The sequence below is a fragment of the Dermacentor variabilis genome, chromosome 10 (genome assembly GCF_050947875.1).
Source record: "Dermacentor variabilis isolate Ectoservices chromosome 10, ASM5094787v1, whole genome shotgun sequence".
Lineage (NCBI taxonomy): Eukaryota > Metazoa > Arthropoda > Arachnida > Ixodida > Ixodidae > Dermacentor > Dermacentor variabilis.
Window position 1 is genome coordinate 98,974,013 of NC_134577.1, and position 72,089 is coordinate 99,046,101.

A 72,089-nucleotide genomic window follows, 5' to 3' on the forward strand; every position below is an offset into this window, starting at 1 on the left:
AGGAGGCACGTAGGCGGGTGTCATACCTGTCTAAGAGCAGCTTGGCCGATGTGGCGCGTAAGGGGGCAGCGTCACAACGGCCTCCGGCGGCTGTCCGACCCACAGGCAGTGAGTCGGCAGTTACGCCATCTTCCCCCGCGGCGGTTGCAGCTAGCGCTGCTCCTTCAACCGAGGAGAAGGGACCATCCACCCCTAAGGTGGGTGCAGCCGAGGCTGCCCCAACCTCCGAGGCCCCTTCCAGCGCTGGCAACGGCCAGCGCAGCCAAATCAATCAGGGAGCCCCATCGACCTCCGGGCTGGTGGGCGTAGAGGTCTTGCCCTCCAAGGCGGGACTCCCTCTGAAAACCTCTCGCTCGCAAGAGCGCTTGTCCGGCGCCTCACACGAGGCAATGGACACTACACCTGTCCCCAAGGGGCACCAAACGCCTAAGGAGCGTCGAGAATCGCTCGAACGCTTCAGAAAGAACAAAACACCTATTACAGGGCCTCAAAAGGGCTCTGTAACATAATGCATCCACTCCGTTTCCGTAAACACAGCACCAATTTACCTTAAACATGGATACACAAATCATTCAATGGAACATCAGAGGTCTCCTTAGAAACCTTGATGGTTTGCAAGAACTCATCCACAAACATAATCCAAAAGTGCTGTGTTTACAGGAAACACACTTAAAATCTAAACACACAAACTTTCTCCGTACGTATGTTACGTTTCGCAAAGATCGCGATGATGCCGTCGCATCATCGGGTGGTGTTGGGATTCTTACTCATAGAAGTATTGCGTGTCAACCTTTACAGCTACAAACGCCCCTTGAAGAAGCAGTGGCGGTTCGAGTTGTCCTACTAAACAAACTCATCACCATTTGCTCCCTTTACATACCCCCGCATTACCAACTGAACAAACATGAATTTCACTCCTTGATCGATCAATTGCCCGAACCTTATGCTGTTCTTGGCGATTTCAATGCGCACAGCTCCCTGTGGGGCGACTCTATTATAGATGCGCGAGGTCGCCTTGCTGAACAGTTCCTTTTTTCTTCTGGAGCGTGCCTTCTCAATAAGAAAGAACCCACATATTACTCTCTTGCAAACCGATCCTTTTCGTCAATAGATTTTAGTATAGTCTCCCCGTCTGTACTGCCTGAACTTGAATGGGAAGTTACCGACAACCCTTACGGTAGCGACCACTTCCCTATACTGCTAAGATCATATAAAGAAAACGAATATCCACCATACGCTCCTAGGTGGAAGATTGAGACAGCTGATTGGGAGAAATTTCGATCTCTAACTAGTATCTCATGGGCTGACCTGTCTTCGTTAGGAATTGACGCTGCAGTCGAGTTTTTTACAGCATTCATAATAGATGTCGCATTTAAATGCATATCAGAAGTAAAAGGCTTGGCCTGCAAACGGCGTGTCCCATGGTGGAACGACGATTGTAGGATCGCTCGTAAAAAACAGAACAGGGCGTGGGGGTTGCTACGCGCTTCTCCCACTGCAGAGAATCTAGTAAACTTTAAAAAAGTAAAATCCGAAGGCAGGCGAACCCGCCGACAGGCCAGACGAGAAAGTTGGCAGAAGTTTCTATCGACTATTAACTCGTTCAGAGATGAGGCGAAAGCCTGGAACAGGGTCAATAGGATAAGAGGGCAACAAGCACATGCACTCCCTTTCGTAAACACAGAAGGCGATACCCTACAAGATCAGGCGGACTCACTTGGGGAGCACTTTGAGAGCGTGTCATGTGCCAACCATTACTCGCAATCCTTTCTGAAATATAAACAAATAGAAGAATGTAAGCCACTCATGAGAAAATGTCAACAGAATGAACCATACAACTGTCCTTTCGGCATTGCCGAGTTGAGAGCTGCCTTGAGCGCATGCAAGAGCTCTACACTGGGATCTGACAGAATCATGTATGAAATGATCAAAAACTTACATAAAGACACCCAAGTTACACTAGTCACAATTTTCAACACGATTTGGGCTGAGGGATACTTCCCGACTACATGGAAAGAAGCCATTGTGATCCCGGTTTTGAAACAAGGCAAAGATCCTTCCTCAGTGGCAACTTACCGCCCGATAGCCCTGACAAGTTGCCTTTGTAAGGTATTTGAAAAAATGATCAATCGCCGTCTCGTGCATCTCCTAGAGTCCAGTAAAATGCTTGACCCATTTCAATGTGGTTTTCGGGAAGGGCGATCTACAACCGACCATCTTGTGCGCATCGAAGCGAGCATTCGCGATGCCTTCGTGCACAAGCAATCTTTCTTATCTGTATTTCTGGATATGGAAAAAGCGTACGACACAACCTGGCGGTACGAAATCCTGCGCGATCTTTCCGCGCTAGGTATCCGCGGCAATATGCTAAATACTATAGAGAGCTACCTAGACAACCGTACATTTCGAGTGAAAATAAGTCCTGCACTGTCGCGTACATTTATACAGGAAACCGGTGTACCCCAGGGTGGCGTACTCAGCTGCATGCTCTTTGTCGTAAAGATCAACACGCTTCGTGCATCTTTACCACCAGCTATTTTCTATTCCATCTACGTAGACGATATACAAATAGGTTTTAAATCCTGCAACCTCACAGTCTGCGAGAGACAGGTACAGCATGGTTTGAACAAGGTGTCACAGTGGGCAGAGAAAAATGGATTTAAAATTAATCCCCACAAGAGTTCTTGTGTTCTGTATACAAGAAAGAGAGGCCTGGTTCCGGATCCTTGCTTGGAACTTTGTGGACAACAGATACCTGTAAACAAAGAACACAAATTTCTAGGTGTTATACTTGACAATAGACTCACTTTCATCCCACACATAGTATATCTTAAAGAAAAATGTCTGAAAACAATGAACCAATTGAAACTTCTATCGCAGACCACGTGGGGTAGTGACAGGACGTGCCTAATGAATCTCTATAAGAGCCTGATTCGGTCACGATTAGATTATGGTGCCGTGATCTATCATTCTGCCGCCCCGAGCGCGCTAAAGGTGCTAGATCCGGTCCACCATCTAGGAATCCGCTTAGCCACGGGCGCTTTTAGAACGAGTCCCATACAAAGTTTATATGCAGAATCGAATGAGTGGTCACTTCATATCCAGAGAACATACATCAGCCAAACATATTTTTTGAAAGTCCACTCTAATCCTCAACATCCGTGTTATAATACCGTTAACGAGATGACACGCTACACTCTTTCGCAATCGTCCCTCCGTAAGACAGCCTTTCTCGCTGCGTGTGAGGGAGCTTAGTGAAGAAATGCATGTTCCACTCCTCGAGCTTCGCCTAATGCATCCAGCCAAGCTGCTACCTCCTTGGGAGTGGCAGCTGATACAATGCGACACATCTTTCGTTCAAGTTACAAAGCACGGTTCAGGCATTGAAATCCAAATGCATTTCCGGGAACTCCAACACAAACACTCCTGCACGAAGTTCTACACAGACGCATCGAAGTCGCACGACGGGGTGTCCTATGCAGCCGTCGGTCCATCCTTCTCGGAATCCGGCGTACTGCATCCGGAAAGTAGTATCTTTACGGCTGAAGCCTACGCAATATTATCGACCGTGAAGCATATAAGGAAATCAAAACTCAAAAGATCAGTTATATATAGAGACTCGCTAAGTGTCGTGAAGTCTTTGATATCGTTCTGTAAGCACAAAAATCCTGTTATAATTGAACTCTATTCCGTGTTATGTAAAGCATATGTGTCTAAGCAGCATGTGATTATATGCTGGGTGCCTGGCCATAGGGGCATCAAGGGTAACGTTCTAGTGGACCAGATGGCCACATGAATTTCACTGCATGCAGTTAATCCTACTGCTTCAGTCCCTGTCACAGACTTGAAGCCTCTGTTAAGAAGGAAACTACGAAACCACTGGCAACGCATGTGGGACGAAGAAATAAATAATAAACTGCATGTAATAAAGCCACAATTAGGTTTCTGGCCTCCTGTAACAAAATCCCGCCGGACAGATGTCCTCTTCTGCCGTCTAAGAATAGGACACACTTTTGGCACACATAACTTTTTACTCACGGGAAACGAGCCTCCAACCTGTGGTAGATGCGGGGAGAGGCTGACCGTCCTCCACGTCCTCCTGGAGTGTCGGGAAGCCGAATATGAAAGAAAGAAGCATTTTCCCTTAGCATACCGGGAGCACATCCCTCTTCATCCTGCTATGTTACTTGTTCCAGAAGCACTCCTTGACGCCAACGCCGTCCTAGGTTTTTTGAATGATGTTGTGTTGCATGTTATTAGCCCCACACGTTCGTAGCGCTTCCTCTCTCCATAGGATGCCGCTGCGATAATTACTTTGAATAGCACATGCCTCTAGGCCCTTGTGGTTCAAGGGCTCTGGCGAGGCAGTAGTGCTGTAAGCATTTTAACATCTCGCATATTTTAAACAATGTATCATTCTTTTACGATGGAGTTTAATGTTCATAGTATTCGTCATTAGTCATCGCCATAATTTTGTAGCAAGTAGATTTTACGCACTTTACAGCGACTATTTTTAGGCCACTTTACAGCCAAGTCACATCTTCCATAATACATCGTTAACACTACCACTTGTCATGGCGCTCTTTGGCCAAACCTCGCCCTTGCGCCACAAAACGCCACACATCATCATCATCATCATCATCATCATCATCAAGATGCCAAAGGATCAACATCGGCTTCGTTCTCTGTCGCCCACCGTCGCTCCCATCGCCTTGGCCACCTGGTCTCGGCCAGCGCAGTCAAGTCTGACTACCGTCTACAAAAGGACTGCTCCCGCTGTCTCCCGTCGCAGTTGGCGGCAAGGCTGTACCATGTATTGATCCGTTGTTTTGCTGTTGACTGGTGAGTTCAAACGACCACCTGCCCGCGTTCTTTTTTCTATTTTGCTCTCTGACGCAAAGTGCACCAAAACGCCTGATTGTAGTATTTGTGCTGAGCCATTGCCGCAAGACGATAAGTTTCTGACGTGCTGGTTGCATGTAAGGTTTTCACCTGGGTAAAACAGCTTGACGGTTGCTGAATCAACTTTTTCAAAAACTTCAGCAGGAAAACGGGGATTTGGAGACTGCCCGGCATGTAAGACGGAAGCCGTTAAGCAGCCCGCAATGGCAATAAATCGGATGATGGAGCACTAGAACAACTTTTGACTGTAAACGATAAACTGGACCGGCTGACGACTACAGTCGAAATGTTGGCTATTCGAGTGGAAGAACTATTGACCTTCAAAGCTATTGAAGAAAAAACTGCACAAACTGTTCTGCAGATACAGGGGTCGCTCGATTCCCTTGCTGTTAAATATGAATCGGCGTCGTCCACTGTAAGTGCGAACCAGATAGCAGTCGGCGAGCTCGGCACGCAAGTGCATAGTCTCCGTTAAGATTGTTGCCCAGGCTGAGTTGCTTGAGAAGGTTGGCTTTGAATGTAGCGAATTAGAGCAATACAGCCGACGCTGCAATCTTAATATTGATGGCCTGCAATATAACCCCAACGAGGATTTGCCTTGCTTTCTGTCGGCACAGGCCGCGAAGCTAAACATTTCCGAAGTCAAACCGACCGATGTTTCTGCGGTTCACCGACTTCCCGCACCGAGCAATACCATTCCTGTAATCCTTGTGCAAATGCCAACTGTCTCGGCCAAGCAGGAATGGCGATTACCCGCGCCTCCTCAAGAACCAGGCGGCCTGCACGCTGCTCGCGGAAATGGTGGGGCTCATCAGCGAGCGCATGCCCGATCAAGGCGGGGTCGAGACGGTACCGGACGCGTGGTGAGCCGTGCCGGGCACCGGGGCGGGGCGCCGTGCCTCGGATGCGGTGGTTTGCGGATGGGGGCGGCCGCCAATGAACCCGCTTCGTAACAGTAGGTGGCCGTGGACACGTAAACATCTTGCGAGCGACGTCGGAGGTCGAGAGAGGTCGGAATCGCGGCGGGCGCTCCTGCTCGCGGGACTGCCATCCGTCAAGAACAATATGCGATTCGTGTCTGTTTTAGCCGCCTTCAGGCCGATCGCGCGTGCGACGTGGCCGTCTGCCGGGGGAGGCGAGGCGTTTCGAGGGAGCGGTCGCGGTGTCCTTTGGACGTGCCGGCAAAAGGACAACTAATTCGGGCTACGTGAAGTCCTACGTGAGCTGGATCGTGATAGCACCTTTCCGCGGCTTTACTTAAATGACAATCTTTCCCGTGCACAATGGGAGCTGTATCGGCTGGCAAGGCAGAAAGGCAAAGAAAAAATAATTAAATTCGTTTGGACCAAAAACATTAGCATACTGGCTTAGAGGGACGAAGCTGCACCTATTCTATATATCAATAATGGAACTGATCTCGAGAGTATAGCATGAGCATGAACAAAGATATGCCTTCACGACATGTAATAATCTGAACGACGTCTGTAGTTTCTTTCCAAATCCTAATGGTTGCGCCTTGCGTGCTGTTCACGTCAACATTCGCAGTGTCAGAAGCATTGGGACTATTCTCAGCCCTAAATTACTCCTCTGAACTCTTATTTTGATGCGATCGTGCTTACTGAGATTACCATTCCGTCCGCCTGCATCAATCAATATCAGATAGTTTGATACCATGTTTTTTCATACACACGGCCAATTAAAATAGGAGTAGGCGTGGCAGATTTCATCCGCGACATATGGGCGATAACTGAGCTGACTTTCTCGTTTTCCTAAGCTGAAATTGTGGCAGTGCGTCTTTGCGCACCTTCCTTGTCACTAATTCTGCTTGCGGTTTATCGCCCACCGTCTTGCAACGGTCGTATATTCCTGGATGAACTAGATGCCGCCCTGGCCTCGATGTGGTCAATGGACCATGTTTGCCTAATTGGGGATGTCAACATAGATACGCTACGCCCTTCAGCGACGACAGTTAGTAATTATCTGGACGTCATTTCCAAATGGGGCTAGCAAAACACGATCTGTAAACCTACGCGGGAAGAATTCCTTGCTGGTCATCTTGTCACATCTTGCGTAGATCACATAAATATACGTGCACATAACTTTATTGTCAAATCTGCCGTTATTGCAACGAAACTTACATAGTCTGCTCAAACTCATTACATGGTCTGCTGCTCTCTAACAAATGACACTGCTGACTTGGTCGCTCCAAACGAAGTCAAATAAATCTCAATCGTCGACCCCTTGGCTTTCGACAAATTCGTAATGAATCACGACTGGTATAACTTTTTGAAGACTGTTCCTCCATGCGCTGCCTGTGACAACTTTGTAACACTGCTCACCGATTTCCGGCTTGCACCTACACGGGTCTGTAAAATCAAAGAACGTAGCTTAAACCTAAAATGGATGTCGACAGCAATACTCGCAGCAGTAAAAGCAAAATACATGTTATGGGTTCAAAGAGAAGTCCTAATTATACTGCTTTGCGGCTTCGGTCCAAAGAGCTTCGAAATAAGGTCAGGGCTATGGTACGTCTAGCAAAACGTAATAACATACGAGCAAAATTTATGGACGCTCGTTGAGACAGCAGGAAAACATGGTCCCTAATTAACAATCTTAGAGGTGGTGAAGTAAACGCTATTCGCCATGTTGATCTGATGTCTCGCTTTTCTTCAAATGGTACTGCCACCGCTAATGATTTTAAATCTGTTTTTTTCAAAAGTGTCTGGTGTAGCGAGACCTCATCCAGACATTTGCACATTCCAAACTAGTATTTCAGAATCCGCCTTTCTTCATATGTTTTCGGAACATGATCTGAAACCAATCCTTTTGAGTCTAAAACGGAAGATGTCCACAGTAATTGATGGTATTTCAATATTAGAGCTGCGCAGAACTTTCGAATTAATAAAAGATGTGCTACAACTCATTTTAAACAATATTATTACCACTTGTATCATTCCCAATAACCGGAAATGCGCTGGTCCTTCCTCTTTTTAAAAGTGGCGTACGCAACAATATCGAAAACTACCGGCCTATTTCAATCCTTTCATGCGTTGGGCACATATTGGAAAAAACATCTGCTCAAGACAATGAGCAGCTTTTAAGCAATCATGGCGTGTTATCTCCTAGCCAGTATGGCTTTGTGCCGAATCGGGGCACGTGGTTGCTCCTTGAAGATTTTTTCAATACACTAACTCTGAGTTGGAACACAATCAGATTGCTTGTGCACTGCTTCTCGACGTCCGCAAAGCGTTTGACAGCGTCTGTCATAGTGTGCTACTAACCAAACTTTATTTTCTAGGCTTTCGGGGTGCGTTTTTGTGGTTTCAGAAAAACTTATCTGACAGGCACCAACTTGTGCCTTTTGGAAAATGTTGTAGCAACCTGACCGAAATTAAAGCTGGCGCCCCTCCATGGCTCAATTTTAAGTCCGTTATTATTTAATTTATATTTCAAAGATTTCCCCGCAGGGACGTTTGCGTCAACAGGGGTTTGGTGTGTTGCGACACCACGTACCCGAGCACACTAGGGTTGGACCCTCTCGCGTGTAGCCGTGCGCGGCTTAACCGTGTCTGGGGAAAGGGGAATCCTGGAGGTTGAGCCGTTGCTGGGTGTCTTGACCTTTAAGGCCCCCCGGCTCAGGCAACACGCCTCTTTGGCCTCTGCTTCACATAGACGGCACCTCCAGACTGACCCACCTGGAGGAAATCGGCAGTCGCCTTTTCCTGTCCTCCTCTCCAATCTTCGTCTTTCTCTCCCACTTTCCCATCTTTGCTGCCTTCTCTTCACTTCTTATTACTTCCGTATTTCCTGGCGGCAAGGGTTAACCGTGTGTGATATATTCAACCTTAGGTATATACATTAGGTTATAGTGGCGCTGTATAGCTGGAGTCTGCAGGTTACTTGGAACCTGTAGCGTCCCCTTGTTGGGCGCCTTGGTGGGTGGCTACCACCGCCGCCGAATTTTGAAACCATTCAATGGCAGAAGCGTTCCTGCGACTTTCAGATCGGCCTCTGAAAAGAGGTCGCACCGAAGCAACTTTCCAGTTCTTTTTAAAACCAAGCGAAGACACATTTCCGAAATACCATGTTCTTCATAGTGAAGGCAACACCACCGTTAGAAAACTGTCACCATTCACAGTATCGAAATGCCTAGCAAACACAATTGGATCGGGTAACAAGGCCTCAAATATGGCTAGCGGAGACCTCCTCCTTGAACTGACCAAGAAAGGTCAACTAGAAAAGCTCGCCGAACTCACCAATATCGGTGACGTCAAAGTAACAATCTCTCCACACCGCTCACTCAACACTAGCAGGGGAGTTATATCTGAAGAAGACTTCTTGAACCTCAGCGAAGAAGAGCTAAGCGAAGGATTTCAGGAGCAAAACGTAAGTAAGGTTCAGTGAACAACACTACGACGAAATGACCAACACATCCCGACGAAACATGTGATTTTGACATTTGGTAGTAGCACTGTCCCTAGCTCACTCGACGCAGGATATCTGAAAATCAACGTCAGACCGTACATACCCAACCCAAGGCGGTGTTTCAAGTGCCAGAGGTTCGGGCGCGCATCTCAATCATGCAGAGGAAAGGAAACATGCGCGAAGTTTAGTGCCAATGACCATCCATCGGACAACTGCAATGCTCCCTCACATTGTGTCAATTGCAAGGGCGATCATCCTGTTTACTCGTGGAGCTGCCCTTGCTGGAAAGGAGAAAAAGAAATAATTGCAATCACAGTAAAGGAAAAGATTTCATTCTACGAAGCGAGGAAAAGACTAGGGCACTTACCTCAAACAAGCTATGCCAGTGTGATGCGGCAGGGGGCAGCGTCACACCGGCCTCAGGAATCTACAGGGTCCACGTCCGGTACCCCTGTAGAAACCCCAACCACCCCTTGGTGGCTGCAGCCAGTGCTGCTCCATCAGCAACGAAGACGGCCCAACAGACCACAGTGCCGCAGAGCCCAAAGTTGAACCGTACTATACGGCCCGAGACGCGCGTCTCGGCGCCTGGCTCTCGATCGTCCAGCGCCTCGGAAAAGGCGATGGAGGTCGATCCAAAAACCCCTGCGTAATTGACGCCAGAAGACCCGCGTTCCTTGGAGCGCTTACAGAAGGATAAGCATATTATACCTTCGCTGAGAAAAGGAAAGGTAACCTGAACGGGGGGGGGGGGGAGGTTACCGCATTTCATAAGAGTAACCAGCTTTTAAATACATGTCACCTACAACTCGTAAGCTCACACACACAAGTTTTTTTCCAATTCCAATAACATGGCTTTCATCATTAATTGAAATTGCAGAGGCCTAATTCACAATCTAGGTGACATCAAAGACATTATAGATAAGTTATCACCAGTGGCATTCTGCCTTCAAGAAACGAACCTAGGACCAAAGCATACAAATTTTCTTAAAGGCTTTACAATCATAAGAAAGGATCGCCAGCACTCCAGTTGTATATCAGGAGGTGTCACTATTGTCGTTCAAGGCGGCATCCCTACACAGAACGCTTCACTAAATACTGCGTTTGAGGCAGTAGCTGTCACCGTTTTAACATATAAGACTGTCACCATCTGTTCGTTATACATCCCTCCCCATACCCATTTCACAACTCGAGATTTGGAAGATTTAATTGACCAGCTGCCGGAGCCTTTTGTTTTAGTTGGAGATTTTAATGCTCACTGTACTCTTTGGGGTAGCGATAAGAATGAGCAAAGAGGACAAGTTATCGAAGATTTCCCCGCAGGGGCGTCTGCGCAAGCAGGCGTTTGGTGTGTTGCGACACCACGTACCAGAGCACACGAGGGTTGGACCCTCCCGCGTCTAGCCGTGCGCGGCTTAGCCGTGTCTGGGGAAAGAGGGATCCTGGGGGTTGAGCTGATGCTGGGTGTTTTGGACCTTTAAGGCCCCCCGGCAGATGCAACACACCCCTTTGTCCTCTGCTTCACATAGACGGCAGCCCCGGACCGACCCACCGGGGGGAAATCGGTAGTTGCCTTTTCCTGTCTGTCTCTCCCTCTAGCCTTCGTTTTTCTCTCACTTTTCATCTTTCCTATCTTCTCCTAGCTTCCGTTTACTTCCAATTTTTCCAGGCAGCAAGGGTTAACCTTGTGTGAATAACCAACCTAGGTTATCTCATATTTGGTTATAGTGATAACATACAGCTGGCGTTTGCAGGACCTGTTTTTACAGTCCCTGCAACGTCTCCTTGTAGGGCTCCACGGTGGGTGGCTGGCGTTATTGCCGAAAATTACATTATTCTATGGCTAGTTCCTTCCCTCCCCTCCCAGATCGCCCTCAGAAAAGAGGGCGCACGGAAGATGTATTTCAGTTTTTTGGACGACAAAAACCCAACTTTCCACGATCTCACGTCATTCATTCGGAAAATTCAGATAAACAAGTACGCACAATCTCCCCATTTCTAGTTTCGAAGGATGGCAAGTGGAGATCTCCTTTTGGAGCTACACACCTCTTTGGCCTCTGCTTCATATAGACGACACCCCCGGACTTACCTACCCGGGGGAAATCGGCAGTCGCCTTTTCCTGTCCTCCTCTCCAATCTTCGTCTTTCTCTCTCGCCTTTTTCATCTTTCCTGTCTTCTCATCACTTCTCCTCACTTCCTAGTTTCCCGGCGGCAAGGGTTAACCTTGTGTAGCTAGCCAGCCTTGGTATGCTGCATTTGGTTATAGCGGCGATGTACGGCTGGCGTTGGCAGGGTTTCTCTAGCAGGACCTTCTTTCACGTCCCCCTGTTGGGCTCCATGGTGGGTGGTGGGCATAGCGGCCGAAAACCCAACATTACTTATGGAACATGCTTTTCCTAAACTACCTGATCGCCCTCAGAAACGAGGGCGCACCGAAGAAGTTTTTCAGTTTTTCGGACGACAAGTCCACATCTTTCCTCGATTCCACGTAATTCACTCAGCAAAACCAGACAAACTAGTGCGATCCATTTCACCGTTCCTTGTTTCCAAGTCATTGACCGAAGTTTTCGGTACAGGATATAAGGTGTCGAGAATGTCAAGCGGTGATCTCCTTTTGGAGCTCCAAGATCAGAAGCAGTATGAGAAACTGCCGAAACGTGTGTCATTTGGGGAGACCCAAGTAACAGTAACCCCGCACCGTACGATAACACAAGCCGCAGTGTTGTCTCGGACGATGACTTGCTGGAGCTCACTGAGGATGAACTCTTGGAGGGCTTCAATGACCTGAATGTTATCAATGTTAAAAGAATTAAGATCAGGCGTGACAGCAAAGAAATCAAGACCAAACACCTTATATTGACTTTCGGCTCAAGTATTCTGCCCGAGTCTGTAGAGGCCGGGTACAACAAGCTCCGTGTTAGGCCATATGTGCCAAATCCCCTTAGCTGTTTCAAATGCCAACGCTTCGGCCACAGTTCGCAGAGCTGCCGAGGCCGTCAAACCTGTGCGAAGTGCAGTGCCCACGAACATACTTCTGAAGCTTGCGAGAACACTCTCCATTGTGCAAACTGTGAAGGCGAGCACGCCGCATACTCGCGGTCGTGCCCGTCCTGGAAAAAAGAGAAAGACATAGTCACAATCAAAGTTAAGGAAAACATATCGTTCAAAGAGGAACGCAGGCGGGTAGAATACCTGCGAAAGAAAAACTTTGCCGAATTGGCGAGTCAGGGGTCAGCGTCACAACGGCCTCCGGCGGCTGTCCGACCCACAACCAGTGAGTCGGCAGTTACGCCATATGCCCCCGCGGCGGTTGCAGCTAGCGCTGGAACACAGCAGAGGGGACCATCGACCCCGAAGGTTGGTGCAGCCGAGGCTGCCCTAACCTCCCCGGCCCCCTCCAGCGCACACACAGCACTTTTTTACTGTCCATATGGATACACAAATTATTCAATGGAACGTTAAAGGTCTTCTTAGGAACCTTGATGACGTGCAAGAGCTTATCCAAAAACACAATCCAAAAGTGCTGTGTCTACAGGAAACACGCTTAAAACCACAACACACAAACTTTCTCCGACCGAATGTCAAGTACCGCAAAGATCGCGATGATGCTGTCGTATCATCAGGCGGTATTGCCATTTTTATTCATAAAAGTATTTCCTGTCAGCGTTTACAGCTACAAACGCCCCTTGAAGCAGTGGCGGTTCGAGCTGTTCTCCTAAACAAACTCATCACCATAAGCTCTCTTTACATACCCCCACATTACAAATTAACGAAACATGAATTCCAATCTTTTATAGATCAAGTGCCAGAACCTTGTTGTTCTTGGCGATTTCAATGCGCACAGCTCCCTGTGGGGCGACGCTCGTATAGATGCGCGAGGTCGTCTTCTTGAACAGTTCCTTTTTTCTTCTGGTGCGTGCCTTCTGAATAAGAAGAAACCCACTTATTACTGTCTTGGAAATACCTTTTCTTCAATTGATCTGAGCATAGTTTCCCCGTTCATACTGCCTGAACTCGAACGGGAAGTTACGAACAATCCTTACGGAAGCGACCACCTCGCCATACTATTAAGAACATTTAAGGAAAACGAATATCCACCACAGGCTCCCAGGTGGAAGATTGACACAGCAGACTGGGAGAAATTCCGATACTTAGCTAGTATATCATGGGATGACATGTCTTCTTTAGAAATCGATGCTGCTGTGGAGTACTTCACAGCCTTCATATTTGATGCCGCATCTAAATGCATACGTGAAGTAAGTGGCTCGGCATGCAAACGGCATGTCCCGTGGTGGAACGATGAATGCAGAATCGCACGTAGGAATCAGAACAAAGCGTGGGGGTTGCTACGCGCTTCACCCACTGCAGAAAATCTTGTCAACATTAAAAAAGTAAAGTCCCAAGGTAGGAGAACCCGCCGACAGGCCAGAAGAGAAAGCTGGCAAAAGTATCTATCGAGTATTAACTCGTTTAGGGATGAGGCCAAAGCCTGGAACAGAGTAAATAGGATTAGAGGGCGGCAAACACATTCACTCCCCCTGGTAAACACAAAGGGCGATACACTGCAAGACCAGGCAGACTCACTTGGGGAATATTTTGAGAGCGTGTCAAGTCCAACAAATTATACACAGTCCTTCCTCAAATACAAAGAAACAGAAGAACGTAAGCCATTAACAAGAAAATGTCGAGAGAATGAGCCTTACAACCGTCCTTTTAGTATTGCCGAATTGAGAGCTGCCTTGAGCGCATGCAAGAGCTCCGCACCAGGATCTGATAGAATCATGTATGAAATGCTAAAAACTTACACAATGACACGCAAGTTACACCACTCACACTTTTCAACACCATCTGGGATGCAGGGTACCTTCCAACCGCATGGAAGGAAGCCATTGTGGTCCCTGTTCTGAAACAAGGCAAAGACCCTTCCTCAGTGGCAAGTTACCGCCCGATAGCCTCACAAGTTGCATTTGTAAGGTGTTTGAAAAAATGATAAATCGGCGACTCATTCATTTCCTTGAGCAGAGCAAAATGCTTGATCCTTATCAGTGCGGCTTCCGACAAGGGCGCTCCACAACTGATCACCTTGCACGTATTGAAGTAAACATCCGTGACGCATTTGTACACAAACAGTTTTTCCTATCCATATTCCTCGGTATGGAGAAGGCATACGACACAACGTGGCGCTACGGAATCTTGAGAGACTTGTTAGAAATGGGCATCCATGGTAATATGCTTAACCTAATAGAAAGCTATCTGTCCAATCGTACCTTCCGGGTAAAAGTCGGCAATGTGCTTTCGCGTCCTTTTACTCAAGAAAAGGGTGTACCCCAAGGAGGCGTGCTCAGCTGCGCGCTCTTTATTGTGAAGATGAACACGCTTCGTGCTTCATTACCACCGGCCATTTTTACTCTGTCTACGTAGATGACATTCAAGTAGCCTTCAAATCTTGTAACCTCGCAGTGTGCGAGGGAGAAGAACAGCATGGCTTGGACAAGGATTCAAGTGGGCAGACCAAAATGGATTTAAAATCAACCCTCAAAAAAGCTCTTGTGTTCTCTTTACAGGAAAAGGAGGCCAGGTCCTGAATCCTTGCTTACAACTGTGTGGACAACAAATACCTATCAACAAGGAGCACAAATTCCTAGGTATTATTCTTGACTATAGACTCACTTTCATTCCACACATTAAATATCTTAAAGAAATATGTCTAAAAACAATGAACCTAATGAAACTTCTATCCCAGACTACATGGGGTAGTGACAGGAAGTGTTTAATAAATCTATACAAGAGCTTAATTCGGTCTCGGTTGGATTATGGTGCCTTAGTATATAACTCTGCCGCCCCAAGCGCGCTGAAGATGCTAGATCCTGTACACCATCTAGGTATCCGCTTAGCCACTGGCGCTTTCAGAACAAGCCCGATTGAAAGCTTATATGCGGAATCAAACGAATGGTCTCTCCATCTACAGAGAACCTACATCAGTCACATATTTCCTGAATATACAATCCAATCATCAACATCCATGTTTTCACACTGTTAACGATATGACGTGTTCTACACTTTTCCAGAATCGATCCTCTGTAAGAGAGCTTTTCTCGCTTTGTGTGAGGGAGCTTAGTCATGAAATGCATATCCCACTCCTCGAGCTTCGCCTCGAGCTTCGCCTTGGGAGTGGTAGGTCGTAGAATGTTACATATCCTTTTTAGAAGTAACAAAACACGCACCAGAGATCGAAATCCGAATGCATTTCCTAGAACTCCAGCACAAGCACTCCTGTGCAGAGTTCTACACAGACGCTTCGAAGTCAAATGTCGGGGTGTCCTATGCTGCTGCCGGCCTATCCTTCTCAGAATCCGATGTACTGCATCCGGAAACAAGTATCTTTACGGCCGAGGCCTACGCATTGCTGTCTACTGTGAACCATATGAGAAAATCAAAACTTCCAAAAGCAGCGATTTATACAGACTCCCCAAGCGTCGTGAAGGCCTTGATGTCAATCTATACGCACAAAAATCCTGTACTTAATGAACTCTACACCGTCTTGTGTAAAGCGTATGTATCTAACCAGCGTATCATTATATGCTGGGTACCTGGCCATAGGAGCATTGAGGGTAACATTCTGGCGGACGAGATGGCCACGTCAATCGCATCGCAAGCTGTTAACCCTACCGCTGAGGTGCCTGTCACAGATCTGAGGCCATTCTTGCGAAGGAGGCTGTGAGATCACTGGCAACACATGCGGGACGCGGAAACGGATAATAAGCTCCACCTGATAAAGCCACAGTTAAGATTCTGGCCCTCGCATACAATATCGCGCCGAACAGATGTCCTATTCTGTCGTGTAAGAATAGGACACACATTTGGCACCCATAACTTTCTACTCACCGGAAGTGAGCCTTCAACCTGTGGTAGATGCGGGGAGAGGCTGACCGTACTCCACGTCCTCCTGGAGTGTCACGAAGCCGAATCTGAGAGAAACAGACATTTTTCATTAGCATACCGACAGCACATTCCTCTTCATCCTGCAATGCTTCTTGGTCCAGAACCGTTTTTCAATACAGACACAGTCCTAGGTTACCATAGAGATGTGGTCCTACATGTTATTAGTCCCATTCATTCGTAGCGCCTCCTCTCTGCAGAGGATCCCACTGCGATAATTGTTTTGCATAGCACATGCCTCCAGACCCTTGAGTTTCAAGGGCTCTAACGAGGCAGTAGTGCTCTAGAATTTCTTATAATCTGATTTATTTTACCTATCGTATCATTCTTTTTAAATGCATCTAAATGTTCATAGTACAAGTCATACGTCATCGCCATAACTTTATTATAGAGATTTTACGCACTTTAGAGCGCATATTTTAAGGCCCCTTCACAGCCACGTCACACCAGCTTCATAGTAATCATAATTATACTGCAAACTCATTAGCACAGACATGGCGCTCTTTGGCCATACCTGGCCTTTGCGCCATAAAACCTCATACATCATCATCATCCTTTCGGAACTCCGTGATCTGAAACAATACAAAAAGTTACCCAATCTAGTGTCTTTTGGGCATTTTAAGTGACAGTGACTCCGCACCGCACTATGGACACTACACGCGGCGTTGTCTCAGATGATGACCTGCTTCAGCTGACAGAGGCAGAGCTCCTAGAGGGCTTCAATGAGCAAAATGTTGTTAATGTGGAAAGAATAAAGATGAGGCACGATGGTAAAGAAATTGCGACCAAACCCCTAATTCTCACCTTCAATTCAAGTGTCCTGCCCGAATCAATCGAGGCCGGGTACATAAAGCTCCGTGTCAGGCCTTACGTACCCAATCCACTGCAATGTTTCAAATGCCAGTACTTCGGTCACAGTTCGCAGAGCTGCCGGGGCCGCCAAGCATGTGCGAAATGCAGTGCCCACGAACACACGTCTGAAGCTTGCGAGAACTCTTTGCATTTTGTAAACTGCGATGGAGAGCACGCCGCATACTCGCGGTCGTGCCCGTCTTGGAAAAAAGAAAAAGAAATTGTCACGATCAAAGTGAAAGAAAATATATCGTTCAAGGAGGCACGTAGGCGGGTCTCATACCTGCCTAAGAACACATTTGCTGAAGTGGCGCGTCAGGGGGCAGCGCCACAACGGCCTTCGGCGGCTAGCCGTCCCACACCCACTGAGGTGGCAGTGACGCCATCCGCCCCCCTGGCGGCTGCACCCAGCGCTGCTACGCCAACCCACCAGATGGGGCCATCTATCTCCGCGCAGTTGACCTCAAAGGCCTCGTCCAACTTGCCCAGGCCTTCACGCCAAACAAAGCGCTCGGAAGAGCGCGTGCCCAGCGCCTTGCTAGAGGCGTTGGACACAACCACCAGCAAGACGGCACCACCAGCGCCTAAGGGGCGGCGAGGCACACTCGATCGCTCCAAAACAGACAAAACTCCCGTCACGGCGCCTGAAAAAGGCCCGTAAATTCATCCTTATCTCTTAAACACACAGCACCCAACACACTATCATAATGGAAACACAAATATTACAGTGTAATGTACGAGGACTTTTACGTAACCTCGATGACATTAAGGAACTGTTACACAAACATAATCCAAGGTTGCTGTGTGTTCAAGAGACACATTTGAAACCCACACAGACAAACTTTTTACGTCAGTACATAATCTATCGCGACGACCGCAGCGAGGCTAACGCCTCCAGTGGTGTTGCAATATTTGCGGAAAAATCTGTAGCTTGTCAACAAGTTGCCCTCCAGACGCCCCTTGAGGCCGTATCGGTTCGGGCAATCCTTTTTAACAAACTAGTGACTGTGTGCTCTTTATACATACCGCCTGACTGTCACCTGAAAAAAACCGATTTCCATAACCTAATTAATCAGCTTCCTGACCCCTACATAGTCGTGGGTGATTTTAATGCCCACAACACGATGTGGGGAGATTCGCGATGCGACGCGAGAGGTCGATTAATTGAAAATTTTCTTTTGACCTCTGATGCCTGCCTTTTTAACAAGGAGCCGACGTATTACAGTGTCCAACACAACACATATTCAGCAATAGATTTAGTAATCGGTTCTTCTTCTCTTCTGCCTCACCTAGAATGGTCCGTGATCAATAAATTGTATGGAAGTGACAACTTCGCCGTAATTTTAAACCTAACAGCTTTGCATGAGAACCCTCCGAATTTTCCTCCATGGAAATTAGCATCGGCGGATTGGGAGCATTTTAAGGAATCATCCTATTTCTCACCAAATTTTATGAATAATTTTACTATAAATGATGCCATTGCATATTTTACTGCTTTTATTATTGATTTAGCCGAGAAGTTTATTCCACAGGCGAACGGTGGTTCACTAAGAAGACGTGTTCCCTGGTGGAACGAAGACTGTAGGCGTGAAAGAGAGAACAAGGCATGGGGCGTATTGCGCAGATCGCCTAATGCTGAAAATCTAATTCACTTTAAGCAAATTAAATCACGGGGAAGGCGGGCACGACGTCAGGCAAAGAGACAAAGCTGGGTGAGGTTCCTCTCCGGCATCAATTCTTACACGCAGGAGGCAAAAGTGTGGAATGGCTTGAGAAAGCTACAAGGGCAACAAATCCATCCGTTGCCTCTGGTGAATGACCAAGGCGATGCCTTGCAAGACCAGGCAGACTCTCTTGGGGACACTTCGAGCGTGTATCGAGCTTAATACATTATTCTGAATCATTCCTTAAATACAAAGAAATCGAAGAACTCAAGCCATTTGTACGTAAATGCAGACATGACGAAGCGTATAACCGGCCATTCAGTATTGCCGAATTAAGAGCTGCCTTGATCTCATGCAAGAGCACTGCACCGGGACCTGATCAAGTCATGTATGACATGATCAAAAACTTGCACTCTGACACACAAGTTACACTACTCGCACTCTTCAACACTATTTGGGCTGCTGGATACCTTCCACACACATGGCAAGAAGTAATTGTGGTCCCTGTTTTGAAGCAGGGGAAAGACCCATCCCTGGTGGCAAGCTATCGCCCGATAGCTCTTACAAGCTGCGTGTGCAAGCTTTTTTAAAAAATGATTAATCGGAGACTCATGCATTTTCTTGAACTCAACAATATACTTGATCCTTATCAGTGTGGCTTCGGAGAAGGCAGGTCGACAACAGATCACCTTGTACGCATTGAAGGATATATTCGTGATGCATATGTACATAAACAGTTCTTCTTATCAATATTCCTTGACATGGAGAAGGCGTATGACACAGCATGGCGTTACGGCATCTTGCGAGACTTGTCGGGAATGGGCATCTGCGGAAATATGCTGAACATAATTCAAAGCTATTTGTTGAATCGCATCTTCCGCGTGAAAATCGGCAACGTATTGTCACGACCTTTCACACAAGAAACAGGTGTGCCGCAAAGAGGCGTGCTTAGTTGTACGCTCTTTATCGTGAAGATGAACACGCTTCGTGCTTCATTACCACCTGCCATTTTTATTCCATCTACGTAGACGACATGCAAATCGGCTTCAAATCCTGTAACCTCGCAGTATGCGAGAGACAGGTGCAGCAGGGCTTGAACAAGGTTTCCAAGTGGGCAGACACAAACGGATTTAAAACCAACCCCCACAAAAGTTCTTGTGTTCTTTTTACTAGAAAGAGAGGCCTTGTTCCTGATCCTTGTGTCAAACTCTGTGGACATCAAATACCTATCAACAAAGAACACAAATTTCTAGGTATTATACTTGACCCCAAGCTTACTTTTATTCAGCACATTAGATATCTTAAAGGAAAATGTCTAAGGACAATGAATTTACTTAAAATTGTATCCCACACAACAGGGGGTAGCGACAGGAAGTGTCTGATAAATATTTATAAGAGTCTAATTCGATCACGATTGGACTATGGTGCCGTTGTATATTACTCTGCCGCTCCGAGCGCACTAAAGATTCTAAATCCTGTTCACCATCTAGGTATCCGCATAGCCACTAGCGCTTTTAGAAGAAGCCCGATTGAATGCTTATACGCGGAATCAAATGAATGGTCTCTCCATCCACAGAGAGCTTACATCAGCCTTACATATTTCCTGAAAATACATTCCATTCATCAACATCCATGTTTTAACACTGTTAACGATATGACATGTACTACACTTTTCCATAACCGTCCCTCTGTAAGACAGCCTTTCTCGCTTCGTGTGAGGGAGCTTAGTGATGAAATGCGTGTCCCACTCCTCGAGCCTCGCCTAATGCATCCAACCAAGTTGTGACCGCCTTGAGAGTGGCAGGTCATAGAATGTGACATCCTTTTTAGAAGTAACAAAACACGCACCAGAGATCGAAATACGAACTCATTTCCTAGAACTCCAGCACAAGCACTCCTGCGCAGAGTTCTACACAGACGCTTCGAAGCCTAATGCCGGGGTGTCCTATGCTGCCGTCGGCCCATCCTTCTCAGAATCGGTTATACTACATCCGGAAACAAGTATATTTACAGCCGAGGCCTACGCATTACTGTCTGCTGTGAAGCATATAAGAAAATCAATACTTCAAAAGTCGGCGATATATACAGACTCCCTAAGTGTCTTGAAGGCCCTGATGTCACTCTATACATACAAAAATCCAGTACCCAATGAACTATATTCCGTCTTGTGTAAAGCGTGCAGATCTAAGCAGCATATCTACCAGATATATAACCAGGTAACCAGTACAGGTCTAACCAGACTTAGCAGCAGCAGTCACGGCGATCGCACGCTTTTCAAAGCGCTTTGCTGTACATTCTCAGGTGCCGGCCAAGCTATATCTGCGAGTGGTTTGACTTCGGCTATCGCTGGACACGACGACCATCATCGGACCACGTACTTCAAGAGCATTTCCTGGCCTAGTGTATTGCGCCTGCGTGGATTCCTGGAGGAGAGCAGAAAAGCCGGCGAAGAACGTATCGGCGCCTTACTTGGCAGCAGCAGTCACGGCGATCGCACGCTTTTCTAAATGCTTTGCTGTACATTCTCAGGTCGGTGAAATTTTGCCCTACTAACCTGGGAGCTTTTTTTTTTCGTTTGCCGTGACTGCTGCTGCTGCTGTTGCATGCCAGCTATCGCTTGTACTTGCTCTTGTGTACTGTTGTTGTCATTGCGTCATCCGAGCTGCAAGCTTATTTTCCCCTTTGTCCCGTGGCAATGTCAAAGGAACTTGTTAAACTTTTTGAGGAACTGAAACGAGAACTTAAACAAGAGTTCAGCGAACTACGGGAAAGTCTCGAAAGGGACATAAGAAAGGACATCCGCGAGATAAAGAACAGTCTAGGCTTCATGAACGAGAGTTATGAAGAAATGAAAGCGTCCGTGAACCGCGTTGAATTGGAAAATGGAGAGGTAAGAACATCCGTAGTAAAACTAGAAAAGGAACGAGACGCTTTGCATGCTCAAGAGCATGAAGTGAAACTTCTACGAGATGAACAGCACATGCGGCGTCACAACGTTGAAGTGAAAGGTGTTGCGAAGACGCAAGACGAGAATGTCATGGATATCGCAAAAAAGATAGCGAAGGCTATTAAGATGCCCCTTGAAAGTGGAGACATCGAGGTCTGTCACCGCGTTCGAACTACGGGGAATGCAGAAGCGCCAAATATAGTGGTGCAGTTTGTTCGCAGATCAGTTCGTGACTGCTTTCTTGAGAAAGCTCGAAAGCTGAGGATAATGTCAGAGGACATTGAACTTGAACCCAAAACCTCCATCTTCATTAATGAGCACTTCATCCCTTCCATGAAAAAACTGTTTGGTGCGGCAAATGCAAAGAAAAAGGAGTGCAAGTGGAAATATGCATGGACTCGGAATGGTAAAATATTTGTGCGCAGCACGGATACCTCAGCAGTCATAGCGATCACCAAGTTTGATAATTTGTGTCAAATTGTGTAGGTATACTTGCAGACACCTAAAATTGGTTTCTCGACAGAGGTTATCAGCCACACGAAATTATGCATATAGTGAAACCAAAAAAATCTATTTTGTCAGTTTTTCATTTAAACGTCAGATCCTTAACAAACAAAGAAGATAAATTAGCGGTTCTACTCGATATTTTCGGAGTGTCACTTACAGCGATCATGTTAACTGAAACCTGGTACACACCAGCATCAATTGTATTTCACCGTCCTGGCTATCAGTGCTTCTATCAAAACCGCGAAGATAAAAAGGGAGGCGGCGTCGCGCTTCAACTTAGAGAAACATTATCGTGCGAAATAGTCGCAGAATACACGACGACAACTGCTGATTACGAAGCGCTCACTCTACGAAGTTCTAACAAACTTTTCTGTGTCATTTACAGGCCACCATCTGGTGCCATTAATCACTTCTTTGAATTTCTTGAAACGATTTTTAACTACGCATCTGTTCAGTCTATAGATATGGTTCTAGGTGGCGTTATTAACATAAATATGCTTTCATTGAGTCAATTCCAAAAAGAACTCCAGTATTTAATTGCTGCTAATGGTTTTTTAGCGTAATAACAAAGCCGACGCGAGTGACTTTAGAAAGTGAATCTTTATTAGATGTATTCATTACAAATGTTGACAGTAATTTAGTAACTGCAGACGCAGTTTATACCGACATAAATGATCATCTTGGAATTAACGTGTACAGCCTTATCAGCTATCATGACAATTACAAAAGGCAAATAATTTATACACAATCTATAACGAAAAAAAAATCTAGAATCCTTTTTTGCTGCGATTAGCCAACAGACCTGGAACCACGTTTTCGAGGAAGATAGTAGTGATACCGCTTACCTTAACTTCATCACTACATTCAAGGCTATATATGATGCACATTTTCCACTAAGAAAGACAGCCACGTCATGAAAAGCACGGAAACCCTGGATGACGTCCGGCTTGCTCCAAATAATCAAGCATGAGAACCGATTGTACGCACAGTTTGTACAATCAAAAGATGAAGAGTTGCTTCGGCAATTCAAAAAGTACAGAAATAATCTAACATCAAAACTAAGAATGGCTCGAGACGCCTATTTCACAAATGTATTTTGGAGCCCTGAAGAACAGCGATCGGATGTAATCTGGCGAAAACTGAATTGCTTATTGCAACAAAATACCCGTGATACTTCCGAAAACTTTCAGCATGAAGGAAAACGAATTTGTGGAACCTGTTTAGCTGACGCTTTCAACAATTTTTTTATTTTACAGGCATCTCAGAGTCAGGTAGAGTGCAGCCAAAATTACATTGAATTCATGAAGAGAAGCAGCTGTCCATCATCCCTTTTCGTTGCGCCCACGAACTACACAGAAGTTTCCTCGTGCATAAGTAATATTAAATATAGCAAGTCAGTAGATGCAACTGGTCTCCAAATAGCACCCATTAAACATGTTCTTCACCTAGTATGCCCCGCTGTTACTCACATTTACAATCACATATTATCTACCGCTGTATTTCCAAAGGCACTGCAAATGGCTCGAGTGATACCGGTTTTTAGAAGCGGCAACAACAATTTGATTCGTAACTATCGTCCAAGTTCTATACTGCCAGTGTTCTCGAAGGGTATAGAAAAATTAATGCATGGTAGGGTACTATCTTTCTTTGAAAAACATAACCTGCTCCTTGACTTTCAGCACGGGTTTCAAAAGAATCGATTCACTGAAACAGCATTACTGACTCAAAAAGAAATCATTATAGATATGTTTCAAAATAAGGAAATAGGTGCAGGCATATATATATAGATATTACTAAGGCTTTTGACTTGATAAACCACAGAATTTTACTACATAAACTGGCAAGCTATGGTGTCCGAGGAAAAGCTCACGATCTTATGAAATCGTATTTGTCCAACAGAACACAATATGTTGACTTTAAAAATTCGTTGTCTGCAATACAAAATATTTATGCAGGAGTCCCCCAAGGAAGCATATTGGGGCGGATTTTATTTTTAATCTATATAAATGATATTGTGCAATGTGTAACTGATCGAAAGATTGTATCCTACGCTGATGACACTTCGGTGTTCATAACCGGGAGATCAGAAAGTGACATTGAAGAGAAAGCAATCAAAACACTGAGTGCATTAAATACATGGGCAAAATCAAATTGTTTGAAGATTAATTCTAAAAAGACAAAAATAATATTGTACTTTCCAAAAGGAAAGATAATTTCTTGGCCATTGAACGTGTTCTTAAGCTTAAGAATGTGTTCTGATACTGTTGAAATTGTAGATTCTGTTAAAATCCTTGGTGTTATATCTTCAAACCGTTTGCCTTGGAATGATCATGTTGACTATATCAGATCAAAAGTGTCTTCAGCTGTCGGTGTCATGTTGCGACTGCGCGGTATTCTTCCTGTCAAAGTTAGGCTATTGCTATACAACTCATTAGTTGTTTGCCTTTTGCAATATTGTACCGTTTGGGGCACTACGGGTGTCACTACGAATGTAATCCGTAGTGTAATCTACGGATGTAATCCGTAAGATGCATTGCTGGTGTTCCTTATTGTTCTCCCACACATGGCTTGTTTTTAATATATGAAATCCTGCCAATCTATAGTTTATGCAATTATAGACTTTTAATGATCTATAAACGCTCTTCACACAGTGATGAACATTATATTAGTTATCTGGCAAAACTTGAGAAAAACACGCATATCCTGCAGACTAGACATAAAGAAATTGGGTTAGTGCCGACGTTTAGGGCATATTATACCGAGCAGTCTCTTTCTTATACTGTTCCAGTATTATTAAATAAATTAAACAAAGAATTGTTTGACCCCTTTCAGCATTCAAGTGATGTTATTAAGCGATTTTTCTTAGCAAGATTACGTAATATTGCACTCAGTTTAAACCTATACCTGTTATTTCTTTTTTTCGTTTCCCCATGACCAGTTATTTATTTTTCTAATACCCATGTTTGTGCTGCAATGCATAGCGGTGCTTTTTACAAAGTGTTTTGATATTTTGTTTCAGTGTTTATTTGGAAAATTGAAAATCCCTGCCTGTGTACTGTACTGCCAAGTTGATAAAGAGGGCAGGACCTCTGTCAAGCTTACGAGCTTTTAGTCCTGTCTCCTTCTCTGTCCAAGAGAAAAATAAAGACTGAATTGAATTAAATATCATTATATGTTGGGTGCCTGGCCATAGGAGCATCGAGGGTAACGTTCTGGCGGACGAGATGGCCACGTCAATCGCATCGCAAGCTGTTAACCCTACCGCTGAGGTGCCTGTCACAGATCTGAGGCCTTGCGAAGGAGGCTGCGAGACCACTGGCAACGCATGTGGGAATGCGGAAACGGATAATAAGCTCCATTTGATAAAACCACAGTTAGGATTCTGGCGCTCTGTAACAAAATCACGCCGTACAGATGTCCTATTCAGTCGTCTCAGAATAGGACACACATTTGGAACCCATAATTTTCTACTCACCGGAAGTGAACCTCCAACCTGTGGTAGATGCGGGGAGAGGCTGACCGTACTCCACGTCCTCATGGAGTGCCGGGAAGCCGAATCTGAGAGAAACAGAATTTTTTCTTAGCATACCGACAGCACATTCCCCTTTATCCTGCAATGTTTCTCGGTCCAGAACCGCTTTTTATTACAGACACAGTCCTAGGTTTCCTCAGAGATGTGGTCTTACATGTTATTAGTCCCATGCATTCGTAGCGCTTCCTCTCTTTAGAGGATGCCGCTGGGATAGTTGTACTGTATAGCACATGCCTCCGGGCCCTTGTATTTCAAGGGCTCTGGCGGGGAAGTAGTGCTCCGGGCAATTTTACCATCTCGCATATCTTTTAAAATGCATCATTCTCTCACGATGGATTTTATTGCTCATAGAACATGTCATTATCATCGACATAATCTTATAACAGATAGATTTTACGCACTCTAGGGCGACTATTTTTAAGGCCCCTTTACAGCCACGTCACATCAACCTCATTGAACTCATAACTACATTGCGAATTCATCAACGCTGGCTTGGCGGGAATGAATGAATGAATTGTTTAGGGTTGAAGTAGCCGTGGATAACCAAAGACGCTGGTTAGCGAGTTATTAAAACCTTTGCTATTGCAACATCCCCAAAAGAAAAAAGTCATGAGCCATTCCACTCTGTGAAGGTTGGTGCCCAGCAGAGTTGTTTAGTACACGACACAGCATTGACACAGAATTTTGAAGAAAAGTACAAACTCATTTATCGTGAGCTTTTATATATATTCACGTGAACGATGGAACTGCTGCCCCGACAGTCTGAAGGAAACTAGACGCACATTACGTTTCGATGGCACTGGCACCACGGGAGAGGGTAAGGAAAAGAAAGTAGATACGCAAGCGCTTGGAACGTCGACAAAAAGAGGGCAATTCAAACGTACACAAGGCCAATGCAGGTCAAAGTGTATCTGTTCTTATGAGCTTAATATCTGACAGGGGTTCTACTTGGACCCAAGATATTAAACATATTTGTGCAAGTTGGCGAAGTGCTTGAAGCCTGCTTCACCTCTGCTCTGGGTCGTCCCGGCCTTGCACTATCTCGAAATTGGCCTATGGTTTTTGCACACATAGAACCAAACAAAAATGCATGAAACCCTAAGCATAAACCGCTTCACTGTAAAAAAAATTGCTTTGGAATATACAATGTGTAGCTAACGTACTGGAAGTGATTTTTTTGTTTCATTGTAAAATTCAATAATCAAAATAACATTTCTTAATAATTAACATGTCTATCACAATGAGTGGAAATATAATATCAGAATTTCATTCTAATGTTTTGTCCAAGTTGGCAGCAAAACATAATCAAATCAGTGAAATGAGTTTCGGAGGGATTCTGAAAGGTGGAGCAAGCTTCCAGTACAGGAATACTTTTCCTTCACCGAAGAGTAATACAAAGTATGCAAACCAATACTGGCTTCTTGGAAAGCTTTGCAATTCCTAGTCTGGCCATCAATCCTCGGATCAACACCTTTCTGGAGCAGTTGGTCTCTCAAGAATATGAGCAAATAAAGAAGTTCCATTTGCAGGTATATTTAGTTAGATATGCTAATGCTATCAAGAAGGACTTTTCAAGTAATTGTAAAATTATGCCAACAAATTTTAGCTTTTCCGTGCTTTTCTCTTGTGGCATTCCTTGAATGCTGTGGTCTTCAATTTCTGTGGCTACAGGGTAACAGCTTTAGTTGCTTCTTGTAATTGCAAATGCTATGCAGTTTAGTGATTGCTTTGCAGTCTTCCGCATATTTCTCCCTTCTGTCATTTACAGGTACCTTGCTCATGGCACCACAATGTCGATCATCGCTAAATCATACTGCATCTCTGACGCCACAGCCACCCTAGTAATTAGGCAAACCTGCCAGGCCTTACGCCAGGTTCTGGAGCCTATGTTTCTAGCCATGCCAACTACAGCCCAATGGAAGGATATAGCCATGGATTTTGAGGCACTGTGGCAATTCCCAAATTGCATTGGTGCAGTTGATGGAAAGCACGTTTACACAGAAGCTCCAGCGCACTCAGCTTCCATTTTTCATAACTACAAAGGACGTTTTAGCATAATCCTCCTTGCTGTGTGTGATGCCAAGTATCGTTTTACGATGGTGGGCATTGGCGAGTGTGGATCGCGCGGGGATGCAGGCCTATTTAATGAATGCCAAATAGGAATGAAGCTAAAAGCCGGACTACTCAACATTCCCCCAGAAAGCAAGGTACCAGGTTCTTCAGTGAACTTGCCCCACGTGTTTGTTGGTGATGAGGCGTTTCCTTTAACGAAAAACCTCATGCGGCCGTTCCATGATTCCAGCCTTGATGCTGAGCGCAGGGTATTTAACTACAGTTGAGTCGAGCTAGGCGCACCATCGAAAACACCTTTGGCATTCTTGCAAACAGATGGAGAATTCTCCGTTAAGATATCCGAGCGGCTGTAGAAACTGTAGATCACATTGTGTGGGCTACAGTACTTCTACACAACTACCTTAGAATTCTTGATTTGGAAGGCTCCGATAGCTTTAAGTACTGTTCCGACAGGGATGTCGATAGAATTGGTCCGAAAGGTCTGTTCGTTCCTGGCAGATGAAGATCAGATGCTCCGTCTACTGCCCAAGGTCTGGCCAAGAACATCCAATTTTCTGAAAGTCACAATCACAGTGCCCGAGTGAAAGCAGTGCGAGAAGCCTTCAAAGCGTGCTTTCAGTCTTCTGAGGGGCGTGTGCCATGGCAAGAGAAGGTTCTGCATGTAGGCTTGTGAAAGTGTGCAGCCTTCCCACTGTGCTTCCAATTGCTAATACTCAAGTGGTCCTTATGACGTTCGAGCTGTTTGTATTAGCAAACTCTTCGGAATTTACTTGTCCATAAATAACACTCCAAGAACAATGGAGGGGAAGCCTTCCAGCACTTTCTGGTTGCCTTGGCACAGGTATGCGTTGCCTAGTACAATTCAATTATTGTCATGTTGTTTTTGAAGGCCCATATGGTAGCGTGATGCAAAGCCAAAATTTATGCCGTACGGTACTCTTTGGATTTTGCTACCTTGCGCAGCATATTGTGCCTGTGTTGTGTGACCCCCTGCAGGGGCGTCTGCGTCAGCAGGCGTTTGGTGTGTTGCGACACCACGGACCCTAGCACACGAGGGTTGGACCCTCCCGTGTGTAGCCGTGCGCGGCTTGGCCGTGTCTGGGGAAAAGGGGATCCTGGGGGTTGAGCCGACGCTGGTTGTTTGGACCTTTAAGGCCCCCCGGCGGAGGCAACACACCTCTTCGGCCTCGGCTTCACATCGACGGCACCCTCGGGCTGACCAACCCGGGGGAAATCGGTAGTCGCCTCTTCCTGTCTCTCCCTCCTCGAATCTTCGTCTTTATCTCTCACTTTTTGACCTTTCCTGCCTCCTTCTCTCATCTTTTTACTTCCTTTCTCCTGGCGGCAAGGGTTAACCCTGTGTGGCTATCCAACCTTGGGTCACCACATTCGGTTATAGTGACGGCGTACGACTGGCGTCGTGCAGACTTGCATGCAAGCTCTGCCGCGTCCCCTCGTTGGGCTCCGGGGTGGGCGGTTGGCGCTGTTGCCGAATTTTTATATATATTCATGGAAACTCCTTTCCTCAAACTTCGTGATCGCCCTCAGAAACGAGGGCGCATCGAAGATGTATTTCAGTTTTTTGGACACCAAATCCCGAATTTTCCTCGGTTTTTCGTTATTCACTCTGAGAAGCCAAACAAAGCAGTGCGAAACATTTCACCATTCCTTGTGTCAAAGTCCTTGACTGATATTTTTGGTACAGATTACAAGGTGTCCAGGATGACAAGCGGTGACCTACACTTGGAGCTCCGCGATTTGAAAGAATTTGAAAAACTACCGAAAGTAGTATCATTTGGGGAGACCCACATAACAGTAACCCCGCACCGTACAATGAACACCACCCGCGGTGTTGTGTGGGATGATGATTTGCTTGAACTGACTGAAGCGGAACTCCTGGAGGGCTTCACCGAACAAAATGTGATCAACGTCAGAAGAATTAAGATGAGGCGGGATGGTAAAGAGATTCAGACGAAACACCTAATAATTACTTTTGGATCAAGTATCTTGCCCGAGTCAATCGAGGCGGGGTACATCAAGCTCCGTGCTGGGCCGTGCGTGCCAAATCCACTCCGATGTTTCAAATGCCAGCGCTTCGGTCACAGCTCGCAGAGCTGCCGAGGCCGCCAAATATGTGCGAAATGCAGTGCCCACGAAAACACATCTGAAGCTTCTTAGAATGCTCTCCACTGTGTAAACTGTGATGGGGAGCACGCCGCGTACTCGCGGTTGTGCCCATCCTGGAAAAAAGAAAAGGAAATTGTAACAGTTAAAGTAAAGGAAAATATAAGTTTCAAGGAGGCACGCAGGCGGGTATCGCACCTGCCCAAGAAAACCTTTGCCGATGTGGCGCGTCAGGGGGCAGCGTCACAACGGCCTCCGGCGGCTGTCCGACCCACAAGTAGTGAGTCGGCAGCTACGCCATCTGCCCCCGCGGCGGTTGCAGCTAGCGCTGCTCTGCCAACCCAGCAGACGGGGACATCGACCCCGAAGGTGGGCGCAGCCGAGGCTGCCCCAACCTCCGAGGCCCCTTCCAGCGCTGGCAACGGCCAGCGCAGCCAAATACCTCAGGGAGCCCCATCGACCTCCGGGCTGGTGGGCGCAGGGGTCTTGCCTTCCGATGCAGGACTCTCTCGGAAAACCTCGCGCTCGCAAGAGCGCTTGTCCGGCGTCTCACAGGAGGCAATGGACACTACACCTGTCCTCAAGGCGCACCAAACGCCTGAGGAGCGCCGAGACTCGCTCGAACGCTTCTGAAAGGTCAAAACCCCTATTACAGGGCCTCGAAAGGGCTCTGTTATCTAAGACGTCCCTTCCGTTTCCGTAAACACAGCACCAATTTACTTTAAATATGGATACAGAAATCATTCAATGGAATGTCAGAGGTCTTCATAGGAATCTTGGTGATGTGCAAGAACTCATCCATAAACACAATCCAAAAGTGCTGTGTTTACAGGAAACACACTTAAAATCAAAATACAGAAACTTTATGTACTTTTATGTTACTTTTCGCAAAGATCGCGATGATGCTCACGCCTCATGGGGCAGTGTTGCAATTGTAATTGAAAAAAGCATAGCCTGTCAACGTTTGCAGCTACGAACGGCCCTTGAGGCAGTGGCGGTTGGAGCTATTCTGCTAAACAAACTTATCACTGTTTGCTCACTCCATATACCCCCACATTATAAACTAAGCAAACATGAATTTCAGTCCTTTACAGATGAATTGCCAGAACCCTATGTTGTTCTTGGCGATTTCAAAGCACATAACTACCTGTGGGGCGACCCTCGTATACATGCGCGAGGACGTCTTGTCGAACAGAACCACACGCTCCTAGGTGGAAGATTGAGACAGCTGATCGGGAGAAATTTCGATCTCTTACTAGTATCTCACGGGCTGACCTGTCTTCGTTAGGAATTGATGCTGCAGTCGAGTTCTTTACAGCATTCATAATAGATGTCGCATCTAAATGCATATCAGAAGTAAATGGATTGGCGTGCAAACGGCGTGCCCTGTGGTGGAACGACGATTGTAGGATCGCTCGTAAAAAACAGAACAGGGCGTGGGAGTTTCTACGCGCTTCTCCCACTGCGGAGAATCTTAGCAACTTTAAAAAAGCAAAATCCCAAGGCAGGCGAACCCACCGACAGGCCAGACGAGAAAGTTGGCAGAAATTTCTATCGCATATCAACTCGTTTACTGATGAGGCCAAAGCCTGGAACAGGGTCAATAGGATAAGAGGGCGACAAGCCCCCTCCCACCCCCCCCATATTCACTTCCTTTGGTAAACACACAAGGCTATACCTTACAAGTTCCGGCGGACTCACTTAGGGAGCACTTTGAGAGCGTGTCAAGTGCTAACCATTACTCGCAATCCTTTCTGAAATATCAACAAATAGATGAATGTAAGCCACTCATAAGAAAATGTCAACAGAATGAACCGTTTAACCGCCCCTTTAGTATTGCAGAGTTGAGAGCTGCCTTGAGCGCATGCAAGAGCTCTGCACCGGAAACTGACAGAATCATTTATGAAATGCTGAAAAACCTATACAATGACACGCAAGTTACACTACTTACACTTTTCAACACTATCTGGGACGCAGGGTACCTTCCGACCGCATGGAAAGAAGCCATTGTGGTCCCTGTTTTAAAACAAGGCAAAGATCCTTCCTCAGAGGCAAGGTACCGCCCGATAGCCCTCACAAGTTGCCTTTGTAAGGTTTTTGAAAAAAATTATAAATCGGCGACTCATTCATTTCCTTGAACAGAGCAAAATGCTTGATCCCTATCAGTGTGGTTTCCGAGAAGGGCGCTCCACAAACGACCATCTTGTACGTATTGAAGGAAATATCCGGGACGCATTTATACATAAACAGTTCTTCCTCTCGATATTTCTCGATATGGAAAAGGCGTATGACACAACGTGGCGATACGGGATCTTGCGAGACTTATCGGAAATGGGCATTCACGGTAATATGCTAAACGTAATAAAAAGCTACTTGTCCAATCGCACTTTCCGGGTAAAAGTTGGCAATGTGCTGTCACGCCCTTTTACACAAGAAACGGGTGTACCCCTGGGTGGTGTGCTCAGTTGCACACTCTTTATTGTTAAGATGACAACACTTCGTGCTTCCTTACGACTGGCCATTTTGTATTCCGTCTATGTGGACGACATTCAAATAGGTTTCAAATTCTGTAACCTCGCAGTGTGCGAGGTTACAGCATGGTTTGAACAAGGTGTCAGGGTGGGCAGAGAAAAATGGATTTAAAATCAATCCTCATAAGAGTTCTTGTGTTTTGTTTAGAAGAAACAGATGTCTGGTTCTGGATCCTCGCTTAGAACTGTGTGGACAACAGATACCTGTAAACAAAGAGCACAAATTTCTACGTGTTATACTTGACAATAGATTCACTTTCGTCCCACATATTAAACATCTCAAAGAAAAGTGTCTGAAAACAATGAACCTAATGACACTTCTATCCCAGACTACGTGGCGTAGTGAAAGTATGTGCCTAATGAATCTCTATAAGAGCCTCATCCGGTCACGATTAGATTATGGTGCCGTGGTACATAACTCTGCCGCCCTGAGCGCGCTAAAGATGCTAGACCCTGTTCACCATCTAGGTATCCATTTAGCCACGGGTGCTTTCAGAAGCCCGATTGAAAGCTTATATGCCGAATCAAATGAATGGTCTCTCCATCTACAGAGATCATACATCAGCTTTACATATTTTCTTAAAGTACGCTCTAATCCTGAACATCCATGTTTTCATAACGTTACCGATATGACGTACGCTACACTTTTCAGCAATCGTCCCTCCATAAGACAGCCTTTCTCGCTGCGTGTGAAAGAGCTTAGCGATGAAATGCATGTCCCACTCCTCGAGCATCGCTTAATGCACCTAACCAAGCTCTTACCTCCTTGGGAGTGGCGGGTGATACAATGTGACATATCCTTTATAAAAGTTACAAAGCACGCTCCTGAGGCCGAAATCAGAATGCATTTCCTAGAACTTCAGTACAAACACTCCTGCGCAGAGTTCTACACAGACGCTTCGAAGTCAAATGCCGGGGTATCCTATGCAGCCGTCGGCCCATCTTTCTCGGAATCCAATGTACTGCATCCGGAAACAAGCATCTTTACGGCCGAGGCCTTCACATTACTCTCTGCTGTGAAGCATAAAAGAAAATCAAAACTTCCAAAAGCAGCGATCTATACAGACTCTCTAAGCGTCGTGAAGGCCTTAATATCACTCTACAAACATAAAAATCCCGTATTCAATGAACTGCATTCGGTATTGTGTGAAGCGCACTCATCTAACCAGAATATCATAATATGCTGGGTCCCTGGCCATAGGAGAATCGAAGGTAACGTTCTCGCGGACGAGATGGCTACGTCAATCACATCGCAAGCTGTTAACCCTACCGCTGATGTGCCTGTCACAGATCTGAGGCCTTTCTTACGAAATAAACTGAAACCACTGGCCGTGCTAGTGGGACGCGCAAACAAATAACAAACTGCACGTTATAAAGCCACAGCTAGGTTTTTGGCCCTCCCCAACAAGATCTCAGCGAACAGATGTCGTATTCTGTCGCCTCAGAGTAGGACACACATTTGGCGCGCATAATTAGCAGCTTACTGGAAGTGAACCTCCAACCTGTGGTAGATGCGGCGAGAGGTTGACCGTCCTCCATGTGCTCCTGGAGTGTCGGGAAGCCGAAACGGAGAGAAAGAAACATTTTCCGCTTGCTTACCATTATAACATCCCTCTACACCCGGATATGTTTCTCGGTAAGGAACCGCTTTTTGACACCAAGGCAATCCTCAACTATTTAAATGATGTCGTACTACACGGTATATGCCCATTAAATTCGTAGAGCATCCTCGCTCCAGAGGATGCCACTGCGATAACAGTTTTGCATAGCACATGCCTCCAGGCCCTTGTTCTTCAAGGGCTCTAAGGAGGCAACAGTGCTCTCGCATATATTATAACCATATATATTTTTACACATTGTATCATTCTTTTTAAATGCACCTTAAATGTTCATAGTACACGTCATAAGACATCGCCATAATCTTATTACACATAGACTTCATGCACATTAGAGCGACCATATTTTTAAGGCCCCTTTACAGCCACGTCCCATCAACTTCGTAGAAGCCATAACTCCACTGCAAACTAATCAACACTGGCTTAGCGCTCTTTGGCCATACCTGGCCCTTGCGCCAATAAACACCATACATTCATTTCTGCACACTTCAAGAGCTGCATTGCATTGAAAGTGCTAGCGGCGTCAATGCCTCCTCTTGTGATGGGCGCTGAAAAAGGGTACTTACTTATTAGAATAAAATAAAATAGAGTTGTCGTTTCTTGTCACTCATATAAAAATTATTAGGCGTTTTACTTTCGTTGTGTGAACTTGTCTCGCTTTAATTAAAGAAACCCTTTTTCGTTTCGGAATGTTTGTTCCCTCCTCGCATATTTGCACTTCAATCGCTGCTCCTGTAACTACCCTTGCTGATGTCGGTGACAATTTGTTCTGAACCACTTTTTGCCCGAAGCTTGGTGGCCTATTTGGATCGACCTTGCAAGTGGTGGAAACATTGAATGTGGTCGCGGTAGTGAGAGTGCGACCTTTCATGACAGAACTTGTTTCGCCCACTTGTGTGCAAAGTGCATGCGCCTTTTTTTCCTCCGTCTTATTATTTCTAGTAGTGAGAGAGCTGTGCAAAGAATGAAGTGGACAGCTTGCATCTTGACTTGGCAGCACAGTCAGCATGCCGATTGGCTGTTTGAGGAAGATTGGATGACGTAATGCTCAACCAGCCAATGAGCCTGCGCCTGATAGCCAAGGCAATAGTATCGTCCAAGTGGATCTTTGCAGAATACATCCCCCAACTTGGCTTACAACTGTAGAGAATGAGTCATGGCTGCTGCATATATAAAGCCGCTTCAAGGATCTGTTGTCGGCAAGAGCCAACTGAAATTCTTAAACCAGACGACTATGTGGCACCCAAGTGTGCAAACTGCACGTTCAGCTTTGCAGGCGCATGCGCACCTTGACTGGTGGAAAAAATTCGTCAGAAGTTACATATATGCAGGAGTTAACTAGTATGTTATAATAATTTGATTGTGACTAACCAGCACACGGGTCTTCGACTGCTTAGGTTACATCAACTGCCTCGAGGATCACCTTCGAGCTCTCATGTGCCTAAAGCACACACGCACCGATTCCTTTGTTCAACTAAATGTTCCTGCAAAAAAAGAACTCATGAGAGTCGCAAATAGCTCCTATATGTTCCATGGTTGATGTGCATCTTTACAACAGTTGTCGGTGACACTGCAGAGAACTGCTCATTTCGCCGATGACCTTAACTGCGGTGTACAGTGACATTTACCTGAGGACCAATCCTGAACACTGCTTAAGTAACCATTGATTGTTTGCAAGACTGGATCTTGTCAAGGGGTGCATTGCAATGTATGTGCTTATTACATAATTTAGCATGGGATAGAGTGTGGGGTTCAAGGAAACTCAGGACTTCCCAAGAATTACTGAACAAGAATGGCCCTTCAGTAGGACAATTTAATTAGGCTGATAAAGGAAAAGCATGTCACTCGCATCGTTGGCCATTTTATGTGTTTTGGCCAGGAAAGGCAATTTTAGGCAGGGGCTGTTTGCAACTTGTTTACAGTCAATGTCTGCTTCTACTTAACGGTGGTGGATACACTTCAAAGCCAAGTTTCTTTTTTAAAGCATGTTTTAGGGACAAAAATTACAAAATCTTAAGGAGATGGTGCCTCGAAAAAACAAAAATGGCTAAATGTAAATGCGATTGTTGGGCCAATTTCTGGCCAAGTTGATCTGGCCCCTCCCGCCGCCCTTGATGTCGTCTAGCATTGGAAAAGTGTCATTGGAGATTTGGCTGTGGCTGGCTCAAACAGGGATAAGCACCAAAATTGAGCAAGAAATATTTAGATTTTTTTTAACCAATATTGCAGCATATTCGGCACATATTTCAAATGGCAAGTGTGTATAGACACTGGAGACAATTTAAAAATGGTGCTAAACATGCCACCTATTTCTCTGTTACTGGCTTTACAAGCTTGAGCAATGCTTCATTTTCTGCAATTCTTCTGGGCCCTAAAATCTGGTTCCTTGTGTGCGGATTCAGACAAATTTTGAATCCTTGACATTTTCATTAGTCAATTATGTGCCACAAAAGCACCTCAATAAGTTTTGCAGCAATTGTTTGTTGCCACTTGTTATTACTAGTGCCATATTTTGATGTATATAAAGCCAGGGTCGACCATCAGTCTCTGCGTAGAAAATGAAGTATTTTACTGTTATGTACATCTCACCAACCCAAAAATAGTGGTAGGTGCGTTCCGAGGCTGGCAATTTCAAAAATAAACTTGCTATGTTTGTGCCACTATGGGAATCGCCATGCCTCTTGCTGGAATCTCAACATTTATCTCTTCTGAAAGTTGTGAACTGCTTTCTTTCATGACTGCTAGGCAAAACCAGATATGCAATTCCACCCTGCAGAAAGTGCCTCAGTGGGTGGAACGAGATCACAAATGAGCCTTCAAAAAATTCATTTGGTATGCTTGCCAGTTATGGTATGTCTTTATTCATTGTACAGCTAATGCCCATAGACATTGATGTTGTGAGGTACATGACATTGTAAGACACAAATTTTGTACGTCAACAAGCAGTCAACAAAAAATGGGGGGTATACAAATTCAATACAACTGGTGATATGCTTGTACAGCCTTAAAAGAATGAATTAAAACATTTCTTGGAGCATACACTGAAAACTGCTGTGCACGTCTCCATTAGCTATTGTGACACACATGCTAATACTGAGTTTCTCATACATGGCATACAGTTTGTGCCGTCTGAAGCACACAGTAATTGGTTGGCCTGGCAGTCAACTGGGCAATGTTCTTGGTGAACGAATAAAGAGCATCTACGCATAAAATGAAACAAAAATACAGCATAGAAATGTGCTTTCTAAGCCCCATTGTTCTAGTTTTTCAGTCCACGTAAAATGTAATGCTGTGTTGCCTTACATATGAGAGCACAATAAGAACATTTTGTAACAGCACAGCCTTTGAAAATATGACGAAAACGAACATTTCAGGCACGCCGCACTGCTGATGAACACTTGGGACAAATTCTTGGCCGAACTCTCACCATGGGCAGTTTCCACTAGTACAGAGAAAACAACACCACTGCACATTTCACTGGCCTATCCTGACCAGACATCTCGTCTTCCGCCACCCACAAATACAACGAAGTGCATCGTCTTCAGTACTGTCCTAAGCAAGTACACAATAAAAGGCACATACAAAAATAATTGTGTTGCTTAATACAGTAAGCAATAAATCAAAAATATTACAAGAACGGCTAATGCAAAATTACTAAGTGATTACAGCAACACGCCATTTCCTAAAATGACAGCGAAAATGCCAAAAAGAAATTCTGAGACCCTTGGTAATGCACTAGAGGTTGGCCTTTGAGAAAGGTTTAGCTCAGGGGCTTGTGTAAGCACATAAAAACAGTGCACTGGTTTCTCTAAGCAATCACTGCACGAAATTTTAATTTTTGTCAAAAATTCCTTAATTAATTTTTTTTTGTCTCAAATTCCACATATGGTGTTGAAATCAGTCTAGTGCCTGCTTTTAAGAAGAATTTATGCCTGAGCTAAAGCTTTCACTGCATTAAAACGGGCTGTGCTTCTCTCAGGAAGGTTTTGCAGCTGCCACTGTAATGCCTGTTGGCCTTGCAGGCTGTACAGTGCAATACCTTCCATAGCTGTGGCACAACCCCCATGTCAATTGGCTGCCACTCATTCCGGAATGAAGCCCTGACGGCCAGGCTCAATGATCTGGCCAGGGCCTTTATTCCGGCTCCCCTTGAGACGTGGTAGCCATCTGCCCCATAGTGGTTCTCGTTCCCAGTCTTTCTTCTGCTAAGGAAACTGTCCTGCAATAGTGAGCAATACTTATTAGCAATTCATTTGCAGGTGAACCCTGTGACGTTAATCCTAGCAAGCAAAATAGATCATGGAGAGATGCTGACTTGAGCTGACCAATATTAAGCGTATAAGAAAAGGCTTTCGCTGGAGCCAATGTTACACTGATGGTTCCTGGCTTTGTCAGGGAAACGCTGACAAACACAGGTTTCCTTGGGAGCTTGTCAGCACCAGGCTGAGGCTTCCCTTGTTGGCCAGCTGTACCTAGACTCATAATATTCAAAAAATTCGAATTGGTAAATTTGCAGAAGTTATAAACATCCTGTAACGTCATTCTCTGTTAAGTGTAACATTACAGTTCTGCTGCATATGTTTACATTTGCGCATGAAACAGCCAGACAAATAAAGTATGAAAGCAACATTCTGCTTTGACAATGACTAACCCATAGAAGCAAAACAAACAGAAAAGCAATGACTACTACATTAAGGTGTCCAGGAGAAAATTGATGCAGACAATTTTTTTGTATATAGCAAACGGTCATCAACACTGCTTCGTCGCCATTTCAAAACAAGTTTTAAATTGTGTCCGCAGGAACTGCTTCATTTGCAGCACCACTGCACACACGCCCAATTTTTGCAAGTCACTGGGTTAAATACTAGGTGGAATGTGATGGCAGTAGCCACTGAAATTGTGTTGCCACTGTAAGCAATAGGGTTTTTTTCTTTGTTTTAATAATACAAACACAGCTGAAGAGATGTATAGAGAATACCAAATTTTGCTTGTCACTTCATTATGTTCACTTACAGTTGATTTTTCTTAATGCTACATATGTTGAGAAAGGTAGAGTAACTGTTGCTTGCCAAGTGCACTATCTGTACAGTTTGGTATCAGAGAGTATGACTGTGGTCGTGTGAAAGGTGACACTAAGACTGCATGATGCCCTTCAAAGTCACACTACATGATTCCACATATCCTTTACACAGTACTACATACAAAAGGCTCTCTGGAGAAACATAGGAAGATAGCAATATGACATTAACAGTGTTCATGCCTTTACCCATTGTGCATAACTTGCCAATCGGGTATTAAATGTTGAGGCTAAAATGTATACAGGGTGTCCCAGCTAGCTTTAGCCAGAGTTTAAAAATATGCGAATGCCACCTATGTGGACAGAACCAAGGTAATGTTGTTTGCCGTCTTGGAGAGACTCAAATTATTTTTGTCATTATGCGTAATTAGATAATTAGTCTTTATTGATATTTCTGCTTCTCGAATATACATTGATGAAAAGTGTAAACGAGAAAATTGTATAGCGACATGAAAAACTTCCAATACCACTTTCTGTTGCTCAATACGCGCTAAATAAAAGCCTGCAAATGCACGCAAACCTGTAGCATGACTGGCCACTTGAGGCACTTTTAGTGTATTCGCGGGCTTTTTTCACACTCGGAAAAACTTTCATGTAGGACGTATTGAGCAACAGAAATCTGTATCGGGAGTTTTTCATGTTGCTCTACAATTTTTCCGTTGCCACTTTAATCAATTTATAATATTTGCGAAGTTGGTTACTTAAGACTAATTATCTAATTAGGCAGAATTAAAAAGTAATTTGAATGTCCCCAAGCGACGGCAAACAACATTACCTTGGTTCTTTCCAGCTACGTGGCATTCACGTATTTTTAAGCTCTGGATAAAGTTAGCTGGGACAACCTGTATAGGATAGATTGAAAGTACCCCGCAGGGGCGTCTGCGTCAGCAGGCGTTTGGTGTGTTGCGACACCACGTACCCGAGCACAAGAGGGTTGGACCCTCCCGCGTGTAGCCGTGCGCGGCTTAGCCGTGTCCGGGGAAAAGGGGATCCTGGGGGTTGAGCCAATGCCGGGTGTTTGGACCTTTACGGCCCCTCGGCGGCGGCAACACACCCCTTTGGCCTCGGCTTCACGTAGACGGCACCCCCGGACTGACCCACCTGGGGGAAATCGGTAGTTGCCTTTTCCTGTCTCTCTCTCCCTCTAATCTTCGTCTTTCTCTTACTTTTCATCTTTCCTGTCTTCACCTAGCCTCCGCTTACTTCCAATTTTTCCAGGCAGCAAGGGTTAACCTTGTGTGAATAACCAACCTAGGTTATCTCATATTTGGTTATAGTGACAACGTAAAGCTGGCGTTTGCAGGACCTGTTTTTACAGTCCCTGTAACGTCCCCTTGTAGGGCTCCATGGTGGGTGGCTGGCGTTGTTGCCGAAAATTCAATTCCTTTATGGCTAGCTCCTTCCCTCCGCTTCCTGATCGCCCTCACAAAAGAGGGCGCACCGATGAAGTTTTCCAGTTCCTTGGACGACAAAGACAAAACTTCCCACGTTACCATGTGATCCAGTCAGAAAAATCAGAAAAACAAGTACGAAACATTTCCCCTTTTCTAGTTTCAAAGTCCTTAACTGATGTCCTTGGTCCAGGCTACAAGGTATCAAGGCTGGCAAGTGGTGATCTCCTGTTAGAGCTCCATGATCAGAAACAGTACGATAAGTTGCCCAGTCTAGTATCATTTGGAGATGTTCCATTAACAGTGACCCCACACCGCACTCTCAACACCACCCGCGGCGTTGTCTCGGATGACGATTTGCTCCAGCTGACAGAGGCTGAGCTCCTGGAGGGCTTCAGTGATCAGAATGTTGTCAATGTGAGAAGAATTAAGATAAGAAGGGATGGAAAAGAAATTCAAACAAAGCACCTGATACTCACATTCGGTTCAAGTAGTCTGCCCGAGTCTGTAGAGGCCGGGTACATCAAGCTCCGTGTCAGACCATATGTGCCAAATCCTCTAAGATGCTTCAAATGCCAGCGTTTTGGCCACAGCTCGCAGAGCTGCCGAGGCCGCCAAACATGCGCCAAATGCAGTGCCCTTGAACACGCCACTGAAGCTTGTGCGAACACTCTCCACTGTGTAAACTGTGATGGGGAGCACGCCGCGTACTCGCGGTCGTGCCCATCGTGGAAAAAAGAAAAGGAAATTGTAACAATAAAAGTAAAGGAAAATATAAGTTTCAAGGAGGCACGTAGGCGGGTATCGTACCTGCCCAGGAAAACTTTTGCCGATGTGGCGCGTCAGGGGGCAGCGTCACAACGGCCTCCGGCGGCTGTCCGACCCACAGTCAGTGAGTCGGCAGTCACGCCATCTGCCCCCACGGTGGTTGCAGCTAGCGCTGCTCCGCCAACCGAGCAGACGGAGCCATCGACCCCGATAGTGGGCGCAGCCGAGGCTGCCCCAGCCGTCGAGGCCCCCTCCAGCGCTGGCAACGGCCAGCGCAGCCAAATCCCTCAGGGTGCCCCATCGACCTCCGGGCTGGTGGGCGCAGGGGTCTTGCCCTCCAAGGCGGGACTCCCTCTGAAAACCTCTCGCTCACAAGAGCGCTTGTCCGGCGTCTCACAGGAGGCAATGGACACTACACCTGTCCCCAAGGCGCACCAAACGCCTAAGGAGCGTCGAGACTCGCTCGAACGCTTCAGAAAGAACAAAACCCCTATTACAGGGCCTCGAAAGGGCTCTGTAATATAAGGCATCCACTCCATTTCCGTAAACACAGCACCAATTTACCTTAAACATGGATACACAAATCATTCAATGGAACATCAGAGGTCTCCTTAGAAACCTTGATGATTTGCAAGAACTCATCCACAAACATAATCCAAAAGTGCTGTGTTTACAGGAAACACACTTAAAATCTAAACACACAAACTTTCTCCGCACGTATGTTACGTTTCGCAAAGACCGCGATGATGCCGTCGCATCATCGGGTGGTGTTGCCATTCTTACTCACAGAAGTATTGCGTGTCAACCTTTACAGCTGCAAACGCCCCTTGAAGCAGTGGCGGTTCGAGTTGTCCTACTAAACAAACTCATCACCATTAGCTCTCTTTACATACCCCCACATCACAAATTAACGAAACAAGAATTTCAATCCTATATAGATCAATTGCCAGAACCTTATGTTGTTCTCGGCGATTTCAATGCGCACAGTTCCCTGTGGGGCGACTCTCGTACAGACGCGCGAGGTCGTCTCGTTGAACAGTTCCTTTTCTCTTCTGGTGCTTGTCTTCTGAATAAGGAGGAAGCGACATACTATTCTCTTGCAAACAGAACATTTTCTTCAATTGATCTTAGCCTAGTCTCCCCGTCACTACTGTCTGAACTTGAATGGGAAGTAAACGACAATCCTTACGGAAGCGACCACTTCCCTATACTACTAAGAACATATAAAGAAAACGAATGTCTACCACAGGCTCCCAGGTGGAAAATAGATACAGCCGACTGGGAGAAATTCAGAACTCTCACCAGGATCTCATGGAATGACATGGCCTCTTTAGAAATTGATGCTGCCGTTCAATATTTTACAGCCTTCATTATAGATGCCGCATCAAAATGCATATCTGAAGTAAGTGGTTTCGCATGCAAACGGCGCGTCCCGTGGTGGAACGACGAGTGTAGGACCGCCCGTAAGAAACAAAACAAAGCGTGGGGGTCGCTACGCGCCTCTCCCACTGTGGAGAATCTTATTAACTTTAAAAAAGCAAAATCTGAAGGAAGGAGAACGCGCCGACAGGCCAGAAGAGAGAGCTGGCAGAAGTTTTTATCGCGTATCAACTCTTATACTGAGGAGGGGAAAGTCTGGAACAGGGTTAACAGGATAAAAGGACGAGAAACTTATTCACTCCCTCTAGTAAATACACAGGGCGATACACTGAAAGATCAGGCCGACTCACTTGGGGAGCACTTTGAGAGTATCAAGCTCAAAACATTATTCGCAATCCTTCCTAAAATATAAACAAATAGAAGAATGCAAGCCACTCGTCAATAAATGCCGACAGAATGAACCGTACAATTGCCCTTTTAGTGCTGCCGAGTTGAAATATGCCTTGAGCGCATGCAAGAGCTCTGCACCGGGATCCGATAGAATCATGTATGAAATGCTCAAAAACTTACACAATGACACGCAAGTAACACTACTTACACTTTTCAACACTATCTGGGACGCAGGGTACCTTCCAACGGCATGGAAAGAAGCCATTGTGGCCCCTGTTTTGAAAGAAGGGAAAGACCCTTCTTCAGTGGCAAGTTACCGCCCGATAGCCCTCACAAGCTGCATGTGTAAGGTATTTGAAAAAATGATAAATCGGCGACTCATCCATTTCCTTGAACAAAACAAAATGCTTGACCCCTTTCAGTGTGGCTTCCGAGAAGGGCGCTGCACAACCGACCATCTTGTACGTATTGAAGGACATATTCGTGACGCGCTTGTACACAAACAGTTCCTCTTATCGATATTCCTCGATATGGAGAAGGCGTACGATACGACCTGGCGCTACGGAATCTTGAGAGATTTGTCGGAAATGGGCATTCATGGTAATATGCTAAACGTAATAAAAAGCTACTTGTCCAGTCGTACCTTCCGGGTGAAAGTCGGCAATGTGCTGTCACGTCCTTTTACACAAGAAACTGGTGCACCCCAGGGAGGCGTGCTCAGTTGCACACTTTTTATTGTTAAAATGACAACGCTTCGTGCTTCCTTACCACCAGCCATTTTGTATTCCGTCTATGTGGACGACATTCAAATAGGCTTCAAATCCTGTAACCTCGTAGTATGCGAGAGACAGGTACAGCATGGTTTGAACAAGGTGTCAGGGTGGGCAGAGAAAAATGGTTTTAAAATCAATCCTCAAAAAAGTTCTTGTGTCCTGTTTACAAGGAAGAGAGGCCTAGTTCCGGATCCTTGCTTACAAATGTGTGGACAACAGATTCCTGTAAACAAAGAGCACAAATTTCTAGGTATTATACTCGACAATAGACTCACTTTCGTCCCACACATTAAACAACTCAAAGAAAAGTGTCTGAAAACAATGAACCTAATGAAACTTCTATCCCAGACTACGTGGGGTAGTGACAGGAAGTGCCTAATGAATCTGTATAAGAGCCTCATCCGGTCACGATTAGATTATGGTGCCGTGGTATATAACTCTGCCGCCCCAAGCGCGCTAAAGATGCTAGACCCGGTTCACCATCTAGGCATCCGTTTAGCCACGGGCGCTTTCAGAACAAGCCCAATTGAAAGCTTATATGCCGAATCGAATGAATGGTCTCTCCACCTACAGAGATCATACAACAGCTTTGCATATTTCCTTAAAGTACGCTCTAATCGTGAACACCCATGTTTTGATACCGTTACCGATATGACGTGCGCTACACTTTTCAGCAACCGTCCCTCTATAAGGCAGCCTTTTTCCCTGCGTGTGAAGGAGCTTAGCAATGAAATGCATGTCCCACTCCTCGAGCATCGCTTAATGCACACAATCAAGCTCTTACCTCCTTGGGAGTGGAAGGTGATACAATGTGATATATCCTTTATAAAAGTTACAAAGCACGCTCCTGAGGCCGAAATCAGAATGCATTTCCTAGAACTCCAGCACAAGCATTCCTGTGCAGAGTTCTACACAGACGCTTCGAAGTCAAATGCCGGGGTATCCTATGCAGCCGTCGGCCCATCCTTCTCGGAATCCGACGTACTGCATCCGGAAACAAGCATATTTACGGCTGAGGCCTACGCATTGCTCTCTGCTGCGAAGCATATAAGAAAATCAAAACATCCAAAAGCAGCGATCTATACAGACTCCCTAAGCGTCGTGAAGGCCTTGATGTCAGTCTACACACACAAAAATCCTGTACTTAGTGAACTCTACACCGTCTTGTGTAAAGCGTACATATCTAATCAGCGTATCATTATATGCTGGGTGCCTGGCCACAGGAGCATTGAGGGTAACGTTCTGGCGGACGAGATGGCCAGGTCAATCGCATCGCAAACTGTTAAGCCTACCGCTGCGGTGCCTGTCACAGATCTGAGGACTTTCTTGCGAAGGAGATTGCGGGACCACTGGCAACGCATGTGGGACGCGGAAACGAATAATAAGCTCCACCTGATAAAACCACAGTTAGGATTCTGGCCCTCTACTACAAAATCGCGCCGAACAGATGTCCTATTCTGTCGTCTCAGAATAGGACACACGTTTGGCACCCATAATTATCTGCTTACTGGAAGTGAACCTCCAACCTGTGGTAGATGCGGGGAGAGGCTGACCGTGCTCCACGTCCTTCTGGAGTGTCGGGAAGCCGAATCTGAAAGAATGAAACATTTTTCCTTAGCTTACAGACAGCACATCCCTCTTCATCCAGTAATGTTCCTCGGCCCAGAACCGCTTTTTAACACAGACACAGTCCTAGGTTTTCTCAGAGATGTGGTCCTTCATGTTATTAGCCCCATGCATTCCTAGCGCTTCCTCTCTCTAGAGGATGCCGCTGGGATAGTTGTACGGTATAGCACATGCCTCCAGACCCCTGTGTTTCAAGGGCTCTAAGGAGGCAGTAGTGCTTTAGCATTTATTATAATCTGATATATTTTACCTATTGTATAATTCTTTTTAAGTTCATCGAAATGTTCATAGTACAGGTCATATGTCATCGCCATAATTTTATTACACAGATTTTACGCACTGTAGAGCGTATATTTTAAGGCCCCTTTACAGCCACGTCACACCAATTTCATAGTAATCATAGTTACACTGCACACCCACTACCACAGACATGGCGCTCTTTGGCCATTCCTGGCCCTTGCGCCATAAAACCCCATACATCATCATAGATTGAAAGTAGTGGCAGCCAGAACAGAACCTCTATATCTCTGCCAGCAGAGGTAGCATTTAGGGCTCAGTGCTATTGCTTGTCACACTGATTATGTGATATACATTAAGTTGTATGTGTAGTTGAAGCGATGACTGAGAAAGAGCTTCTACTGGCAGAGCTGCTTTCTGGCTCAAGGGCGTCTTGGAATTACCTATTCCACGCTTGCTGTAAAGTGTGTGAATTTTTAGTTAAATGTGGAGGTAATTTCATGCAGAAATAGTAATTGGTGAGCCAGCGAAGGAATATTAAATCAAAAATTAAATTATGGGGTTCTATGTGCCAAAACCAGTTTCTGATTATGAGGCACGCCGTAGTGGAGGACTCCGGAAACTTGGACAACCTGGGTTTCTTTAACGTGCACCTAAATCTAAGTACACAAGTGCTTTCGCATTTCGCCCATATCTAAATGCAGCCACCGTGGCCGGGATTCGATCCCGCGACTTTGTGCTCAGCAGCCCAACACCATAGCCACCGAGCAATCACGGTGGGTGGCAAGGAATATGTTGCACCACCTTAATGTAGGCGAGAAATTTTATATATACTGCTGAAAAGTGATGAAATTACCACAAATTATTGAGCAAATGTTGTTACCTGCTGCTATCTCTAATACTCAGCAATTTCCAATGGGAACAGCAAAGACCATTAAATCTATATCAGAAATTTGAAATATTCGTGCACCGCTAGTAATACAATATCTATTACCAATGAAGCATGTTGACATACGTCCAAATTGATGCAGACCATGTTTTCCTTCTTTGACACATATCGCTTCATGATGGCGTTCACCATCTGTCGCCTCTTCCTGGAGGCTGCGTCCTCGTGTAGTCGTGGCGGTATCATGAACCAGAATATTTTGCCCGCCATACTAGAGGCACGTTCCAGGACGTGCTGCACAATACAAAACAGCACGTGTGTAACATAGCGGCACCAACATTGCACACGACTGCGATCAAAACCAATGATTTTTCACGTGTTTGATTATACAGCGTTTTTAAAAAAATGCCTGCGGTAGATAGCATTATTGCAATGTCGAGCTGCATTACTGAAAGCAGAGGGCATTACTTACATGAAAAAATTGATATACTTAAGCGACTTATTAACCACAATTCACTAGTTAATACAGTATGGCACATACAGCAACTTACGAATTGTAGCCGGTGAGTTTGCAACATTGAACAACCTATAAAGATAATGCGGGTTTCGAGATATGCACTGTGAAATTTTGTGGAAAACACACAAATGTTTCATTTACGTTTTTAACTCAGTGCCTTTCATGCGTTCGAGCATGAAGGTAAGTGATATGCCCATGTATTCCTGGCGCACACTTTGGGAATGAATATCTCGAAATATGTGTGATCTTGGAAAGTCCTTCTAACGCCAGCTACAGTTCATAAATTGCAGTATGCACCGTGAGGTAATTAGTTAAAATCTTGATTATTGTTTTTTTATTAGTACGTTACGTATTTTGATTTCTCGTGCAAGTAATGTCCGCCTCTGACCCCGCAGGGGCGCCTCCGTAAGCAGGCGTTTGGTGTGTTGCGACACCACGTACACGAGCACACGAGGGTTGGACCCTCTCGTGTGTAGACGTGCGCGGCTTAGCCGTGTCTGGGGAAAGGGGGATCCTGGAGGTAGAGCCGATGCTGGGTGTTTGGACCTTTAAGGCCCCCCGGCGGAGGCAACACACCTCTTCGGCCTCGGCTTAACATAGACGGCACCTGCAGGCTGACCCACCTGGAGAAAATCGGCAGTCGCCTTTTGCTGTCTTCCTCTCTAATCTTCGTCTTTCTCTCCCACTTTTGCATCTTTCCTGTCTTCACTTCTTTTACTTCCTTATTTCCTGGCGGCAAGGGTTAACCTGGTGTAATTATCCAACCGTTGGTATTTTATAGTAGGTTATAGTGACGATGCATGGCTGGCGTCTTCAGGCTTCCAATCTTGTAGCGTCTCCTTGTTGGGCTCGGTGGTGGGTGGCCACCATCGCCGCCGAATTTTCCAATTTTTTATGGCGGCAGCTTTTCCCCCATTACCTCATCGCTCCCTGAAGAGGGGGCGCACCGATGAACAATTCAACTTTTTTTATGCAACCGAAAGTTTCCTTTCCTAAATACCACGTTGTCCACAGTCAGCACGAAACGAAGACAGTCCGAATGACATCACCATTTCTTGTAGCCAAATCTATCACTGAAGCAATAGGCCCAGGTTATAAAGTAACGAAGATGGGAAGTGGCGATCATCTACTCGAAGTTCGCGACAAGCCACAATATGTCAAACTCTCAAAACTTGTAGCATTTGGGGACATTCCCGTTTCTATAGGCCCACACAGGTAGATGAACACAGTGCGTGGTGTCATCTCGGAAGATGACCTTCTCGAACTTACCGGAAGTGAATTATTAGAAGGATGGCAAGAGGAGAACGTCGTCAAGGTACAAAGGATAAAAATAAAGCGAGATGACAAAAAAACACCAACTAGGCACATGATCATCACTTTTGGAACTAGCAACTTACCAGACTCAATAGAAACAGGATACTGCAAACTCCGTGCAAGGCCATACATTGCTAACCCACGCCGATGCCTCAAGTGTCAGTCCCCGCAGGGGCGTCTGCGTCAGCAGGCGTTTGGTGTGTTGCGACACCACGTACCCGAGCACACGAGGGTTGGACCCTCCCGCGTGTAGCCGTGCGCGGCTTAGCCGTGTCCGGGGAAAGGGGGATCCTGGAGGTTGAGCCGATGCCGGGCGTTCGGACCTTTAAGGCCCCTCGGCGGAGGCAACACACCTCTTTGGCCTCTGCTTCACGTAGACGGCACCCCCGGACTGACCCACCCGGGGGAAATCGGCAGTCGCCTCTTCCTGTCTCTCTCTCCCCAAACCTTCGCCTTTATCCCTCACTTTTCGATCTTTCCTGTCTTCTTCTCTCTTCCATTTACTTCCTTTCTCCACGGTGGCAAGGGTTAACCTTGTGTGGATATCCTACCTTGGGTACACCATATTTGGTTAAAGCGACGGCGTACGGCTCGCGTCGTGCAGGCTTGTACACAAGCTCTGCCACGTCCCCTCGTTGGGCTCCGTGGTGGGCGGTCGGCGCTGTTGCCGAACATACTCATTTTCTATGGCAGCACAAACCTCTCTCGTCTATGATCGGCGTCTGAAAAGATGCCGCACCGAAGTTCCATTCCATTTCTCCTTCCGGAGCAACGCTCCATCCTTCCCCAAGTACTATGTAGTACATAGCGAAAGCAACATGCCAGTAAGAAAACTCTCACCATTCCTTGTAGCCAAATGCTTGAAAGAAAAAATCGGACCGACGTACAAAGCCTCCAAAATGTCTAGCGGGGACCTCCTCCTAGAACTGAATGATAAAGACCAAGTAGAGAAGCTCACTGACCTTACCAGTATTGGCGACGCCACAGTGACAATTTCACCACATAGAACACTGAACACAAGCCGGGGAGTGATATCTGAAGAAGACTTTATTGGACTGAGCGATGAGGAACTCCTTGAGGGTTTCCAAGAACAAAATGTAACAAAAGTACAAAGAATAGTAATCCGTAGAAACGATCAAGAAATCCCCACTAAACACTTTATACTCACCTTCGGAACAAGCGTAATGCCTACCTCTCTCGATGCCGGTTATGTCAAAGTCAATGTGAGACCATATATCCCAAACCCCAGACGATGCTTCAAATGCCAAAGATTCGGACATGCTTCACATGCATGCCGAGGACAAACAACTTCTGCTAAATGCAGCTCAAGTGATCATCAATCTGAAAACTGCACTTCTTCCCCACATTGTACTAACTGCAAAGGAGACCATCCAGCCTACTCGCGGTCTTGCCCATGCTGGAAAAAAGAAAAAGAAGTAATAGCACTAACTGTCAAAGAAAAAATATCGTTCTTTGAAACCCGAAAACGACTGTCGTACCTCCCGCGACGCAGTTATGCCGATGTGACGCAGGCGGGGGCAGCGTCACAGAGGCTTCCGGAGTCCTCCGAGCCCACGCGCAGTGGTGCCGCAGTGACTCCTCCCGCCCCCGTGGTGGAAGCAGTCAGTACTGCTCCGCCCTCTTCAACGGCCCTGCAGACACCAGTCCCGCAGGGTCCTAAGATCAAGCGAACTCCAAGGCCCGAGACACGTGTCTCGGCGCCAAACTCTCGGTCCCCCAGCGCCTCAGAGAGAGCAATGGAGGTCGAAACAAAAACCCCGGTGTCCTCGACACCGAAGGACAAGCGCTCCCTCGAGCGCGGTAAGAGGGACAAAATCCCAATAACAACTCAAAATAAGAAGGCGATAACCTAAGGGTTATCGCTCTGTTTGTATCTGACTTCTTCAGATCCATGTCACCTAACATCTTTCTTATCTCCCATTCACTCGTTAATATCATTTTTTACCTTTCAATTTCATAATGGCTTTCATGATCCATTGGAATTGTAGAGGTCTCATTCATAACTTAGGTGACATAAAAGACCTGTTAATAAACTTCTCTCCTGTGGCCCTGTGCTTACAGGAAACCAACCTACGCGAAAAACACAAGAACTTTTTAAAAGGTTTCACTGTTGTACGGCGCGACCGTAGTCAGGCGAACCGGCTGTCAGGTGGCGTAGCCATTGTTCTGCCAGTTGGTATAGCAGCCAGAGAAATTCCCATTAACACTCACGTAGAAGCCGTTGCTGTCACCGTTTTAGCTCACAAAACCATCACCATTTGTTCAGTATACATTCCGCCGCATTCAGATTTTACCGTAAGAGACCTAGAGTTAATTTTAAACCAGCTACCTGAACCATTTTTAATAGGCGGTGATTTTAATTCGCATAACACGTTATGGGGTAGTAAAACTACTGACAACAGGGGTCAAACGCTTGAAGATTTTATCCTAACAAATGACATATGCCTTTTAAACACAGGTGCGTCTACTTACTACTCCCCAAGCACAGGAGCTATGAGTTGCTTAGATCTAGCACTGTGCTCTCCATCTCTTTTTTGCGATTTTCAGTGGAATGTTATTCAGAACCCCTATGGTAGTGACCATATGCCCGCTATCATTAAAAGAACATCTACTTTTCCTACCATCCCACTGAGGCCACCCCGTTGGAAACTCCATCTAGCAGAGTGGCCCCTCTTTACCGAAAAGGCCACTCTGGATAACATATCAGATGAGCTAACCATAGATGAAATGAACGATCAGATCACCGCCTGTATACTTGCTGCAGCAGCAGAAACAATCCCACAATCGTCAGGCTTCCTAAGAAAAAACCTAAAACCCTGGTGGACGAAAGAATGTACGCAAACAAAAAAACTACAAAACAAAGCGTGGGGTATCTTTCGGCGATACCCATCACAAGATAATCTACTCTCTTTCAAAAAAGCAAAAGCGAAAGCCAGGTACACACGCAGACAAGCAGAAAGACAGTCATGGAAAAATTATGTATCGTCTGTAAATAGTTCAATAACATCCAAACAAATGTGGGATCAGCTTCGCAAGTTTAGAGGCGATTACGCTTCTTGCACTATCCCCATACTGTCACCTCCAGGCACACAAACAAATATAGAAGAACAAGCAGACATATTAGGGCAACATTTCCATGATATATCAAGCTCGAAAAACTACTCTGCTGCATTCCTGAAACATAAACAATTAGCAGAAAAACTAAAGCTTCCGACCACAGGAAGTTCAGAAAGACTGTATAATGGCCCTCTAACACTTCCAGAAATCAACAGAGTCCTTACTAGTGGCAAAAAAACAGCACCCGGTCCGGACAGGGTACACTATGCAATGCTAGCTCACCTATCCCCTAAAGCAGTTGAGACCCTGCTTCATTTCTTCAACATAATCTGGGAAACGGGGAAAATGCCCAAAGAGTGGAAGAAAGCTATCATAATCCCGTTCTTGAAAGCCGGAAAGTCTCCCACAACAGCAACCAGTTATAGACCCATAGCACTCACAAGTTGTCTTGCAAAGTCCTATGAGGCCATCATCAACATAAGATTGACATACGTCCTTGACACAGAAAACATGCTAGATAACCATCAGTGTGGATACAAGAAAGGTTGCTCCACAACAGATCACCTAGTCCGGCTAGAAGACGAGAAACGTGCGGCCTTCCTGCACAAACAATATTGTCTCACTGTTTTCTCTGACTTAGAAAAGGCGTACGACACAACATGGAGGTTTGGTATATTAAGGGACTTAGCAGATTTAGGAATCCGAGGTAGAATGCTCAAATGTCTAGCCGATTTCATGTCGGACCGAACATTCCAGGTGCGTTTAGGAACGGTGCTGTCACGTGTATTCATTCAGGAAAATGGTGTGCCACAAGGATGCGTACTAAGCACAACACTCTTTATAGTAAAAATGAACTCTGTTAACAAAGTCATTCCCCCCTCTATCATGCACTCCATATACGTCGATGATCTGCAAATAGCGTGCCGCGCCTCAAACTTACATACATGTGAAAGGCAGCTCCAGATAACAATTAATAAACTAATGGAGTGGGCTGAAAAAAATGGCTTCCGTTTCTCTACTCAAAAAACCGTTACAGTGCTATTCTCGCAAAAACGAGGATTGTACTTAGACCCGCTTCTAAAATTGAATGATGTCGCACTGCCGGCAAAACAAGAATGTAAATTCTTGGGAGTAATGTTTGATAAAAAACTAAACTTCCTAGCACACATTAAAACACTAAAAATTAAGGCAAATAAAGCATTGAATATCCTAAAAGTTCCCCGCAGGGGCGTCTGCGTCAGCAGGCGTTTGGTGTGTTGCGACACCACGTACCCGAGCACACGAGGGTTGGACCCTCCCGCGTGTAGCCGTGCGCGGCTTAGCCGTGTCTGGGGAAAAGGGGATCCTGGGGGTTGAGCCGATGCTGGGTGTTCGGACCTTTAAGGCCCCCCGGCGGAGGCAACACACCTCTTCGGCCTCGGCTTCACATAGACGGCACCTCCAGACTGACCCACCTGGAGGACATCGGCAGTCGCCTTTTCCTGTCTCTCCCTCTTCGAATCTTCGTCTTTATCTCCCACTTCTTGACCTTTCCTGTCTCCTTCTCTCTTCTTATTACTTCTTTTCTCCTGGCGGCAAGGGTTAACCCTGTGTGGCTATCCAACCTTGGGTACACCATATTCGGTTATAGTGACGGCGTACGACTGGCGTCGTGCAGACTTGCATGCAAGCTCTGCCGCGTCCCCTTGTTGGGCTCCGTGATGGGTGGTCGGCGCTGTTGCCAAATTTTTATATATTTCATGGAAACTTCTTTTCCCAAACTTCCTGATCGCCCTCAGAAACGAGGGCGCACCGAAGATCTCTTCCAATTTTTCGGACGACAAGTCCACAACTTTCCGCGATTCCACGTGATTCACTCAGAAAAGCCAGACAAACTAGTTCGATCCATTTCACCGTTCCTTGTTTCCAAGTCTTTGACCGAAGTTTTTGGTACAGGATATAAGGTGTCGAGAATGTCAAGTGGTGATCTCCTTTTGGAGCTCCAAAACCAGAAGCAGTATGAGAAGCTGCCGAAACTTGTGTCATTTGGAGAGACCCAAGTAACAGTAACCCCGCACCGTACCATGAACACAAGCCGCGGTGTTGTCTCGGACGATGACTTGCTGGAGCTCACTGAGGATGAACTCTTGGAGGGCTTCAGTGATCAGAATGTTATCAATGTTAAAAGAATTAAGATCAGGCGTGACAGCAAAGAAATCAACACAAAACACCTTATATTGACTTTCGGCTCAAGTAATCTGCCCGAGTCTGTAGAGGCCGGGTACATCAAGCTTCGTGTTAGGCCATATGTGCCAAACCCCCTGAGATGCTTCAAATGCCAACGTTTCGGCCACAGCTCGCAGAGCTGCCGAGGCCGCCAAACCTGTGCGAAATGCAGTGCCCACGAACACACATCTGAAACTTGTGAGAACTCTCCCCACTGCGTGAACTGTGATGGGGAACATGCCGCGTACTCGCGGTCCTGTCCATCATGGAAAAAAGAAAAAGAAATAGTTACAATCAAGGTTAAAGAAAACATATCTTTCAAAGAGGCACGCAGGCGGGTTTCATACCTGCCCAAGAAAAGCTTTGCCGATGTGACGCGTCAGGGGGCAGCGACACAAAGGCTTCCGGCGGCTGTCCGACCCACAGTCAGTGAGTCGCCAGTTACGCCGTCTGCCCCCGCGGCGGTTGCAGCTAGCGCTCCTCCGCCAACCGAGGAGAAGGGCCCATCGACCCCGAAGGTGGGCGCAGCCGAGGCTGCCTCAACCTCCCAGGTCCCATCCAGCGCTGGCAACAGCCGGCGCAGCCAAATCCCCCAGGGAGCCCCATCGACCTCCGGGCTGGTGGGCGCAGGGGTCTTGCCCTCCAAGGCGGGACTCTCCCTGGTGACTTCTCGCTCGCAAGAGCACGTGTCCGGCGCCTCACAAGAGGCAATGGACACTACACCTATCCTGAAGGCGCATCAAGCGCCTAAGGAGCGGCGAGGCTCCCTCGAACGCTCCAGAAAGGGCAGAACTCCCGTTACAGGGCCTCGAAAGGGCTCTGTAATTTAATCTGTAATTTCCATAATCACTACTTCTGTTTCTGTACACACAGCACTTATTGACCTCCAATATGGATACACAAATAATTCAATGGAACGTCAGAGGCCTTCTTAGAAACCTTGATGACGTGCAGGAACTCATCCAGAAACACAATCCAAAAGTGCTGTGTCTACAGGAAACACACTTAAAATCTAAACACACAAATTTCCTGCTACAGTATGTTGCGTTTCGCAGAGATCGCGATGATGCTCTCGCATCATCGGGCGGTGTTGCCATTGTTATTCAGAAAGGCATAGCGTGTCAACGTTTGCAGCTACAAACGCCCCTTGAGGCAGTGGCGGTTCGTGCTGTTCTCCTCAACAAACTTATCACTGTCTGCTCGCTCTACATACCCCCCCATTACAAATTAACTAAACATGAATTTCAGTCCTTCATAGACGAATTGCCAGAACCTTACGTTGTGCTCGGGGATTTCAATGCGCACAGCAGCCTGTGGGGAGACTCTCGTATCGATGCGCGAGGTCGCCTCGTTGAACAGTTCCTTTTTTCGTCCGGTGCGTGTCTGCTGAATAAGAAGACACCCACATATTATTCTCTCGCAAACAGAACATTTTCTTCAATTGACCTCAGCTTAGTTTCCCCTTGTATGCTGTCTGAACTCGAATGGGAGGTCACCAAGAATCCTTACGGAAGCGACCACTTCCCCATACTGCTAAAAACACATAAAGAAAAAGAATGTCTACCACAGGCTCCTAGGTGGAAGATCGATACAGCCGACTGGGAGAAGTTCCGAAACCTAACTAATATCTCATGGAATGACATGTCTTGTTTAGGAATTGATGCTGCTGTGCAGTACCTCACAGGCTTCATTATAGATATTGCATCTAAATGCATATCAGAAGTAAATGGCTTGGCATGTAAACGGCGGGTCCCGTGGTGGAACGAAGACTGCAGGATCGCTCGTAAGAAACAAAACAAAGCGTGGGGGTTGCTGCGCGCTTCTCCCACTGCAGAGAATCTAGTCAACTTTAAGCAAGTAAAATCCCAAGGAAGGAGAACCCGCCGACTGGCCAGAAGAGAAAGCTGGCAGAAGTATTTATCGAGCATTAACTCGTTTACAGACGAGGCCAAAGTCTGGAACAGGGTAAATAGAATTAGAGGGCGACAAACATATTCACTCCCCCTGGTAAATACACAAGGCGATACACTGCAAGATCAGGCAGACTCACTTGCGGAGCACTTTCAGAGCGTGTCAAGTTCAAACAATTATTCGCAATCTTTTCTCATATATAAAGAAATAGAAGAATGTAAGCCTTTAACAAGAAAAAGCCGAGAGAATGAGCCTTACAACCGTCCTTTCAGTATTGCTGAATTGAGAGCTGCCTTGAGTGCATGCAATAGCTCTGCACCAGGATCTGATAGAATCATGTACGAAATGCTGAAAAACTTACACAATGACACGCAAGTGACACTACTTACACTTTTCAACACTATCTGGGACTCAGGGTACCTTCCGACCGCATGGAAAGAAGCCATTGTGATCCCTGTTCTATAACAAGGCAAAGATCCTTCATCAGTGGCAAGCTACCGCCCGATAGCCCTCACAAGTTGCATGTGTAAGGTATTTGAAAAAATTATAAATCGGCGACTGATCCATTTCCTTGAACAGAACAAAATGCTTGATCCCTATCAGTGTGGCTTCCGAGAAGGGCGCTCCACAACCGACCATCTTGTACGTATTGAAACAAATATCCGGGACGCATTTATACATAAACAGTTCTTCCTCTCGATATTTCTCGATATGGAAAAGGCGTATGACACAACGTGGCGATACGGCATCTTGCGAGACTTATCGGAAATGGGCATTCATGATAATATGCTCAACGTAATAAAAAGCTACTTGTCCAATCGTACCTTCCGGGTGAAAGTTGGCAATGTGCTGTCACGTCCTTTTACACAAGAAACTGGTGTACCCCAGGGAGGCGTGCTCAGTTGCACACTTTTTATTTTTAAGATGACAACGCTTCGTGCTTCCTTACCCCCGGCCATTTTGTATTCCGTCTATGTGGATGACATTCAAATAGGCTTCAAATCCTGTAACCTCGCAGTATGCGAGAGACAGGTACAGCATGGTTTGAACAAGGTGTCAGGGTGGGCAGAGAAAAATGGTTTTAAAATCAATCCTCAAAAGAGTTCTTGTGTGCTGTTCACAAGGAAGAGAGGCCTGGTCCCGGATCCTTGCTTGGAAATGTGTGGACATCAGATACATGTAAACAAAGAGCACAAATTTCTAGGTGTTATACTCGACAATAAACTTAATTTCGTCCCACACATTAAACATCTTAAAGAAAAGTGTCTGAAAACAATGAACTTATTGAAACTTCTATCCCAGACTACATGGGGTAGTGATAGGAAGTGTTTAATGAACCTATACAAGAGCCTAATTCGGTCTCGATTGGATTATGGTGCCGTTGTGTATAATTCTGCCGCCCCGAGCGCGCTAAAGATGCTAGACCCAGTCCACCATCTGGGAATCCGACTGGCCACTGGCGCTTTCAGAACGAGTCCCATACAAAGTCTATATGTGGAATCAAATGAATGGTCTCTCCACCTACAGAGATCATACATTAGCTTTACATATTTCCTTAAAGTACGCTCCAATCCTGAACATCCATGTTTTCATAACGTTACCGATATGACGTGCGCTACACTTTTCAGCAATCGTCCCTCCATAAGACAGCCTTTCCCGCTGCGTGTGAAGCAGCTTAGCGATGAAATGCATGTCCCGCTCCTCGAGCATCGCTTAATGCACCTAACCAAGCTCTTACCTCCTTGGGAATGGCAGGTGATACAATGTGACATATCCTTTATAAAAATTACAAAGCACGCTCCTGAGGCTGAAATCCGAATGCATTTCCTAGAACTCCAGCACAAGCACTCCTGCGCAGAGTTCTACACAGACGCTTCGAAATCAAATGCCGGGGTATCCTATGCAGCCGTCGGCCCATCGTTTTCGGAATCCGATGTACTGCATCCGGAAACAAGTATCTTTACGGCCGAGGCCTACGCACTACTATCTGCTGTAAAGCACATAAGAAAATCGAAACTTCCAAAAGCAGCGATCTATACAGACTCTCTCAGCGTCGTGAAGGCCTTAATGTCACTCAGCAAACTTAAAAATCCCGTATTTAATGAATTATATTCGGTCTTGTGCAAAGCGTACTCATCTAACCAGAATATCATAATATGCTGGGTCCCTGGCCATAGGGGAATTGACGGTAACGTTCTGGCGGACGAGATGGCCACGTCAATCACATTGCAAGCTGTTAACCCTACCTCTGCGGTGCCTGTCACAGATCTGAGGCCTTTCTTGCGAAGGAGGCTGCGCGATCACTGGCAACGCATCTGGGACTCGGAAACAGATAATAAGCTCCACCTGATAAAACCACAGTTAGGATTCTGGCCCTCTACTACAAAATCGCGCCGAACAGATGTCCTATTCTGTCGTCTCAGAATAGGACACACGTTTGGCACACATAATTTTCTACTAACCGGAAGTGAGCCTCCAGCCTGTGGTAGATGCGGGGAGAGGCTGACCGTACTCCACGTCCTCCTGGAGTGTCGGGAAGCCGAATCTGAGCGAAAGAGACATTTCCCTTAGCATATCGGCAGCACATTCCCCTTCACCCATTAATGTTACTCGGCCCAGAACCGCTATTTGACACCAATGCAATTTTAAGTTATCTGAAAGATGTTGTATTGCATGTTGTTAGCCCCACATGTTCGTAGCGCCTCCTCTCTTCAGAGGATGGCGCTGTGATAGTTCTTTCGTATAGCACGTGCCTCTAGGCCCTTGTGTTTCAAGGGCTCCGGCGAGGCAACAGTGCTCCAGCTATTTTAACCATCTCATATACTTTCAATTCTATGTCATTCTTTTACGATGGATTTTAATGTTCATAGTATTCGTCATTAGTCATCGCCATAATTTTATATCACGTAGATTTTATGCACTTTACAGAAACTATTTTTAGGCAACTTTACAGCCAAGTCACATCTCCATAATACATCGCCAACATCACCACTTGTCATGGCGTTCTTTGGCCACATCTGGCCCTTGCGCCATTAAACACCACATATCATCATTATCCTAAAGGTTTTGTCTCATAAGCACTGGGGTTCCGACCGAACCTGTCTTTTACGTATTTACCGGTCTCTTGTGCGTAGCCTTTTAGACTACGGCTCCGTGGTTTATGGTTCAGCCAGGCAGTCCTACATCCAACTACTTGATCCAGTACATAACCTTGGATTGCGACTGGCAAGTGGTGCCTACAGAACGTCACCCATTCAAAGTTTATATGTTGAGTGTAATGAACCCTCCTTACAGCAGCGCAGAGCATTACTCACTTTTTCCTACGTACTCAGAATTCTGTCATCACCTCAACACATATGCTACAACATCCTTACGCAGTGCAACTCACGCTTACACTACACTAATAAACCGAATATGATTAGGCCACTTGTCCTGCGGTATGAGCAGTACTGTCGGGATTATGACATTCCCCACGAAGTCCTCCAGGTTGCCAAGAAACCACAATGGTTGGCCCCATGGTACCGTTTCACACAGTTGTGTGACTGGACACTAACACATTTAAAGAAAAGAGACACTCCACACGAACAAATCATACAAGAATTCCGTGCTCTTCAGGAGAAGTATCAAAATCACATGGAATTCTACACGGATGGCTCCAAAACAAAAGAACACGTGGGCGTAGGGGCCGTAACAGACAATTGGGAAACAAGTATTCGTCTACCAAAACATGCTTCGGTTTTCACTGCTGAAGTTTATGCTGTATGGGTAGTAGTTAAAAAGATTATCACTGGCAAGCACAAAAACACAGTCATATACACTGATTCCTTAAGTACACTGAAAGCTCTAAATCTGAAATCTGAGTGTGAACCCCTGTTAGGGGATATACTAAACATGGTCGCGCTTAATAAATATGGGAGATCAATCCGCTTCTGCTGGGTACCAAGTCATGTTGGGATACCGGGGAACGAAGCAGCCGATAGATGTGCATCGATGGCAGCGAACAAAGATATAGCAAACACAACACTTCCATACAAAGATAGCATCCGTGCGATTAGAAAAGCCTTAACGGCGAAATGGCAACGCGAATGGGACCGTTGTGCTGACAACAAACTACATCTCACGAAACCCATAGTTGGCGAGTGGAAGTCATGCTATCATCAGGAGCGGTTCATCGAAGTAGTTTTATGCCGACTACGCATTGGGCACACACACCTCACACACTACTTACTTACGAAAGAAGACACACCAACATGCGAGAAATGTCAACAGCCACTAACAGTTATACACATATTACTAACATGTACCCAGACTGAAACACACAGACGAACACTTTTGCACAAACTATATCAACTACACATACCTCCACACCCTTCTCTAATTTTAGGTGATGATCCACTAGTGACATTATGTGACATCCGTAAATTTCTAGACGACACTGGACTTTTACATAAAATATAGATTATTAACAAAGCATTTTCCTTCATTCACTGGATTTTAAAACACCTCGTGTTTGGCGCAGCATAGCCTTAGCCGCTTTTGCGCCATTAAACCCCATTTAACTAACTAACTATCAAGTGTCAGCGGTTCGGGCACGGTTCGCAAAGCTACCGAGGGCACACTGCTTGTGCAAAATGTGCATCAAACGAACACTGGTCCGACACTTGTACTTCCACGAACCGTAGCGCTAACAGTGAAGGGGATCACCCCGCATACTCTCGTTCTTGCCCATCCTGGAAAAAAGAAAAACAAGTAATCGAAATCAAAGTAAAAATGAACCTTTCCTTCCAAGAGGCGCGCAAACGCTTCTCCATCAATGAATCTAGTCCATCCTACACCGATGTGGCGCAGCGGGGGGCAGCGCTACATCCTTCGGCGGCTGCCCAGGTCACACGGAGTGTGACGGTGGTCACGCCATCAGCCCCCCCCCCAACTGGAACAGCCAGCGCTGTACCGGCCCCCACAAAGGAGGATCAGCAGACCCTCGGGCCTGTTGGACCCAAGGCCACTGCGCGTGCAGATAGGCCCACAACCCCCGCGAACGTGCCCGCTGCGCAGGAACTATTCACTGCCTCAGGCGAGGTGATGGATACAAATACAAATCCGGCGTCTCAGACGCCGAAGAAACGGCACAGCTGCCTCGAGCGCGTCCGGGAGATAGAGAGATTTCGTTTCACGGGGCCTGGAACGGTCTCGTGAGATAATCTAATCTATATTTCTTAGACACACAGCACAAAACAAATACTATATGGATACATAGATAATACAATGGAACGTTAGGGGTTTACTCCACAACCTAGACGACATTAAAGAACTCTTAAATAAGTACAATCCAAAGGTGTTGTGTGTCCAAGAAACGCATCTTAATTCTTCACACACGAACTTTCTCCGGCAGTAGGCCGTTTATCGAAAAAACCGCAACGACGCTCTTGCCCCGTCTGGCGGTGTGGCAATTATTGTAGATAAGAGTGTTGCTAGCCGGCAACTACAGCTTAAAACAACTTTATCCCCGCAGGGGCGTCTGCGTCAGCAGGCGTTTGGTGTGTTGCGACACCACGTACCCGAGCACATGGGGGTTGGACCCTCCCGCGTGTAGCCGTGCGTGGCTTAGCCGTGTCCGGGGAAAAGGGGATCCTGGGGGTTGAGCCAATGCCGGGTGTTTGGACCTTTACGGCCCCTCGGCGGCGGCAACACACCTCTTTGGCCTCTGCTTCACGTAGACGGCACCCCCGGACTGACCCACCCGGGGGAAACCGGTAGTCGCCTTTTCCTGTCTCTCTCTTCTCAAACCTTCGTCTTTATCTCTCACTTTACATCTTTCCTGTCTTCTTCTCTCTTCTATTTACTTCCTTTCTCCTTGGCGGCAAGGGTTAACCCTGTGTGGCTATCCAACCTTGGGTAAACCATATTCGGTTATAGTGACGGCGTACGACTGGCGTCGTGCAGACTTGTATGCAAGCTCTGCCGCGTCCCCTCGTTGGGCTCCATGGTGGGCGGTCGGCGCTGTTGCCGAATGTACACATATTTTCATGGAAACTTCTTTCCCCTCCCTTGTTGATCGCCCTCAGAAACGAGGGCGCACCGAAGATGTCTTCAAGTTTTTTGGACACCAAATGCAGAATTTCCCGCGCTTCCACGTTATCCACTCTGAAAAGCCAAACAAAGCAGTTCGAAACATTTCCCCATTCCTTGTCTCAAAGTCCTTGACTGATGTTTTTGGTCCAGGTTACAAGGTGTCGAGAATGGGAAGGGGTGACCTCCTCTTGGAGCTCCGCGATCTGAAACAATATGAGAATATACAGAAACTAGTGTCATTTGGGGAGACCCCCATAACAGTAACCTCACACCGTACAATGAACACCACCCGTGGTGTTGTGTCAGATGATGATTTGATTGACCTGACTGAGGCGGAGGTCCTGGAGGGCTTCAGCGAACAAAATGTGATCAACGTCAGAAGAATTAAGATGAGGCGGGATGGTAAAGAGATCCAGACGAAGCACCTAATAATTACTTTTGGATCAAGTATCTTGCCCGAGTCAATCGAGGCCGGGTACATCAAGCTCCGTGTTAGGCCGTACGTGCCAAACCCACTCCGTTGTTTCAAATGCCAGCGCTTCGGTCACAGCTCGCAGAGCTGCCGAGGCCGCCAGACTTGTGCTAAATGTAGTGCCCAAGAACACACCTCTGAAGCTTGTGAGAACGCTTTCCACTGTGTAAACTGTGACGGGGATCACGCCGCGTACTCGCGGTCGTGCCCCTCATGGAAGAAGGAAAAAGAAATAGTAACGATCAAAGTAAAAGAGAATATATCCTTCAAAGAGGCACGCAGGCGGGTAGTGTACCTGCCAAAGAAAAGCTTTGCCGAAGTGGCGCGTCAGGGGGCAGCGTCACAGCGGCCTCCGGTGGCTGTCCGACCCACAGGCAGTGAGTCGGCAGTTACGCCATCTGCCCCCGCGGCGGTTGCAGCTAGCGCTGCTCCGCCTACTCAGCAAACGGGGCCATCGACCCCGAAGGTGGGCGCAGCCGAGGCTGCCCCAACCTCCCCGGCCCTTTCCAGCGCTGGCAACAGCCGGCGCAGCCAAATCCCTCAGGGAGCCCCATCGACCTCCGGGCTGGTGGGCACAGGGGTCTTGCCCTCCAAGGCGGGATCTTCCCTGGTAACTTCTCGCTCGCAAGAGCACGTGTCCGGCGCCTCACTAGAGGCAATGGACACAACACCTATCCTCAAGGCGCACCTAGCGCCGAAGGAGCGTCGACACTCGCTCGAACGCTCCAGAAAGAGCAAAACCCCTGTTACAGGGCCTCGAAAGGGCTCTGTAATCTAAGGCATCTCTTCCGTTTCCGTAAACACAGCCCCTATTGACCTCCAATATGGATACACAGATAATTCAGTGGAACGTCAGAGGTCTCCTTAGAAACCTTGATGATGTTCAAGAACTAGTCCACAAACACAATCCCAAAGTGCTGTGTTTACAAGAAACAAACTTAAAACCCAAACACACAAACTTTCTCCGACAGTATATAACATTTCGCAAAGATCGCGATGGTGCTGTCGCATCATCGGGCGGTGTTGCCATTGCTATCCATAAGAGCATTGCATGTCAACTTTTACAGCTACAAACGCCTCTCGAAGCAGTGGCGGTTCGAGCTGTACTCCTAAACAAACTCATCACCATTAGCTCTCTTTACATACCCCCACATTACAAATTAACGAAGCACGAATTCCAATCCTTTATTGATCAATTGCCAGAACCTTACGTTGTTCTTGGCGATTTCAATGCGCACAGCTCTCTGTGGGGCGACTCTCGTATAGATTCGCGAGGTCGTCTTATTGAACAGTTCCTTTTCTCTTCTGGTGCGTGCCTTCTCAATAAGAAGAAACCCACATATTACTGTCTTTCAAACAATACTTTTTCTTCAATTGATCTGAGCATAGTTTCTCCGTCCATACTGCCTGAACTAGAATGGGAAGTTACCAGCGATCCCTACGGAAGCGACCACTTCCCCGTACTATTAAGAACACTTAAAGAAGACGAATATCCACCACAGGCTCCTAGGTGGAAGACTGAGACAGCAGACTGGGAGAAATTCCAAAACTTGACCAGTATATCATGGGATGACATGTCCTCGTTAGGAATTGATGCTGCCGTGGAATATTTTACAGCCTTCATAATAGATGCCACAACTAAATGTATATCACAAGTAAATGGATTGGCATGCAAACGGCGTGTCCCGTGGTGGAACGACGATTGTAGGATTGCTCGTAGGAAACAGAACAAAGCGTGGGGGATGCTACGCGCCTCCCCCACTGCGGAGAATCTTATCAATTTTAAAAAAGTAAAATCCCAAGGCAGGCGAACCCGCCGACAAGCCAGAAGAGAGAGTTGGCAGAAGTTTTTATCTGGTATCAACTCCTATACAGATGAGACCAAAGTCTGGAACAGGGTCAATAGGATAAAAGGGCGACAAACATATTCACTCCCTTTGGTGAACACACAAGGTGAAACACTGAAAGATCAGGCGGACACACTTGGAGAACACTTTGAGAGCGTGTCGAGTTCAAACCACTATTCGCAATCATTTTTGAAATACAAACAAATAGAAGAATGTAAGCCAATAATACAAAAATCCAGACAAAATGAACCTTATAACCGGCCGTTCAGTACTGCAGAGTTGAGAGCTGCTTTGACCACATGCAAAAGCTCTGCACCGGGACCTGATAGAGTCATGTACGAAATGATCAGAAACTTACACACTGGCACCAAACTTACACTACTCACGCTCTTCAACGTTATTTGGGCTACGGGATACCTCCCATCCACATGGAAAGAAGCGATTGTGGTCCCTGTTCTTATGCACGGTAAAGACCCTTCCTTGGCGGCAAGCTACCGTCCGATAGCTCTTACAAATTGTCTTTGTAAGCTTTTTGAAAAAATGGTTAACCGCAGACTAGTACATTTCCTTGAACTCAACAATATCCTCGATCCCTTTCAGTGTGGCTTCAGAGAAGGGCGGTCCACAACCGATCACCTTGTGCGCATTGAGGGAAACATTCGCGACGCCTTTCTACATAAACAATATTTCCTATCCGTATTCCTCGATATGGAGAAGGCGTACGACACTACGTGGCGCTATGGAATCTTGAGGGACTTGTCGGGAATTGGCATCCGTGGCAATATGCTCGTGCTAATAGAAAGCTATTTGTCCGACCGTACATTCCGCGTGAAAGTCGGCAATATATTGTCGCGACCTTTTATACAGGAAACTGGTGTACCTCAAGGAGGTGTACTCAGCTGCACTCTCTTCATCGTGAAAATGAACACCCTTCGTGCTTCATTACCGCCAGCCATTTTTTATTCTGTTTACGTAGACGACATACAGATAGGTTTCAAATCCTGCAACCTTACTGTATGTGAGAGGCAAGTTCAACAGGGCTTGAACAAAGTGTCCAAATGGGCAGAAGAAAACGGATTTAAAGTTAACCCGAACAAAAGTTCTTGTGTGCTTTTCACAAGAAAGAGAGGGCTTACTGCAGAACCCAGTATCGTAATGTATGGCCAGCAAATTCCTGTGAACACCCGCAGGGGCGTCTGCGGCAGCAGGCGTTTGGTGTGTTGCGACACCACGTACCCGAGCACACGAGGGTTGGACCCTCCCGCGTGTAGCCGTGCGCGGCTTAGCCGTGTCCGGGGAAAGCTTGATCCTGGGGGTTGAGCCGATGCCGGGTGTTCGGACGTGTAAGGCCCCCCGGCGGAGGCAACACACCCCTTTGGCCTCTGCTTCACGCAGACGGCACCCCCGGACTGACCCACCCGGGGGAAATCGGTAGTTGCCTTTTCCTGTCTCTCTCTCCCTATTACCTTCGTCTTTCCCTTACTTTCCGCCTTTCCTGTGTCCTTCTCATTTCTTTATTACTTCCGACCTTCATGGCAGCAAGGGTTAACCTTGTGTGAGTAGCCAACCTTGGTTATGTCATATTGGGTTATAGTGGCAACGTACAGCTGGCGTTTGCAGGCCCTGTTTTTCAGGCCCTGCAGCGTCCCCTTGTTGGACTCCATGGTGGGTGGCTGGCTTTGCTGCCGAAAACTACACGTCCATACATGGCTACTTCCTTCCCTTCACTACCTGATCGCCCTCAGAAAAGAGGGCGCACCGATGAAGTCTTTCAATTTTTTGGCCGCCAAAAAGAATCGTTCCCGCGTTTCCATGTTATCCATTCTGCAAAACCAGATAAACCAGTAAGAACTATCTCACCCTTCCTTGTTTCGAAGTCATTGACTGAAGCCTTTGGTCCTGGATATAAGGCGTCGAGGATGGCAAGCGGGGATCTCCTCTTGGAGCTCCGCGATCAAAAACAATATGAAAAATTGTCAACACTAGTGTATTTGGGGAAATCCAGATAATTATAACCCCGCACCGCACGATGAACACCACCCGTGGTGTTGTCTCTGACGATGACTTGATGGAGCTTACTGAGGCTGAACTCTTGGAGGGCTTCAGTGACCAGAATGTTATAAATGTTAAACGAATTAAGATGAGGCGAGATGGAAAAGAGATCAAGACGAAACACCTAATACTCACTTTCGGCTCAAGTGTCCTTCCCGAGTCCATCGAGGCTGGTTATATCAAACTTCGTGTTCGACCATACGTTCCCAATCCTCTCAGATGCTTTAAGTGTCAACGTTTCGGCCACAGTTCACAGAACTGTCGAGGCCGGCTGACTTGTGCCAAGTGCAGTGACAATGAACATTCCTCCGAAACGTGCCAAAACACCCCACACTGTGTCAACTGTGATGGCGAGCATGCCGCATACTCGCGCGCCTGCCCGTCCTGGAAAAAAGAAAAAGAAATTGTGACCATAAAAGTAAAAGAAAATATCACTTTCAAAGAGGCACGGAGGCGGGTGTCATACCTGTCTAAGAGCAGCTTTGCCGATGTGGCGCGTAAGGGGGCAGCGTCACAACGGCCTCCGGCGGCTGTCCGACCCACAAGCAGTGAGTCGGCAGTTACGCCATCTGCCCCCGCGGCGGTTGCAGCTAGCGCTGCTCCGTCAACAGAGCAGGGGGGACCATCGACCCCGAAGGTGCGCGCAGCAGAGGGTGCCCCAATCTCCCCGGCCCCTCCCAGCGCTGGCAACTGCCGGCGCAGCCAAATCCCGCAGGGTGCCCCATCGACCTCCGGGCTGGTGGGCGCAGGGGTCTTGCCCTCCAAGGCGGGACCCTCTCGGGAAACTTCTCGCTCGCAAGAGCAGGTGTCCGGCGCCTCACAAGAGGCAATGGACACTACACCTATTCTCAAGGCGCACCAAGCGCCTAAGGAGCGGCGAGGCTCCCTCGAACGCTCCAGAAAGGGCAGAACCCCCGTTACAGGGCCTCGAAAGAGCTCTGTAACCTAAGCGGCATCACCTCAATTTCCGTAAACACAGCACAAATTTTTCTTTAAATATGGATACACAAATCATTCAATGGAATGTCAGAGGTCTTCTTAGGAATCTCGATGATGTGCAAGAACTTATCCATAAACACAATCCGAAAGTGCTGTGTTTACAGGAAACACACTTAAAACCAAAACACACAAATTTTCTTCGACAACACGTTACTATTCGCAAAGATCGCGATGATGCTCTCGCATCATCGGGCGGTGTTGCAATTATAATTCAAAAAAGCATAGCCTGTCAACGTTTGCAGCTACGAACGGCCCTTGAGGCAGTGGCGGTTCGAGTCATTCTGCTAAACAAGCTTATCACTATTTGCTCACTTTATATACCCCCACATTATAAACTAAGCAAACATGAACTTCAGTCCTTTATTGATGAATTGCCAGAACCCTACGTTGTTCTTGGCGATTTCAATGCACATAACTACCTGTGGGGCGACCCTCGTATAGATGCGCGAGGACGTCTTCTCGAACAGTTCCTCTTTTCTTCTGGTGCTTGTCTGTTGAATAAAAAGGAACACACATATTACTCTCTTGCAAATAGAACCTATTCTTCCATAGACCTAAGCATAGTCTCCCCGTCTGTACTGCCTGAACTTGAATGGGAAGTTACCGACAACCCTTACGGCAGCGACCACTTCCCTATACTGCTAAGATCACCGAAAGAAAATGAATATCCACCACACGCTCCTAGATGGAAGGTTGAGACAGCTGATTGGGAGAAATTTCGATAGTATCTAGTATCTCATGGGCTGACTTGTCTCCGTTAGGAATTGATGCTGCAGTCGAGTTCTTTACAGCATTCATAATAGATGTCACATCTAAATGCATATCCAAAGTGAGTGGTCTGGCATGCAAACGACGTGTGCCGTGGTGGAACAGCGAATGTAGGATCGCCCGTAAGAATCAGAACAAGGCGTGGGGGTTGCTACGCGCTTCTCCCACTGCAGAGAATCTTATGAACTTTAAAAAAATAAAGTCCCAAGGCAGGCGAACCCGCCGACAGGCCAGAAGAGAAAGCTGGCACAAGTTTTTATCAAGTATTAACTCGTTTAGGGATGAGGCCAAAGCCTGGAACAGAGTAAATAGGATTAGAGGGCGGCAAACACATTCACTCCCCCTGGTAAACACACAGGGAGATACACTGCAAGACCAGGCCGACTCACTTGGGGAATATTTTGAGAGCGTGTCAAGTCCAACAAATTACACACAATCCTTTCTCAAACACAAAGAAACAGAAGAACGTAAGCCATTACAAAGAAAAGGTCGAGAGAATGAGCCTTACAACCGTCCCTTTAGCATTGCCGAGCTAAGAGCTGCCTTGATCACATGCAAGAGCTCTGCACCAGGACCTGACAGAATTATGTACGACATAATTAAGAACGTACACACTGATACACAACTGACTTTACTTGCACTTTTTAACACTATTTGGGCTGCTGGGTATCTTCTACTTACATGGAGAGAAGCGATTGTGATTCCCATTCTGAAGCAAGGTAAAGATCCTTCGTTGGCGTCAAGTTACCGCCCGATAGCCCTCACAAGTTGCATTTGTAAGCTGTTTGAGAAAATGGTTAATCGGCGACTCATACATTTCCTGGAATTAAACCAAATGCTTGATCCCTTTCAGTGTGGCTTCAGGGAAGGGCGGGCTACAATTGATCACCTTGTGCGCATTGAGGGAAACATTCGCGACGCCTTTCTACATAAGCAATATTTCCTATCCGTGTTCCTCGATATGAAGAAGGCGTAGGACACAGCGTGGCGCTACGGAATCTTGAGAGACTTGTCGGGAATGGGCATCCGTGGCAATATGCTCGCCCTAATAGAAAGCTATTTGTCCAACCGTACCTTCCGAGTAAAAGTCGGTAATGCACTGTCACGTCCTTTTACGCAGGAAACTGGTGTACCCCAGGGAGGTGTGCTCAGCTGCACTCTTTTCATTGTTAAGATGAACACACTACGTGCTTCACTGCCACCGGCCATTTTTTATTCCGTATACGTCGATGATATACAAATAGGCTTTAAATCCTGCAACCTCGCAGTATGCGAGAGACAGGTACAGCAGGGCCTGAACAAGGTTTGCAAGTGGGCTGACGAAAACGGATTTAAGATCAACCCCCACAAAAGCTCTTGTGTTCTTTTTACTAGAAAGAGAGGCCTGGTTCCAGATCCTTGTGTTCAAATGAGTGGACATCAAATACCTATCAACAAAGAACACAAATTTTTAGGTATTACACTTGACTCCAAGCTCACTTTTATACAGCACATTAAACATGTTAAAGAAAAATGTCTAAGGACAATGAACTTGCTTAAAGTTCTATCCCACTCAACATGGGGTAGCGACAGGAAGTGTCTGATGAATGTTTATAAGAGCCTAATTCGATCACGATTGGACTATGGTGCCGTGGTATATAACTCTGCCGCTCCGAGCGCACTAAAGATCCTAGATCCTATCCACCATCTAGGTATCCGCTTAGCCACTGGTGCTTTCAGAACAAGCCCGATTGAAAGCTTATACGCGGAATCAAATGAATGGTCGCTCCATCTACAGAGAACTTACATCAGCCAAACATATTTTCTGAAAGTCCACTCAAATCCTCAACATCCATGTTTTAACACTGTTAACGATATGACCTGCACTACACTATTCCATAATCGTCCTTCTGTAAGAAAGCCTTTCTCGCTTCGAGTGAGGGAGCTTAGTGATGAGATACATGTCCCACTCCCCGAGCTTCGCCTAATGCATCCAGCCAAGCTGCTACCTCCTTGGGAGTGGCAGCTGATACAATGCGACACATCTTTCATTCAAGTTACAAAGCACGCTCCTGAGGCCGAAATCAGAATGCATTTCCTAGAACTCCAGCACAAGCATTCCTGTGCAGAGTTCTACACAGACGCTTCGAAGTCAAATGCCGGGGTATCCTATGCAGCCGTCGGCCCATCCTTCTCGGAATCCGACGTACTGCATCCGGAAACAAGCATATTTACGGCTGAGGCCTACGCATTACTTTCTGCTGTGAAGCATATAAGAAAATCAAAACTTCCAAAAGCAGCGATCTATACAGACTCTCTAAGCGTCGTGAAGGCCTTGATGTCAGTCTATACACACAAAAATCCTGTACTTAGTGAACTCTACACCGTCTTATGTAAAGCGTACATATCTAACCAGCGTATCATTATATGCTGGGTGCCTGGCCGCAGGAGCATTGAGGGTAACGTTCTGGCGGACGAGATGGCCACGTCCATCGCATCGCGAGCCGCTAATCCTACCGCTGAGGTGCCTGTCACAGATCTGAGGCCTTTCTTGCGAAGGAAGCTGCGAGCCCACTGGCAACACATATGGGACGCGGAAACAAATAATAAGCTGCACCTGATAAAACCGCAGTTAGGATTCTGGCCCTCTACTACAAAATCGCGCCGAACAGATGTCCTATTCTGTCGTCTCAGAATAGGACACACGTTTGGCACCCATAATTTTCTACTCATCGGAAGTGAGCCTCCAACTTGTGGTAGATGCGGGGAGAGGCTGACCGTACTCCACGTCCTCCTGGAGTGTCGGGAAGCCGAATCAGAAAGAATGAAACATTTTTCCTTAGCTTACAGACAGCACATCCCTCTTCATCCAGTAATGTTCCTCGGCCCAGAACCGCTTTTTAACACAGACACAGTCCTAGGTTTTCTGAGAGATGTGGTCCTACATGTTATTAGCCCCATGCATTCCTAGCGCTTCCTCTCTTTAGAGGATGCCACTGGGATAGTTGTACGGTATAGCACATGCCTCCAGACCCTTGTGTTTCAAGGGCTCTAAGGAGGCAGTAGTGCTCAAGCATTTATTATAACCTGATATATTTTACCTATTGTATCATTCTTTTTAAGTGCATCGAAATGTTCATAGTACAGGTCATATGTCATCGCCATAATTTTATTACACAGATTTTACGCGCTTTAGAGCGTATATTTTAAGGCCCCTTTACAGCCACGACACACCAATTTCATAGTAATCATAGTTACACCGCACACCCACTACCACAGGCCTGGCGCTCTTTGGCCATTCCTGGCCCTTGCGCCATGAAACCCCATACATCATCATCATCAAATTCCTGTGAACAAAGAACACAAGTTCTTAGGCATCATACTTGATTCGAAATTAACCTTTATTCCACACATAAAGTACCTCAAGGTCAAATGCTTAAAAACAATGAACTTACTTAAAGTGCTATCCCACACAACATGGGGCAGCGACAGGAAATGTTTAATGAACCTTTACAAGAGCCTCATCTGATCACGGTTGGACTATGGTGCCGTGATCTATCATTCTGCAGCCCCGAGCGCGCTAAAGATGCTAGATCCGGTCCACCATCTAGGAATCCGACTGGCCACTGGAGCTTTCAGAACAAGTCCCATCGAAAGTTTATATGCAGAATCAAATGAGTGGTCACTACATCTGCAGAGAACATACATCAGCCAAACATATTTCCTGGAAGTCCACTCTAACCCTCAACATCCATGTTTCAATACCGTTAACGATATGACATATGCTACTCTTTCATAATCGTCCCTCCGTAAGACAGCCTTTCTCGCTGCGTGTGAGGGAGCTTAGTGATCAAATGCATGTCCCACTCTTCGAGCTCCGCCTAATGCATCCAGCGAAGCTGCTACCTCCTTGGGAGTGGCAGCTCATACAATGCGATCTATCTTTTGTGCAAGTGACAAAGCATGTTCCTGAGATAGAAATCCAAATGCATTTCCGGGAACTCCAGTACAAATATTCCTGCACGGAGTTCTACACAGATGCATCGAAGTCACGCGACGGGGTGTCCTATGCAGCCGTCGGTCCATCCTTCTCGGAATCCGACGTACTACATCCGGAAACCAGTATCTTTACGGCTGAGGCCTACGCACTCTTGTCGGTTGTAAAGCATATAAAGAAATCAAACCTCCAGAAATCATTTATATATACGGACTCCCTTAGTGTTGTGAAGGCCTT

The 72,089-nt window shown here is 46.3% G+C and overlaps 1 pseudogene; it reads left to right on the forward strand.

The window, feature by feature from the left end:
• The first annotated feature begins 26,653 nt into the window (after window positions 1-26,653).
• Window positions 26,654-26,831, forward strand: LOC142562599 (U2 spliceosomal RNA; annotated as a pseudogene).
• The last annotated feature ends 45,258 nt before the right edge of the window (window positions 26,832-72,089 follow it).